The sequence below is a fragment of the Phocoena phocoena genome, chromosome 16, assembly GCF_963924675.1.
Source record: "Phocoena phocoena chromosome 16, mPhoPho1.1, whole genome shotgun sequence".
Taxonomy (NCBI): Eukaryota; Metazoa; Chordata; class Mammalia; order Artiodactyla; family Phocoenidae; genus Phocoena; species Phocoena phocoena.
In genome coordinates this window covers 53,666,876-53,736,633 of record NC_089234.1, presented here as the reverse complement: position 1 = coordinate 53,736,633, position 69,758 = coordinate 53,666,876, and the positions used below count along the sequence as shown (strand labels likewise).

Below are 69,758 nucleotides of genomic sequence, written 5' to 3'. Positions count from 1 at the left end.
GGGGAAGGTGCATTGTATGGAAAGTCAGGGCAGGTCTTGGTTTGATCTGCCTCCACCTGTTTCTTCACCTGTAAAATGGGGATGTGGACGCCCGTTTCCTGGATCACCACTGGACCGGGTCTTGTGGAGATGAAGTGTCTACACCTTACAGAGACCTGAAGGAATATCATCTGGCTCCTCCGGGGCCTGGGGCCAGGTTTATGCCCGTTTCTTCTGCTGCCATAGGTTTACCAGGACCTGTAGGAGAAGCAGGGATGCCTGGACCAGCTGGCCCAGTTGGGCCCAAAGGGGACAATGGCTTTGCTGGAGAACCCGGGCCAAAGGGAGACACTGGACCACCTGGTGAGCAGCTGGGCATGGAATGCAGATGTCTGCAGGTGGTGTGCTGTCGCTAGGACATGCCGGTGGGCATGCACAGATTCTACCCCAGGAAGGAGGCAGAAGGCTGTTTTCAAGGTGGCGCTGGGTTATTTCAGGGAAGACTGGAGCTGCTGTGGGGCAGCACCTCTAGGAGGATGCTGCCCCTCAGACTTCTATTACTGCCCTCATCTTTTATGCACTCCCACTTCCAAGGAGATTCAGTGTCACTAACTGGGCTGGTCCTTTTCCCCAGGGCCTCCAGGACCTCCAGGTAGCCCTGGTCCAGCTGGAAGAGACGGTCCCTCAGGGAGGCAGGGGAACATAGGACCTGCAGGTGCACCAGGCCCCAAAGGCGAGACTGGGCCCAGAGGTAGGTGGCTGGTATGTGACGGGTGTGGGAAGGAGGCGTGGCAGTCTGTGATGGGGCCTAAGGCATGCGCACAGCGCCTGGAAAAGCCCGGACCATCTGCAGCGGGTAGGCGTTGCCAGGGTCTCTCTCCGCAGATTCCCACACTGGCCGTATTTCCCCGATACCCTCCCCAGAGGAGGCCAGGCATTAAGGAGCACCATCTCCCAGTTCATTCTCTCACCTGGAGCTGTGGGTGAAAAGCTCCACTTCCGAGGCAATGATAAGTGCTGAGCGCACTCTCAGCCGTGTTCGTCCCAATTTGTTCCTTCCTCAGGAGGAGTGGGTGCCACAGGCATGCAGGGCTCCCCAGGGACAAGAGGCCCCGCAGGTCTTAAAGGAGAGAGAGGTGCCCCCGGTGAACGCGGAGCCCCTGGAAGTGCTGGGGCAGCAGGTGAGTGATGGAAGCTGGGCTGGGCTCCTGTTCCCCTGTGCCCACCATCACCACGCGCCAGGTCAGAGCTAGCACTCCAGGGCGACAGCCAGTGTTGGGCTCTGGGAACTGTCTGTCTCTAGGGAGAGGGTAGGGTGAGTAGCAGGGACCGTCTATGTACAGGGAAGGTTGGTTGTTGGGTGACAGGGACAGTCAGTACACAGAGAGGATGCAAGGCTGGGTTCAGGGCACAGAGGGACATATGTATATGGGGAGGGCGTATTGCTGGGCGATAAGATAGTCCATGTACTGGGGGAGGTGAAAATGCTAGAAAATGTGTTCAGAACTCACCTAACTCTTCTTCTCTGATCCCAGGGCCTTCTGGAGCCATGGGTCCACAGGGACCTCCAGGTGCCAGGGGCCCCCCAGGACTGAAGGGGGACAGAGGTGCTCCTGGAGACAGAGGAGCGAAGGGAGAGAGTGGACTCCAAGGTAAGGAAGATCTGGGGGCCCCACAAGGGCGCGGGTGGGGACGGAGGGTGGGAGGAGGCCCTCCCGGGCCCTCCTCTCAGGCGTCCCCCTTAGTTACAGGTGGGGGGCTGGAAGTCAAAGCGGACGCTGGTCTTGGCCTCTGTGACTCGCTGGAGGGCAACCTGGGCAGTTTTTCTATCTGATCTTTGGGACGAGCACACCTCCCTTCCCAATTCATCAGATAGCTTTGAACTTCAAATAACCCAGTGGATGGGAAGTACTTGAGCTACATGTATTCCTCTACTCCCACCCCCCAAAAGGAAGTGTTATCAGGTTCCTAGAATTTGGAATTACAGTGTCACCTGGTTCAGTGTCAGTGTGGTGCAGGGACCTGCTCAGGGAACAGTGTTCATAGCAGAAACATAGGAAATCCTGTGGGCAGCACAGGCCCACCTATGTCAGCAGATGTGGGCTTCCTAGGGCTCCGTCCCAGTTCTTTACCCCCACCCCCAATATGTGTCTGCAACTGGGTACCCTTCCCTTGAGGCCCGGGCTCTGAGCTGATCCCAGGCTGTGCTGGACCTTTCTTCACTCGACCTCTCTGCCCTGCAGACGTCACCGCTCTCCGGCAGCGGGTGGAGACCTTACAGGGACAGCTACAACGCCTCCAGAATGCTTTCTCTTGGTATAAGAAAGGTGAGTTCCTGGACCTGAACCTGAACCAGACACCAAGCGTGGGCCTCATACTAGGTCTGGGTCTTGGCCTGGAGTTGGCTGGGCTTGGGTCTAAAATTGAACTTGGCTGGGACCATGTTTAGGACCGGGCCTGGAACTGGGGCAGGGAGTGGGGCTAAGGATGGGCTGGGACACAGCAGTGCAGCCACGTACTCCAGGAGCTGCAAGTAGATGCAAGGGAAAAGGAGGAGAATGCAGTCCTTGTCGCCAATGCAGGAGACCTTCACCCCTGCCTACTCTGGGCATGTCCCTATGATAGACAAGGGGACACCCAACCCACGATGCATCTCTTCCCTCTGTGGAGCCAGGTATGCAAGTACCCAGAGACGCAGCCGCACAGCCCAGGCACCAGAGAATCCAGACATAGTCCTGTGAGCAGGGGCTGGGATGCTGCTCATGGGGTTCAAGTCTGGTGGGGCCCAACCTTGCTGTGTGGCCCCTGAGTATCTCACCCTAAAGATGCCCCTGGGTCTGGCAGGGGCAGGCTGCCTGCAGTCTCTGGCCAGTGCTGGACTCTCCCTGCAACTCCTTGGGTGTTTAAAGCAGAGATTCTTCCCTAAGCCTGGAATCCTAAGGAGGCAGAGGCCTCCTGGAGTGCGCACCTGAGTGCCCGGTGCCTTTGGGACTCTCTGCCTCAGTCCCCAACTGCCCCTCGCCCTTCTCTGCTTTCCCTGACATCAGCTCTGAGTCCACATCATTCATCAAACCTCATGATCCAAAAAAAGAAGAGTTTTCTGAAGGAGTAGAGCATAAAGGGGTGGGATATAGGATTGGTTCCCAAGGACTCAAGCCAACTAAGTACCTAAGTAGTAAGGATGAGAGTTTCCAGCGTCTGATGTTGTCCTCCCTCTACAAACATATTTGCATACCCGTCCACTTGCTCATAAGCACACTGATGTAAACAAAGGAGAACATGGGCATAGGCACCGGCCACATGTGTGGGTACTTAAACACCATCGCTCACTCCACACCATCTACATACATGTGCACACATGCACACGTATGCACACACAAATATGCACACCCATCCAGATGGACCTTAATTCCACCTGTGTACCTTCAGATGGATATATGGACATATTCACGCATGCACATGCATACCCACCCAGATGCATGGGACATAAACCCAATTATGGCACATGAACTTGCACTGACCTTGTCCAGGGCTGCTCTAGGTGCCATCCTGACCCCGTGGAGAATCTGGCCTCTGAGTCCTTGTTGAAACTACTCAGAGGAGAAGGGCAGTGGGTCAGGGTGTAGTCTGGGTTCCTACCCAGTCCAGTGAGCCCTCTTAGGAGCCCTGAAGATTTCCATGCATGAGCCTAGAAGTCAAAGGGATGGGGATAGGATGGAGTAATAAGAGATACTTAACATGTCACACAGGTGATGCTTTTATGTAGTGTACACCTACTTTAGAAATAAGGAATGGGAAACCCTGAAAAGGGAAGTGACTTTCCCTTGCCCACCTGGACCGTCATTGTCAGGTTGGGGCTGAACACGTGGCCTTCTGACTCCCAAACAGGGGTCTCTCCAGCGCCGATCCCACTCCTGCCCCCCATTCCCACACACACCTCTCAGAAGCCTTCATCCCCTGTCCAGCGGTGCAGGAAGGCTGACTGGCTGGGGCATCACCCATAAGCATATCAAGAGGCCAACACTGGGCTGCCCCCAGTGCAGAGATTAGCATGTCGCTGCTCTCAGATGCCTTACCCTCTCCTCTCCTTTCCCCTCACCCCTTCACACAGCACAGACCCCCTTCTGACAACCCCACATGCCCAGCCATCATGCAGGGGTGAGAGCGAGCCCCCTGCATGGTGTTTTCCACACTCTTAGGAACTGCCCTGGGCAGCACCGTGTCATTTCCCTGGTCAAAGTCATTCCAATCTACACAGTAATTGAAAAACCAGTTCTGGCATATGACATGGGGAGGAACAGAAAGTGCACGTCTAAGCTTTAGTGTCACATCCAACAAGGTTTGATCCTCACTCTACATTTGACAGCTGTGTGACTTTGGGCCTCTTACATAAGCTCCCCGAGTTCCAGGGTCCTCACCTGTAACTGGAGACCACAGCACCACTCACAGGGCGCATCGTGGAGCCAGGGCTGCTGTGGAACCAGTGCCTCGCTTTCATCCTATCTGGTGCCCTGGTACCCTGGATGGGAGGCTGGGGGGCTCTGGTTGGAGCACAAAGGTCCAGGTGCTGCCACACCCCAACCTGACTCTCCTCTTCCCCTAGTGGATCTCTTTCCCAGTGGCCGGGGTGTCGGGGAGAAGATCTTCAAGACGGGAGGTTTTGAAAAAACTTTTCAGGATGCACAGCAGGTATGCACACAGGCCGGGGGACAGATGGCCTCCCCACGCTCTGCAGCCGAAAACGAGGCCTTGAAACAGCTGATCACAGACCAGAACAAGTCTGCTTTCCTGAGCATGACCGACAACAAGAAGGAAGGCAGCTTCACCTACCCCACAGGGGAGCCCCTGGTGTATTCTAACTGGGCCCCCGGGGAACCCAACAACGACAGAGGCGAAGAGAACTGTGTGGAGATCTATCCCAATGGCGAGTGGAACGACAAGCCCTGCGGAGAAGGGTGCCTCGTGATCTGCGAGTTCTGAGCCCCCGGGGAGGGTGGGGCACTGCCCAGAGCTGTATGCTGCCAATGTCCCAATAAAAAGGTGACCCTCAGGCCTTCCCTGGTGGTGCAGTGGTTAAGAATCCGCCTGCCAGTGCAGGGGACACGGGTTCGAACCTTGGTCCGGGAAGATCCCATGTGCCGCGGAGCAACTAAGCCCGTGCGCCACAACTACTGAGCCTGCGCTCTAGTGCCCGCAAGCCACAACTACTGAGCCCACGTGCCACAACTACTGAAGCCCACACGCCTAGAGCCTGTGCTCCGCAACAAGAGAAGCCGCCGCAACGAGAAGCCCGTGCACCGCAACAAACACCCAACGCAGCCAAAAATAATAAATAAATAAATAAATAAATAAAATTTATAAAAAAGAAAAAGGTGACCCTCTGCCTGCCAGGGCTTCTCCACAGAGCCATGGGTGAGCCCAGCAGGCAGGGCTGCTATGGAACGCCTCCCTCAGAATAAAGTTTGAAACTGGCTTCACACCAGGAAGACCTATCAGAGGAAAAGGGGGCCAGCCTGCTTTCCCAGGGCAAGGGCTAAAATGAGATCTCCAAGACCTTCCTGTTGCAAAATCCAGCGTCTCCTCCTCTGCCCTCCACCTCCTCCAGCCATCGGCCGCATTTGACCCGGCTGATCACTGCCTCCTCCTTCCCTTTTCCTCTTCTGCTTGCAATTTTCTTATCCTTCTGGCTGCTCTGCATCAGTCTTATTCCTCCTCCTCTCCTGGACCGCTCCACAGAGGAGCTCGGGAGCCTCAGCTCCAGTTCCCCTCTCTCCTTATTCTCGCTCCAGGCTTGGGCTCATTCTCTCCCACGGCTTCAAATCCTTTCTATTGATACCTCCCCCATGTAGAGCCCTGTTCAAGACCTCCCCCCGAACCCCAGACTCCTCCAGCCAATGCAATCTGGAGCCCCGGGGCTGGGAGGTCTCAGTGTCTGCCTCTTGCTTCAAGCCCTGAGCCTAGGAAACTGCAGTTACAGAGGGGTGACCTGGCAGGGAGGCACCTTCCTCTCTGGCCAGATTGCGTGGCCTTACACCCAGTAGACTCCCCTCACCCTTGACCGCCCAGGATCTCTCTCTACCCACAACAGTGTGACTGTGGTTGGCTCAGGGGAGAACATACCATCTGCACAACCCTAATCCCTTCTGAAATGTCAGACACGGAGGGTGCCCAGCCGTGCTCAAATTCATCCCCAAACCTCTTCCTGTCTGGCAGTTCCGGGGATGTTCTCCACTCTGCCTCAGAGATAATCTACTCAAACCCTTCTCATTTCACAGACATGGAAACTAAGACACAGAGAGGGAGGGAACTTGCACAGGTAGTCCCGGTGCTACAGCTCATGAAAAAGGCCATCTGACCCCAGAGCTTATACTTCTGGCCTGTAAATTTTTAGGCCAAAGGCCTCTGTATATTTAGTTGATTTTATTGACACACTGCTGCAAAGGGAGATTTAAATGACGTCTGTGCTTAAGAAGTTGGAATGACGTCTGGATGAACCATAGGCTCATGGGAGGGGGCAACGAATACCCCTCCCCCAGACAGGAAACCTACCACTCTCTCCTTTGCTCCCAGGCACCAGGACTGCCCTCTCTGGCCCTTTCTGAATGGGACTCCCGAGCCCTACCCGTCTTCCCAACACTCTTGCAGCCACACTTCATACATGGGACAGCACATCTGAAAACAAAAGCCACACATCTCAACAGCATGCAACTCAGCCTCCCTGTTCATATCTTTCCCCTGTTACTTGAAAAAATCCCCAGTTCCTGGAAGCTTCTGAAACATAAATAGTTACACAATAATGAGCAAACAACTGTCCAGTACAAAGGCCTGGAGCTTAGAACAGACTGCTTTTATTGCAAATAAGAAAAACAACTGGATCTAGTTAAGCCAAAAAGAGGGTGTTTTTAAAGAACAGAGGATTCTGAATTGACTTACGAAGGACTGGGGGTGCACAGGCACCGCTGTGCCACCTCCCTGGCTTCTGCCTCTCTCTGCCCATCCTCACCTCTTTCCCTCCTTTACACACCAGCTTCCTCCGCGTCCAGGTCTCTCGTGTGTCCCAGAGATCAGAAACTCTTGCTTGATATCAATTCAAAACTATGTAGAAATGCATCTACTTGTCTCAGATGCCCACCTCTGATCCAATCAACTCACCCTGGGGGCTGGGGAGGAGCCACATCGTACAGTATGGCCACTGGGATCCTTGCCAGGTCATGGTGGTCTGGACAATGCTCTATGGGTGATCACTACTCATCCCAATATGTAAGCCAAGCCTATTTCTTGACAAGAGGGAAGGAAAGAGTGGCAGAACTATGTGACTCCATAGGAAGAAAAAAAAATCTCCTGTGTTGTTGAAGGCCGGGAACGCTGAGACCCCAAAGCCTAGGAGGAAGCTTCAGATCAACCTGGACCATGGGCCACGGGGGTCTGGTTTGCTTTCCAGCGCAGAGAATAAGTAAGGTGGGTCATTTGGGTTCTGCAGACACAGCCCGATTAAAGCAGAGGATCGAGGCAAGTATTTCAGAAAATGCAGGTCCGTACCCATTCTTGAGCACAGAGGTCTCTCCTACACCATCATTCATGGGCAAAGGTCAACATAGATCTTAAACAATGTCAGCCCCACCCCAACCATAGTAGCCGTGTCCCTAGTTTGGCAGCCTAGGTGCCAAATGAAGCCAGAGCTGTGTGAACCTTATTCTCAAGAGATGTTATGACACTCGCAATGCCAGGTGACATCATGGGAGCAAGCTGGGAGCCTGCCATACCTGGAGAGGGGACAACCACACGAGGAAGTCCCTGTTTTATAGTATATTCTCAAGTTGCGTCCTGGTTCTCAACCCTCCTGTCACCAGATCAGCCCACATCCCATACTGAGCAGCCTATGGGAAGCCCTCTGATGTTTACTTTTCTAGGATTCTATCTTTGTTCTGAATTCCACTGACATAAAACACGGGTATTGGGATTTCCCTGGTGGCGCAGTGGTTAAGAATCCACCTGACGATGCAGGGGACACGGGTTCAATCCCTGGTCCGGGAAGATCCCACGTGCTGTGGAACAACTGAGCCCGCGAGCCACAACTACTGAGCCCACGCACCGCAACTACAGAAGTCCAGATGCCTAGAGCCCGTGCTCCGCAACAAGAGAAGCCACCGCAATGAGAAGCCCACGCACCGCAACAAAGAGTAGCCCCCGCTCGCCGCAACTAGAGAAAGCCCCCGTGCAGCAGCGAAGACCCAACGCAGCCAAAAAATATATAAATTAATTAATTTTAAAAATACTTAACTTTAAAAAACAAACAAATCAATCAATCAATCACTGGCATTTGAGTTGCTTACATTCAGAGCATTCTCAATCACTATTACCTTCCAGATGTCCTTAATTCAAGTTTAATCGTGTACTGGATCTTTTTGGGTTACTTGTGTTTTATGTAGTAGAGCAAAGATACCAGGTACCTATCAGAAGAGATAAAATATTAATTTATATGCCAAAGACTTATCCAGGCACTGGATACACAGATGGAAACAGCTGGTCATGCCCTCACATATGCTACAGCCCTGCACTTCCTTAACATTAGAGATCAGCTGTAGAACTGTGCTTCAGCAACGGGCAGTGAGGGTGCTCAAGGGGTAGATTGGGAATGAGTGGATGGATTATAGAGCTTTTGAACCAGGAGAATAGAGGAGAGCCATCTTCTTGTGAAGGCACCAAGATACTCAGAGACCAAGACACTTCTTATTGTTCAATCTAATTGCCTGTGACTATTAGGCCTCTGTATAGCTAATAACTGGTACCTTTTGGTAGATTTTATTGTTTTTCACTGTTTCAATAAGAGAGGCCTTATGGAGGCAGGCGTTACCCTGTGACATGTATTCCTTCTAGATGGAAGCAGTTGAGGGCAAGTGCACATTTCTGAAATGCCCAATTTTCTGCTGCCCTGGTGAGCACAGAAGTGTTGGTGGTTATCGAGTTGGACGATCCAGGATTCTGGACACCTGAGCAAATGGATGGAAAACAACTGCCCTTGGGGATCACCCAGATCCACCTGGATTTTGACTGGGGTTTGGGGGTTGTTACTGCAGCATGTGTAGCCCATCCTTACTGGATACATTCTGAATACTCACATATTTGATCTCCATTTACTTAAGCAGTATAGTCTCTCTCAGACTGCCTGGCTGAAACAACTTGGAGCCACAGAAGGACTCAAGAGGGCCCTGCCTGAGCAAAATGGTACTTTTCCTATTTATTTAGTAGGAGACAGAATGAATCAAGTGAATAAGTAGAAGAGTTGAATGAATGAAATCCTTAATTCCTGCTTCTAAGTCTATTCGTAGGCCTGAAGAAAGTGACTTCAAGATGCCTCCAGGCTCGTTGATGTGAGGAGATAGCACCATGACCTCACTGCCTGACTTTCTGCACATTTATTAACCCCCTGAATACTTCATTCATTTCAGGGGTAAGTGGCTGGGGCCAGGCCAGGGCCAAAATGTCAGATGACAACTTCAGGCCAAGCAAACGCATCCTGTGACCAGAAAGATGGACCAGGGCAGGAAAGGGAAGAAAACCAGTGGTGGGTTTTGTGCAAGCCTGGGATGCCTGGTCCCCAGCTACAGAGAGCCTGAGAGGGATGTGAATTCTCCGAAGATTCAATCCCCCCCAAAAAGACTGATCGAGGCTGTGAGGACTTCATCAAATGATTCCAAAGCTCTGACGAAAGAATAAACATCCTAGAACCGTCATAAGCATTAATTTAAAAACATAAGGAGAATGGACGCGGTCATTTTATTTTAAAGGGTTTTAGAAAGCGAACATAGTTACAACAGTGTATTACTGACACAGGACTAGATAAAACAATGTAAAAAACCACAGACCCCAAAAATGGGTCCAAATATACATATATATACGTATATATCTTATATATGCCTGATAAAAATAGACATAGAATACCCAACTTGTAGGAGAATAATGAATTGTTCAATTAGTAATACTGAATTAAAAAGTTAAGCATTTGGAAGAAAAATGAAGTCAGATTCTTTTAGCTATATATAAAAATCAAAATCAGAAGAAAATGTAAGCAATGGTTTATGTAGTCTTAGAAGGGAAAAGAGCTATCTAAGACTATCAGAGAAGAAAATCCAAATAAAATCTTGATATATCTACACACAAAAATATATAAAACGTCTCTGCCAAAAACTAAAACACAACATAAAATCAGAAAAGTCTGATTTATTTGCAAAGTACATAACAGATAAATCAATAAGAAAATTAACATCTAAGTAGAAAAAATGGGATAAGTAAGAATGAGACGAGGGAATTCATAAAAGAAGAAGATGGCCAATAGTATGAAAAAATGCACAATCTTAGTAGTAATTAAATTAATTAAATTAAATTAAATTAATCAAGTTAATCAGTAATAAGTACCCAAAATCTATGAGCTATAGTTAAAGCTATAGTCAGAGGAAAATATACTTTACTTTTGTTATTAAAAATTAAAAAACCATTAAAAGGTGCACTGAAAATAATTGAATTGAGTGTTCAATTTTTAAACAAATTTTTTTGTTTTTTTAACAAATTTAAAATTTTAAAATGTTAAAATTTTTAAACAAATTTTAAAAACAACAAAAAATAAAGGCCAAAACAAATAAATATAAAAAGTGAAATTAATGAAATATTTAAAAAATAAAAGAAATGATCAATTAACCCAGAAACCAGACGTTTTAAAAGGCAAATTAGAAAAATATATCCTGATAAATCTATGTAAAAAAAACCCCAAAAGACAAAACACCAACAGGCAGAGTAGTAGAGATAAAACAGGTGCTATAACCACAAACATGAGAAAGATTAAAAGAACTTTAAAACAATATATTCATCTCCTTTCAGGCACTGGTCATAATTAAACAGGGCAAGGATGAAGGGAATTTGGCATCTCTCCTCAGCCCTCCCTTAACCTTTACTTTGTGGCCTGGGGTCAGATTTGACACCTGTTGCCCTGGAGGGCTCCAGGGGGTTTACAGCTCCCTGGTCAGGGAGGAGGAAAGTGGCACTGCTTTTTCTCTTATCTGGAATTTAGCCCATAGCCTCAGTGCATTGATCTAGAATGACCATGTAACTGTGAGCATGGTCTTAAGCTGTCTGGGCCCAGGGTGCCAGAGACGTGTGGTCACCCAGTGGGCGAGGACATCTGGCCCTGCAGGGTAGGGACTTTTAGGCAAAGGCATTCCAAGGGAGTGTAGCAACCAGGGGAAAGAGGGAGGGGAGGAAAACAGGATCATCTGAAGTCGAAGACAAGGGGCTCACGGGACCCCGCCTCCCACCTGGCTCGCCATATGATCTCTGAGTTTGCTGGCCCTGTCTTAGAGACACCAGCAGAGACACCAACAGGAGGCTGTAGCTGGCGGGGTACAAAGCCACTGAACCCAATAACCCGAGAACGGAGGCTGTGCCCACAGCCGTATTCCAAAATAAATCTGGCTGCTTCTCTCATTGATCCAGCTTAGAGCTGAGTCAAGCTCCAGAGAAGGGAGTTGGGTCACACTCATCTGGGGGGAGGACTTAGATTCAGTCATTCGTTTGTTCATTCTTTTCTTTATTCAACAGCTATTGACTGTGCGTGTGGCTCCCAGTCCTTTTCTAGGCCCTGGGACCGCAGAGGTGAGTGATCGAATTTCCTAATAATCACAAGAGCAGCAAGAATGAACGCCTGCATCGCAGTCACTGCAGGCCAGTGCTAACCTCAGTGCCTTATTTGTATGGTTCATTTATCCCTCATGAAAGCCCTGTGGGGTGAGCACTATTATTATTCCAATTTTACCAAGAAGGCAACTAAAGCACGGAGAGTGTATGTGACTTGCCCAGGGTCACACAGCTACAATGTGGTAGAGCCAGGAATCCCGGCAGTCTGGCTCTTCGTTGACTTTGCTACACTGACATAACTTAAACAAGTAAATGGTCAAGTTGATTTCAGGTGACTATAATTGCTAATAAGAAAATAAAATAGGGCATCATAATGGTGACTGGGGCTGGGTCAACCTTGATTCAGTGGTCAGATAAGGATTTTGGGGTCGGGGGTAGTGGTGACATACAATTCAAGACCTGGCAGGGGCGGAGGATCGTATTAGCACCCAGACGGTCTCTGTTGAGCCCTAGCGGGTCCCAGCACACAACTCACAGCCACTTGCGGACCCTTGAGTCCATAACGAAGCACCCACACACCTTACCCAGAGCCCCTGGGACCACTCAGAGCCAATGGTCCTCAGTGAAGGGTGTGCAGAGAGCAGCTTGGACACAGGCTGGGGGCAGGGCAGAGGCTGAGGCCCCTAACAACAGGATGCTGGGAACTTCAAGCTCTGGGTCTGTTGGTTTTCCTACAGACGCTCACACACGCTCAAAAATACACGCGAATACCCCCAAGTCCAGGTACACACAATTCCCCACCCAGAGTCTCACCTGCCCAGGGCCTCACCTTCTCTGACGCTCCCCAGGGCTGTTCCAGGCCCAGACCCACTCCCAGGGGTCACAAGAAGACCCTGGAAATGCATAGGGAAGGATTTCAGTCAGCAGCTGCTTTTACTAGTGACGTCGATCAGCTGACAGGAGATTATTTCAGGTCTGACAGTATAGAGTGAAGCACTATTTATATGTGATGATGGATGTTCCCTAGATTTGCTGTGATAATCATTTCATGATGTATGTAAGTCAAATCATCAGGCTGTACGCCTTAAACTTATACAGTGTATGTCAGTTATATCTCAACAAAAATGGAAGAAAAGGTGTACAGAGGGAAGCAGGACGCCCTTCACCTCAATGAAGGGTCTACAAGGAAAGGAGAAGCCTGGCTTCCTGGCTCTAGGTCCTCCTGCAAAAGTGAGGGGGAGGCAGAAAGCAGCTATGGTGACTATATTTCTTAGGGCAGTCGTTTCCCAAACTGACAAAAAAAACCCGGGTCACCTCGGGGCCTCGCGAACGTAACAGACTTCTGAGATTTTGATTCACTGGGTGCAGAGTGGAGCTGAGAGCCTATGACTTTGGCTAGCATTCCAGGCAGTTCTGCGGGTCGCTGCTCTGAGAGCTGCATGAGGTGGCATAAGCGCTGTGCTTGCCAGGACAGGGCAGGCTGGATTTGGGGTCGGTGGCGGCTGGCCCAGCCCAAAGCGTTTGTTAGGCTAATAAATGGTTACTTGCATTTCACTGCTTTTGAGCATGACACTTGTATTTGCTTGGACAAACCACAGGTCCATAGTTAGAGATACTGTTCTCCTCCCCGCACAGGTTGCCACCAGGGCTAAGAGCACCCAGTCCAGGTGGAACCCAGCCCTGAGATCCTCCTCGTTTCCCAGCACCCCACCAGCCACTTAGGGTTAGGAGGACAACATCAATTTTCAAAGTCTATTTCCCGGCATCTCCAGCCCACCCTCCATGATCATGTTCAATCCCTTCCTGGTTAATGAGAAAAGAAAAGAAAAAAAAAAAATCCCTGATTCCTGGCAGGTTCTAAAGCATAGTTCAGTTACACAATAATGAGCAAACAACCTTGACAGCAATGAGCAAACTGTGAACCCTGGTTCCCGCCCACCTCTGACAGCCAGAGAAGGGAGGCAGGCTGGTCCTGGGCAGGAAGGGGATTTGAGAAGTGTGAATGCTAGGCCTTCAGCTGGTACCCCAAGCCCCTGTCCTCTGGCTTGGGCATGGCTAAAAAGTGAGAACAGTAGAGCTGGAAGGCTCCAAAGAAAGACTGTCCTGTGGGAACAAGGCCTTGCCATACCAGGATCCAGAATCCAGGCCAGAGCCCGGGCCTTGTATGTTGCGAGTTTTGGTAGTTATTTTCATTCTAGTACAGGAAGCAAATTGCAATCACATTGGCTGTATCTATATACCTTCATGGGAGACTGTTGACTTATAATTTAAACTCAAAGTCCCCATCTCAAGAGCAGGGTGTGTTTGCCATTCTAACTCACTCAGACTGACTTTCTATGGAACTGAGAAATTGGTGATAAGTGTTCAGGGCACAATGAGTATGGAAAAAATTGGCAGGTAACAAAAACGGAAGACGGTTCTCGGATCCTGCAGCTTTGCCCCTGAAAGGGCCCTGCAGGTCTGCATCTGTGTGGGATCATTGATTCATCCAGCTTTAAAAGGGAGAAGCCATTACTGACCAATTTACAGATAGGGAAACTGAGGCCCAGGGAGCCAGCATGCCGTGGCGAAGACTCCTATCTCACGAGAACGAACAACAGGGCTCAAGAAGTTGCTCAGAGTCCTGAAGTCCCAAGGGGAATGTGCTGCCCGAGGCCCCTGAGGTCTGTCCTTGGAGCACCTGGCTTCATTAGGTCCCCTGTGCAAGAGATGTCAATCATCATATGTCCCTTAGTAAAGGAAAACAGCCTGCCCTCAGCCCTTGAGAGAGTGAACGAGATGGTCTGGACAGTATTCTTGAATCCATAATTTCCCTCTTGTTTTAGGTCTTGGGAAGCCTGGATGAACTGTAGTTTCTATCCTTGGACTCTCACGAGAATCCATTTTTAGGTTAACTCCACCTTCTCTTGAGCTGATTTGCCCACTGCTTGCTGATAAGAATTGGGAAGTAAATACAGGGAGGTTGTTGCCTCAATCCTAGACTGAGGGAAGAATGCCGGCCAGGGGATACATTTAGAGAGAGGAGATCTGAAAAGACGATCAGGTGCTAGTTCAGGGGAAGAACCAGCTCCACATGTCCAAGAGCCTGGGGAGAAAGCTTCATGTCCACTGGGGATGACTTAAGGGTAGGGGGGCAGGGTCAGGTCTTGGGTGGCATAGAAAGCTCTCAGAGTAGGAATGTGAGGCTCTAGTGATTGAGGGATGAAGGGGGAAGGGAGCACCACGGAAGGAACTAGAAGGAGAAGACTGAAAGGGAAATGGAAGAATTTGAGCTCATCCACAGATTTTTACTGCATTTCCCTGACTGAGGGGGCACTCATTACATGCTGGGAAACAATTCCCGTGAAGCACATGACTGCGTCTTGTACACTGACCTTTATACACAGTATAAACAAAGGAGACAATCATCTCAGGGTAGACATGGTCCCCGCCCCCCACTTACATAAAATAGAAAGAATTATATAATGGTTACCTGTCCATTTTCTCATTTTTGTCTTGGCAATGAGAAGATTCAGGTGCAACTTTCATGCTTGATTATGATAATTCTCTTGTTCTGGGTTGTATTACAGGCATCTTCTTTCCTTCTAAAAACTTTCTGGTCTTTCCTTTTTCTATTTGCCATAACCTACGTTACCTAGGTTTCATGTGTGCCTCTAAATTTTAGGCAGTTTCCCATTCCTTTGGCAAGCAGTCTGGATTTGGAGCGCAAACAGTGAATTGTTCTGCTGTACATTACGAAAGTACCCTTCTCACTGGCTCCAAGTGCGTGCCTGAAGAAGAGCTTCACGAGGTTGAAAATTCAGTGATGTGACAGTCTAAGTGGGCCAGAGGCTGAGGACACAGGTACTGTCTTCCTCCCCCTGCCAGCCCCAATGTCTTCAGCACACCCCACCCCTACCCCGACAGCCTCACAGAAGAAGCACACCTCAGAGAGAACTCTACCCTATAATATTCAACGTGCAGTATCCCACCCACGCGTCCATTTGGTAATTCTTTGGTGCGCCCGTGCAACAAACACTCATCAAACACTTACCAAGTGTGAGGCGCTCCCTCTGGTAGTTCGGATACAAAGAAAAATAAAATGGAAAACTAATTTAGCAAAGATATTTCATTAAGTTAAAGTGGCCCTTAGCCCATTCATGAAATATTTTCAATCTCATTTTGTGATTGGCATACAGCTGGAAGCGGAATTCACTCTCTTCCCCCGGTTTGCTGCCTGGGCTCCATAGAATCCCAGCTCCGTCCACCCTGAGATTTCTCAAGAACATGCACGGTCATGAGCTTGACTGTGGGCCAAGATGGTGTCAGAACTCTGCTCAGAGGGGGGATTTTATTTGCTGACTGGATGGTGCTGCATCGTTTGCCCCCCAGTGTGTGAAATGCACCTTTAGGGAGATCTTCCCTCTTGTCTCTACGAATAATGGACCCATTGACCTATAATGGGATGAGGATGTCACAGGAGAAAGGGGATGTTGAACACGGAGGCATTAAGACCAATGATGCCCTGTAAGGAAGGACCCAGCATGCCTGACCACTTGCCTCCTCCCGCGATACTGGCATAGGCCACAATATCAAAAGAGTCTCCTAAAAGCATGCGGGAAGGGAAGGGTGCCCTTTGTCCTCAAGATCACCCTAGTGACTATTGGGAGGCCACAGCCACTTGGGCAAGTGACGGGATTCCTAGGACTATTCGCTGTCACCCATGTAGGACACTGCCAAGTGTCACAGTTTCAGTGTATAGCTCATGAACAGCTAAAAAACAACACTCATGTTGTAGACAGGGCTGGGCTAGCCATGGGAAGGAGACTCTGGCACCAGGTAATGGCAACTTGGAAAAGTGGGAATTGGATCTCTTGGAAGCTGAGACACTGCCTGCTCGGACACAGATGTGGACCTCCATTGATCCATCTGCTGGGCTGCAGTGTCCTCACTAAAAAAGGAGAGGGTTTGAATGTGCTTTTTCTGAGATTGACTCTGACCCAATGCTGTGCTCTTTGGCAGGACAGAAGGTGTCCTTTGCCATGGACTGGACTGGACCAGAAACCCTCATGCCCCACTGTCAGTCTCTTTTCACTTCATCCCCCCACAGTCAAATATGTCCCCTTGCTTTTCTCCCATCCCCATGAAGGAATGAATCAACACTGGACATGGGGAAACTGGCACCGAATTCTCTTTCAGAGCAGCAGGGACCTCAGCAGGGAGCCAAGGAGGGGGCGGAGGAACCTGCCTCTTCAGGCTGGGAATTCACAGATGGCCAAGAAGGAGGAGGAGCAGGAGATGTCATTCCAGAGCCCATCTCTTAGGAGGAGGACACAGTCCTCCCCTGAGCCATGGTTGTTAGGCTCATTCTTCTTCCAGTTGCTGTAGCCCATCCTCCCTCCTGTCACATACATAAACTGGCCTTCGGTCACCTCATCTGTGATGCCCAGGAAAGCAATGTCAGGGGCCATGTCCTGGATGGCTTTGTTCTCCTCAGCATTCTTGGGGGTGGCCACGGTGGCCCCAAGCTCGGCACACAGAGCCTTCACTTTGGAAAAAGGCATCTTTTCACCATTGGTCACGTACAGCATCTTTCCAGACTTTTTACCCAAGGAGAAGCTTTGCACTGAAATCACAAAACGTAGGTGAGGTTGACTTGGCTTCAAGCCCAGCCTGGGACAGCAGATGAAAAAGCCCTTCTCTGGGAACTTGGGAGTCTGGGGTTGAGCCCCATTCTCTACCACCTCTGGTGAGATCCTATTAAGAAGGTGGAAGGCAAGTCCCTGGCAGCAAGCCGGGGCTCTCCTGGCATATCCCATCCTTAGGACAAACATCTGTTAAAAACTGTCCCAGTACAGGTGGACCTAGGGAAACATGCTTGAGCCCCACTGCCAGACATGGGCACCAGGATGAGAAAGAGGCATGGACCGCCGTCTGAGGCCTGTGGGTGCTAAGGAAGGAGCAAAGATTCCAGAGTCAGCAGACCTCCACGCCATCCTCCTTCCCGCTTCCTGACTGTATGCTGTTGAATGAATTATCTATACTTCCTGGACCTATTTTTTTCTCACCTGTACATAAAATGGGTATAATATCCACAAACAGGGATGGCAAGACGATTGAATGAAACCAAATTATGAGAAAATTCCAACCTAGTATATAGTAAGTTGTCATAAGTGTAAGTTCTTTTCCACCGTCCCCCCAGAACCTAGAGCACTCTGGAGAAAAAAGTTAGAGTCAAGAACACATTGGGGACAGAAAAAAAGCTTACGCTTTTTGATGTGATCCAGTTGTGATTTCAGGTTCCTTATCTGTCCCTCTAAGTCAGCCAGCTTAGCCTCGGCAACTATAAAGCAACAGGGAGAGGATATTTATTTAGAAGAAGACCCTCAATTGGAGAGCAGAGTATTTTGAAAAAAAAAAAATTAGCTTACTGAAAAGTATTCGTATTCCAGAAAAATAAGAAAACAAAAAGAAGCAAAAGGGAAAAAAACTGTATTCCTGCCTTCTCAGATACACTTAGTAACTATTGTAAACTATAACTCTGGAAATAATAATACCATAAACTATAGCTCTGGATCCTTTTCTTCATATACTGCTTAAATATTGCAATATTATAATTATTTATAAGAAAAGGCCCAGCTAATTTTTCTCCTTTTTGAAAATTTTTCTTAATCATATTTTCATTTCCTATTCTAGGCAAACTGTTTAATACGTTTATTATTCTGATAGGCCAGTGGACAAATCTAAGTAAGAGGTCATCCTTTTGGTTTTGTTGTTACTGAATTTATTTTACTCTGAACTAAGTTGCTGTGATGTCCCCTATGATCCAGGGGTCCTATGAGGCCAACCCTTTTCATGCCACTCTTGTGACAACAGACATAATCCAACAGCAGAGAGGACCAGTTTCCTCCCTTGCAGCCTGGAACCACATACTGGACTGCTGCAGCTGAAGAAGGGCCAGGGCACGTGTCCTACAGAGATGTGCTGAGGGTGAGGCAGGCAGGGTTCGGAAGTCTATACCCGGGCACCAGTGGGAATCCCCTTGGGCCCCAAGGAACTGAGAGGAATGAGGGCGCTGGGTCAGGAAGCAGAGCTGAGCATCTTCCAGTGGGGTAGCAGGAGACGGGGCACCTCCCACCTGGCCCTGGAGTTCCCAGGTCCTGGGTCCCCTCAGCCCACATCACTTGCTGGGGTGAGCTCCTTACCCGAACTGTCTCCACGATCTCCTTTGTGGCCCTTTTGTCCTGGAAGCCCAGGCTTCCCTATATTTCCTTGAGGCCCCATTTTCCCTGGAGGGCCCTGCAAGCCTCTGAGCCCTGGCCCTGTTGGAAGAGGAAGGAAATGTGACCCAGTGTCTGTCGCTCATTCTCTTTCTCCAAAAGCTCAATATTTGATTGACCCCAAGAAACCACCACTCAGCTAGTAGTGATCCAAAGAAAAAAGATCTTCCTGCGTCTCAGGGGATGGCCTGTCCTAAGGGCCAGCTCCCTGAGCAGAAAAGACACCCCTTCTCTAAGGACAACCACACATCAGCAATTCCTGGGTGGCAATGAGGGATCCTGGAGAGTCAGAGAAGCATCTTTATTTTGGAGAGAACGCCCTTTTATAGGAATTTTTCTGAGTGAATCGTCACCTACCATAATGAAAGGTGAGCCTCCTCACGTCTCTGTGCTAGATCCCTTATAGAGAACACTCTCCCGTTGGGGTAAAAGATTTAAGAAGTCAGAGCGGCCTGTCCTATACCTGGTTCTCCCTTTTCTCCCTTGGGTCCATCTCGCCCATCTCTGCCTGGGGTGCCGTTGGTGACCGGGATGCCACAGGTCACCACTGAACAGGTCTTCTGGGCATCCTCACAGGCTTTCGTTTCTGAGCAGGATGCTGTCACCACACACAGAAGGAGGACAGCAAGTGACAAAAACAGGAACATGGTCCTTACCTTAGAGCGGAGAAAGTCAAAGAAAATAATTCCATCTCATTTGATTTGCTGCCATCTCTGATGTGTTGGACTCTGTGCTCGGGGCAGCTGACGCAGAGGGGGATATCACAGCTCTTGGCCCTGAGTTACTCCCAGGCTACTAGGAAAACTACTACTAGCACAAGCAAAATGTGTTAGAGTTAGACCAGTGCTGAAACAAATATAGATGCACGAGTAATATCACAGGGGCCCACTTTCCCTGGGGCTCTCATGCCCTGTGGGCCCAAGGCTTAGTTGGTCAGGCAGCCCTAAGCACGAAAGCCCACAGGGTCTACAAATGACACACAAGCCCTGTTCCCGACGGCCCGGCAGAGAGAGCTCATTTCTTGCATGACCTTTGGCCACTCTCTTCTCAACTCCCTTTCTTGAGGGCCTAAGTAGCCTAAATTTCCCTCTTTTTCTCCTTCCTATGGACGCTAAAGGTAGACTCAAACTATAGCATGTTCACCTGGGCCCAGCAGGGTCAGCTCATACTCCTCCTGGCAGGATCCTCTGCATGCTTCTGAGACGCTTCTCCGGCTCTGTGCCCCCATCCAGCCGTCAGATTCCCATCCAGCCTTTGCTTGAGCTGGTCCCCTTCCAGGAAGCCTCACAGCCCAGCCCCCATGGGCCTATCCCCCTGCTCCTCTCTGACCTCTAATTCCAACGTCCCTGCCTTCGCTGCATATCTACTGCATCTGTCCTTGGTCACCCTGGCCTGTCAGCTCCCTTAACCCTTCCTTCCCTCCAGGACTCAGTGAGAAGTAGGAAGTTGGGATGGAATTTTCTTTCTTTCCTTCTTTCTTTTTTTTTTTTTTTAGGATTTTTAATTTTTAAATTTATTTATGTTCTCTCTCTTTTTTGTTGTTTTTTGTTTGTTTGTTGTTTTGTTTTGGCTGCACTGTGTGGCATGTGGGATCCCAGTTCTCTGACCAGGGATGGAACCCGTGCCCTCTGCCGTGGAAGCACGGATTCTTAACCACTGGACTGCCAGGGAAGTCCCGGAAGGGAATTTTCTTGATCAAATCTTCTCCACCTTCCCTCTCTCTTAAGCTCCCCTGATTATGTGAGAGGCCAAAGCCAGAGCTAAACATGTTGCTGGCATACACACCCCACTTCCATTCTTCTGTTTGGCTGAAAAGACCACCTTGAGTTTGCAGATGGTAACCTGGATCCAGGAAGGGCACAAGGCCCCAGGTCAGAGAGACAGAGGCCCTCAGGGGGCCTGACAACCCCACCACAGCCCCTGCCTGGAACTCACCAGGATCAAGCCAAGTGGCCAGACTCTGGGCCGAGGCCTCCTCTTCTGTCCTCAGAAGTGACTTTCTAGGGGCCTCCTCAGAGCACAGAGGCTATGGCAGGGAAGCTGGTCCTCCTGCCTAGGCCTCTGGTAGATGCCTCAGCAATGTCAGCCCCAATTAGTCTGGTGACCAGGGACAGTGCTGGACTGGCCTTCAACCCCAGATTAATGAACAACCATCCTTAGAACCGCTGTATCCTGGGCAGTTCTCCAGGGCTGCTGGTGGGGTCTCCAGCTTAGCACTGGGCAGCTCTCTACTGCAACACCCCAGACTCCTCCCACTGCTCCCTCCCATGCACCTGTCTCTATAGCTCTGCTATCTGATCCTCTAGAATCACAGATTCTCAGATCATAGATCAGAATCCCAGAGGACAGTTCTTTCCAAATATTTGTCTCTGGAAGGGACGTCCTACCAAACACGTGCTCATGCAGACACACGTGTACAGGCGTACACCTGTGTACCAGTTGTTCTGCCTAGTTCCCCCTTCCATTCATATTTAATTTACTAGGAGCAGGAGCGAAGGGGTTAAACACCTACAACACTGAGTCACCTCATTCCTCCCCTGTCACTCAGAACATTCGTCAGCTGCCCTGTCTGGGCGCGTTGCAGCGCTAGGCACAAGGAAAGGAAGTGTTTGTAGACAACTCAAATTCAAGGCTGAACATGGGCATTTGCACTAGCTCTTCCAGCCTAGGACACTTCTCTCCATCTTTGCATAATTGCTTGTTGTCGTTCAGATTTCATCTTAAATATTATTGCTGGAGAAAGGGCTTTCCCTAACCATCCTATCACAAAATTATAATTCTCTGTTTTAGTTATCTGCTTATAATTCTTCTCTATGTAAAATTGTCTTATTTCTTTGGTTGCATATTTATTGACCATCCCACTCCTTTAGAACAGGAACTTCATGAAAACAGGCATCTTGCTTCCCCACCTCTAAGAGGGCCTGGAAACGGAATCAACGCTCAAACATTTGTGGAACAAAGGAATCCTCCGGCATCGTGTCCTCAAAGTGGCCCTCTTGACTTGCCTCCAGCTAGAGCTAACATCTGTGCCCACTCTCCCAGTGCTTTTAATATTTTTCTAGGGCAGGAGTTGCATTTGATTCCTCTCCTTGTCTCCAGGGTGTAACTCAGGGCTGGGCACGTGGGGAGGATCCACTGAGAGAGTAAGAAGGGAAGCAGAGACCCTGAGCAGGGCAGGCACCAGATCAGTCTGCGGCTCCTCCACGCCTGGGTTTCCAGGAGTGTCTGGTTCTCATCTCCAGAGCCTGATCAGGTGGCCTTTTTCAAGTCACTGATATAACTTTTGATTCCTGCCTTCCCCCAAACTTACACCCACTCTTTGAAACACTTAGTCTCACCAAACAACTCTAGAGGTTTGCTTTTTCCCTGTGGTGGAGCAGGGGTAGACTCTGCCTTTCCCTGTGGTAGAGCAGGGGTAGACTCTGCCTTGTGATTGGTGCTTTGGTCCCTCAAGAGTCATCGGCCCTTGTGTACTCAAGTCACTGTGCCCTGTTCAGCAAGCCTCCCAGGTTCCTGTTACCAAGGAGGCTGCCAGGCACTGAGAGGGGCCCATTGTAAAGAAGACCCCCCTCAGGGGCTGTGTTTCCTGATGCCATTGACACAACTCCGAAGGGCACATAGGCTCAGAGGACAAAGAACTCTCAAACCCTACAGAAAATGAGCAGACCTCCCAGAAAGGTGGAAATCTGAAGCTGAGAGATTTACATACAACCAGGACCCTATACGTCCTACAGACTTAGAGGAAAGATGGCTTTAGAAGGAGGGAAGAGGATAGAACGGGAGGAGGGAGGGATATGCGCAGCGAGCAAAGGGACAATAAGAAATACTTGACCCTGGTGGGAAAAAGACCCCCCTCGAGGATGCATATCCATTGAGTCTGTCCTGTCATAGATCTGGGGTTTGAATTTATGCTTAGTAGTATGATTTTGCTATTATTATTATTATTAAAGTTTTCCCTTCATGCCAAGATGAAAAATTGTTTTTCAAGTGTCCCAGCTCATCACAATCTAGTGTAGCATGGGGACGTAAAAGCAATGGAGGACCTTACCCTTAACCCAGGCACCTCAGGATTTTCTCAGATGGAGATCAGGTAAATTTGAATTCACCTTATAAAAACGACTGAACACAGTAAAAAATAAGTAGAGTGAAATCTGACTGACACAAGACTCAAAACTAGGCCTCGGAATGCTGTCAACTCTAGACAACAGATAAACTGATAGTTTTAAAAAGACAGTATAGGGCTTCCCTGGTGGCGCAGTGGTTAAGAATCTGCCTGCCAATGCAGGGGACGGGGGTTCGATCCCTGGCCCGGGAAGATCCCACATGCAGCAGAACAACTAAGCCCGTGCACCACAACTACCTGCGCTGTAGAGCCCATGAGCCACAAGTACAGAAGCCCGCGCACCACAGCTACTGAATCCCGCGTGCCTAGAGCCTGTGCTCCGCAACAAGAGAAGCCACGACAATGAGAAACCTGCGCACCACAAGGAAGAGTAGCCCCCACTCGCCGCAACTAGAGAAAGCCCACTCAAAGCAACGAAGACCAAGCACAGCCAAAAATAAATAAATAAATTTAATTTTAAAAAAGACAGTATAAATAAGGAATAAAGAAGGAATAATAAATAAATAAGGAATAAATAAAAATTAAACAGTGAAACTCAAACTAGAATAAGGAAATAACTATAGAGCTATTAATAAAATTTCAGAAACGCTCGTTCTTTGCAAAAATAAACAAATTTGGCAAACATAACCCTGGTGGTTTGAATTACTCTCCTGATTTCCACATTTTCTTTTCGTAGAAATATATATCCATGCCCTTTGCCGTGGTACTTTGCAATGCCTCCCACTGGAGTATGTGGAGTAAACACCCCAACCCCTTTGATATTTGGCTTGGCCATGTGACCGTGAGCGGACACTAAGGGAGCAGCAGCTTTAAATGTGGGAAGAATATGTCCCCAGTAGCCACTAATATCAGAATAATGAAATGATGTGGAGCGAACAGGAACTCCCCTGAAAGCTTGAAGTAAAAAAAGAGCTATTAAAGTCCAGCCATGCATCCATGGTTAATAGCACAGTCCCTGGAATCTGACTTCCTGTATTCATAGCCCACTTCTGCCATGAACTGGCTGCATGATCTTTGGAAAATCACTTTAATCGCTACGTGCCTCAATATTCTCATCTGTAAATTGGGCGTAATAATAACGTCTACATAATAGGGTTAATGAGGATTATATGAGTTAACGGAAGTATAATACCTGGCACGTGGTAAGTGTGATGAGAGTATCAGCCATTAGACCAAGTAGGGTATCCCAGGAATGCAAAGATGGTTCAACATCAAAACATAGTCCAGTTAACTCACTAATTTAATATATAACAAGTTTAAGAATCTTAATGCAGATATGTACAATCTTGAGGCTTGAAGCTCACCCTTTTCTCGAAACTAATACATGCTCTCAAAATTCTTCATACCTATTCTTCCCTTGGCATACAAACTTTCTAGGGTTGAGTGAAAATATAGTCCAAATGATTACTGTCCCTTAGTTTTGTCACTAAAATCTGTTTTATCTCTGATTCATCACCACCCTGGCCATAGAGTGGTGGCTTCTTGAAGTGAAGGGTGGACAGTGCCTCCTCTCTTATTTTTTTTTTTGCACGTGTGGTTGGTAGAGAGAGTGATGGTGCCCAGGGTGGCAATACCTGCTCACAGGAGGCACCATATATCAGTGGGAACACTGCTGCTTCTCAGCCCATCCTAACTGGTTGTTGGGTCCCTCTGTATGACTGATTGTAAATGACAGCTCCTCCCAGGAGCTGGTCCTTCAGATAAGGGGCTCTGTAAAAGCCTCCAGCTGCCTGCTCCCTACCCTCAACATGACATCAGTGAACATTTCACTTCATAGTCTCTTGCTCTTCAAGTCCCTGTGTTCCAAGAAGCAATCTGCTCATGAGTAGGGCTTAAACTCTGGCTAGCTTCCATGACATCAACATTGGCAGCCCCTGGGAAATTCCATCCAAGTGGTGGAAATCCACATTGCCCCAGAACACACCTGCTAACAGTTCTATTCTCCCCCTTCTTCATCTCCCCATGCCTCAGCAAGATCAGGCCCTCTGCTGGTTCAGCTCTTCAGCAATTTTAGAACAGGAGATTCCTGCCTTAGGTGACTTAATGAGGGAAGGAAGGCAAAGTAATTCGGGCATCCCTATTTGCAAAGATTAGGAGGAGGATAGGACGGTCCCCTCCCCCATGCCACAGGGAGAGGAGAGGAAGGGATAAATTCCATTGTGAGAGTACAGATGTCACCCATGGAAGGTCAGCTTGCTTTCGCCTCCTTAGTCTTCCTTATACTGACCAACAGAATGCAAATTACTAAGCCACTCACGTTGAATGGCCCTCACCTTGCAGGTTCCATGGTGGGGTCCCTGGAACCCCCTGGACTCATTAAAAGATGACCCTTTTACTCTCACCTGTGGGCTCTAGATGCCAGTACCCAGGAACAAGAAATGACTCAACTCACACTTGACACCCTTTTGATGTTAACAGCTTAAAGGAAACGCCAAAGAAATCATCCGATAAAGCTCAGTACATATTCATGATGAAAATGAATCTCAGCAAACTATGAAAAAGAGGGAACTTTGCCTTGATAAAAGGCATCAGAAACCTAAAACAAGCAACTCCATGCTGAAACACTGGAAATGTTCTCATTATACATTCAATGCGCCCCTAAAGATAACATTTATCACTGAGTGTCTTCAACAATATAGAGGGTCTCCTGGTCCCTATAAAAAGGTAAGAATGATATATAAGAAATATAAATATCATGAGGAACAGGCAAAATTTCTGTCATTTGTAAATATAAGCATATATTTATAAAATGTGAGAATCAATTATTAGAAATATTAGGGGGAAAGTGAGAATCCAAAATGGTTGGATATACAATCAACCAAAAAAAAATCAGTAGTTTTCTTATAAACCAGCAATAATTAATTTAAAATGTGATAAAAATAATATAATAACAATTGCAAATAACACCATGAAGGGAGTAAAAATAAACCTAACAAGAAATGAGAAGACAACGATTTTCAGAGACTTAGACTGTTCCTCTGTAAAATACGGGAAATATGTTTCTCCGTACTTTTTTGAATTTGGGGGAAGGCTCAATAATTTGTGTGCTGGGCCCTAAGCTCATGTGGTAGGGTGACCAGATTAAAAATTGACATTCATGAAAGAATGAGAAATATTTCTGCTCATTCCCATCTGGTTTTGTGGATTGTGAACCAGAACTTCCTCTTGTCCCGAAAAAGAAGCATATGCAGTGAGGGAGGGCATTATGTGAAGGTGGGAGAAGTGGGGACCTTTCTGGAGATGGGACATATATATGGTCACCTCCTCAAGCAAGTAGAGACATGATCCAGTTCCCACACAGCCTTGGGACATGGGGGCCATGGTCCCTTTCCATGCAGTCCTGAGACTGAGGTGGCTCACAGAGCCCTGAATGCCACCACTGTTGGGCTATGGCAAACATCCAGGGGGCCGAGTGGGGAACGGAAGGCATGATATCACCACCCTCAAATGGAACATGTAGACTTAGATCAGGAGCTATCTTGATGCCAGCCATCAACACTAACGCTCACCTTTTCCTCCAGACGTTTCTGTAACTCCCCATCTGCCCATACAGCCTGAGGATGGGAGCAGGTTGCCCCTTCCACCCAACAAAGAAAGCTTAACCTGAGACTGAACTTTCCACTTTTCAGATAAGTGGGGCCCCAGAGCCAGAGTTAACTTGATTTCTAAAATCACAGAAATATTTCTTGAAACCAAAGCAATGGAAACTCATGTTAACATATTCATGATTTATTACACTTGAATCATCTCTGTTCAGTGAGAGGATGGGGTGGTGATGAGCATAAGCTTCAGGTTCAGGTAGATGGGTTTGAAAACAGCCTCTGTCACTTGCTCCGTGTAACAAAACTCAAAACATTTAACTTCTTTAAGTTTCAGTGTTCTTGTACAAAAAATGGGGAAAATAATGCTCATTCCATGGCACTGTGTGAAGATTAAATCATAGTTTATAAGATGTCTTAGAAGTGCTTGTCAAGGTGCTTGGTATATAGTATATGCTCAATAAACACCTCACTGAGGTCTGAAGTGGTGGGGATGTGTTCCTCAGCAGGAAGTTACTTGGGTAATGTCTGAGGTGGGGGTGAGATCTTCCCTAGAGGCATAGGCTGGCTGCTTTTAGGTCAGGGAGTTGAGTTGGTACCCCAAGAGTCAAGGGAGTGGATAATACATGCCAATCACTAGGGGTGGGTTGGCCTCCACCATGCTGGGGCACCACCCGGCCCTCTGACCTCATGGAGAGCCTGAGCAGATATGCCCCACAGACCTCAGGCTGCCAGATAATCCCGAATGTATCCTTAGCTCCACACATTTGGAATTTCCCAGAAGTCCACCCATCTATCATTATGCTTGCGCAGCACTGCTAAATCTTGATAAGGCTGGGCAGGCAGTGGGCTGCAAAGAAAGAGTAGAGGGGCCAGGAAGCAGGCACCCTGTGTGTGCTTTTGGAGGGAACCTCCATCCCAGGACTTCACTGTTGCCATCTATAAATGAAGGAGTTGGACAAGAAGAGGAAGAAAGAAGCCTCCCTCTCTTGCCAAAGGGCAAAGTTAGAGTGGCTGTCTAGAGTGCAAAGCTGAGAAGGGGCTCGGGGTGGGGGGAGTCAGACTGATTAGTAATCAAGGGGGAGGAGTCAGGGCCCACCGGGGAGTGCCGTGGCTAAGATACCTCCAACTCTTATAGCTACAAAGGTGTTACAGCACCTCATAGACCAGGTGGATTCCCCAGGACGTGGGCTGAAAGGCAAGGCAGGACCCTCTCCATCCTGTGGCCTTGGTGCCTGCTCAAAACTCACAGATGGCCAGTCGGGACTGCAGGCAGTTCCTGTCATTCCACCGGCCATCTGTGTACATCTCCACACACTTCTCTTTGCCCCGCCCCCCGGGCTCCCCTGGGTACCAGTTGGTGTAATTCACAGGGCTTCCATCCAGGTAGTGGAAGTCTCCAGCAGTGGGACCCTCAGCCAGGCCCAGGTAAGCATAAGTATTGTGCTTCTTCACGATGCTTGCAATGGCCTCATTCTCCTCTAGACTCCTCGGGGCAGCAATGCGTCCACCTACTCTGGCACACAACTCTCTAATGGCATCAAAATTGACCGACCGCCCATTGGTGGAGAAGACCTTCTCTCCCACTGCCAGCATGGACCCCTGCAGACTGAGGACTGACAGCAGAGGAATCCGGGTCAGGCCACAGGCCTCTTTGTTTCCAAGTCCTTTTCCTTCCCTTTATGCTCTCTGCCTTTATGCGCTTTGCAATCTCTTCACCTCTTCCTCTCTCTCCTTCTTCCCTCCCTCTTCCAATCCTAGTCTTTCTGGATTCCCCTCCATGCTCCCATCATTTAATTATCCATTCACCCATTTAACAATTACTTATTGACCGTCTATTATGTGCCTGAAACTGTGCAAATTCCTGGGATTCAATAGAAAGCAGTAGAGCCAGGAACATTGCTTCCCCAGGACATAGGGAGATAATCCATATCTACCTCGGTCTCCTCTGAGCCGTTCAAGGACATCTGAACAAGGACCTCCACGTCCACACTTGTTGGTCAAGTCTCTAGATTCTGGAGTCTGATGCTGAGGACGAGGAGAACTTATGGGAACCCCCTACCCTCTAAGGCCCCAAGGGATCCCCTTACCGCGCATCATCTTCAGGATTTGATGGCTGATCTCAAGGAGTGTGCTCTGGAGCTCCTCGTCTAGATGAGCTGGAAGCCCTGTAGAGAGATCCCCAACAAGAAGAGGGGCAGGCCAACAAAAACCCTCACTTGTGCCAAGCAGGTGCGAGCCCAGCTGCAAGCCTGCCATTCTGCCCTTCACTTGTCTAGAGCCGCTGCCCAGGCCCCAGGTCATAAGGGTCCCTGAGGTTGGAGTGTGTTTCCTACTCCCTACACACTTGTCCTTTAATGCAGCCTCGCACTTGCTCAGCCCCCTCTCTACTCTTCTTTCCTGCCACATCCTTTCATGGCTCTGTCTGTCCACTTCTGTAGGGTTTTCTAGTTTCTGGGCAGAGCTCCCTTCCCCACCTTCCAACCACGAGAGCAAATGTGGTTCTCTCTGACTCTCCTGATGGACCTTGATTACTGCTCAGAGCTCCAGAGTTGCCCTGGACATGCGGGGTTCCCAGTGATATCATCTGTCTGGTCCTTGGTCCACATAACCCCCTGCGCCCTCAGAATTCCCCTATGCCTCAGCACTAGGAAGTGCCTCCCCTCCTCGCAGTGCTGTCCCATTTCCCACACCTGACGCCCTATGTCTCCCCATCAGCTGTTGTGATGCGTGGAACACTTCCAATACCCACCAGTCCCTGCGCTGTGGCCCACGACCCAGACCCCTCTGATTTCTCAACCTCATATTCTCTTATCTAGGTTGAAACATATACCCTTTGGGGACTTCCGTGGTTTTGTCTGCTCCCCTTCATCCCTCAAGTAACTGACCACATGGGCACGGTGTCCAGTTGCTTCTGTCCACTGGCCACATCCTGCTCACCTGGAGGACCCCTCTCACCAGGCTCTCCCTTTTCTCCACGCTCTCCAGTGAGGCCAGGGGCTCCAGTCAGCCCATCACGCCCAGGGAAGCCTGGCATTCCTCCAGGGAGGCCCATGGGGCCTGCAGAGAGAGGGGGACAAGGATGTATGCTATCTATCATCCACAGTGGGTTGGGGCTGATGGGACTGGACCTCCATTATCAGCCAGGCTGACTCACCTGTCACTCCACGGGCACCTTGAGTGTAGACCCTCCAGGGCTGCTCCAGTCTAAGGGTCCCCGGAAACTCCCACCATCCAGCTGACCCTTGAACCCAGCCCAGAACCCTGGACAGCAAGTCCCCCTGAAAACAGGTCACTGTCCCTCAGCTCCCACTCAGTACCTGGAGGTCCAGGGTCTCCTTTGATGCCATCTCTCCCATCTCTTCCTGGCAGGCCATGGGATCCAGGAGTACCAGGGACGCCAGGGCTTCCAAGACAAACTTCCTTCATGTCGCGCTCAAGGCCAGAAGCCACCATCCAGATGAGGGTGAGGGTCAAAGAGCACAGCAGCATGGTGCCTGCTCCAGCGGCTCCTTCTGTAGGAGGGAAAGGCTGTGGCCCACCCGAAGCATTTGCCAAGGTCTCCCCTTGCTGTGCTTTGTCAAGATTCAGGCACATGATGGAGCCTGAGGGCCAGGGCAGGTACAGACAGGAGCTCTGGAAAGACCCATACTATCCTTGGAAACTCCCAGCATCATCTGATACCTAACATGGTCTCATGCCCCATCCCTCTGGCTGGAGGTGGAGTGGTACCTGGGCGGGTGAGGAGTTGTAAAGAGCTCTGGAGAGTCAGAGGACCTGGGTTCTAATGGAGTCTCTGTTCCTCGCTGTGTGACCCTGGGGAACTCACTTCACCTCTCTTGGCTTCAGCTGAAGCTTCTGTCCTGGAGGCCATCCTGGCCTGTCCCTCCCAGGCTGTTGGGAGGAAGGATGTGGTCAACATCCACTAGCTCCCTCTGTCCCTCATGCTCTCAGCTACCCTCCTTTTGAGTTCTAAGGGATCGTGATCCTGAGGATGAGGAGAGATGACCAGGGCCCAGGTCTTGGCCACCCCACGGTGCTCAGTGATAGGGAGTCCCCTCCTCCCTGCTTTCTCGGGATGCTTTCTCTTTGGCAGGCTGTTTCTCCCCCTGCCTCCACCCTGCAGGCCCTGCTGCATCCCTGGGGCCAACGGGCCCGGCCCAGGCGCACGGTGAAGTATGAGGATATTCGCAAGCCCATCTTCCTGTACGCGTAGTTAGGGTTCTGTGGAACAAGTCCCAGTGGTACCCAGCGAGGGCCCCTCCTTCCCTGCCTGACCCATAGTGAAGCCTGTGGCTGCTGGGCTGCTTCATGCTGCTGCAACCCTGGGAAAGACCCAGGGGATGGGGCTAAACTCACCCACACGAACAGAGCCTATGTGGCTCTCTGCCTCCAGATCTGCCTCCAGGTGGCGAGGTGGACGGCAACATTTATACTGATGTAGGCTACCGGGCTTCCTCTCCACCCCAGAGAGGGGCCTGCCACAAGGGCCTCTACTCCAGGACAGCCAGGCAGGAAGCTGCCATCTTGTTTACCCAGTACATTTCCCCACAGGGCACTCAAGCTGGAGGGCCACTTGGGAAACCCACTAAAGAGAAACTCCAGATCGGTAAGAAGGGAAAATTCCCATGGACCGGAGGCCACCCACTCTCCCTCCACCCAGTTTCCCCAAAGCAGTGAAGAATGAGAGCACTTATACGGGAACCGATGGAGGCACGTGGCAAAGGGAGCCCTCTCCCTCCTGGGCCTTGGCCTCCCGGTCCTGGCTAGTGACACGTTCGCAGCCCCAGAATCACGATCCCCCAAAAGCCCACCAGCTGGAGAGAACATACCAGGGCTGGACTCTTTTCCCAGGGGAGCAAAGAGGCAGGTCAGTGACATACAGGGCTTCCTCCTGGGGCCATTCCAGCTCCAGAGCCTCTTTGGCTCTTGGAAGTGTCCATAGGGCTCCAGAGTGTGCAGAGGTCACGTCTGAAGCCAAAGGGTGGTCAGGGTGAGCTGGAACAAGCTGTCTGTCATGGGGCGTGGCTCCCCACTGAGCCCCCAGCTCTTGCTTCTGGGGCCTGCAGCTGAGTTGATGGAGCATGGTTCACAGGTACAGGTGAACCTTTGGCGGGTTCCCCATCCCTCCGCCCCGGCAGGCTCAGAGGTGGGGAAGCAGGGCGGGGGCTGGAAGGTCACAGGGGGACAGCAGTTTCTGTCTCGGCCTTGGTGATGTCTGATGACCTGCAGTGGTGATTTCTTTAAGTAGTGGAATGACACGTGAAGCCTTAATTGATAAGATTCCCTCTTCAAGCCACTTGATGAGGAGGGAATCTCTAACGTAGGGATGGTAACGATGGGGAACGGAGACAGGAAGAAGTCGCCACGCTTACCTGTGAGTGGTCTGAAAAATCTTGGGATCCTCAGGGAGAGTGGGAGATATTATTTTTATTTAAAAACATGAAAGAGTATCACGGGGTATTTTATTTAATCTTTTAAGTCACCCGTTTAACTTAAGTCACTCACGTGGATTAATGCCAATATATTAAAGTATGTCATAGAAATTCTAATAAAATGACTACTTATTTATTTACCTGGCCGTACCTCCTTCTTCATCCTGTGTTCCACCACTCTCCTTCTCCAGCTTCTAAGAGGATGCTCCAAGTTCGCGGAACTGAGCGGTGCTTTCCACGTCGCTCTTCCTCTGAGCACGATTCTTCTCTTGTCTGGAGTGTTCTGACCGCCTTTTCTGCCACACACAGAAAAGGGTGGATGTCATACAATATTTGCCTTTCTCTGTCTGACTTATCTCACTTAGCATAATGTCCTCAAGGACTATCCACGTTGCTGCAAATGACAGGATTTCCTTTTTTCATGGGTGAATACTATTCCGCTGTATGTATATACCACTATGTATACACCACATCTTCTTTATCCATTCATGTATCGATGGACACTTAGGTTGTTTCCATCCTTGTGAATAATGCTGCAATAAACATGGGAGTGAAGATATCTCCTTGAAAACCTGTTTTCATTTCCTTTGGATATATACCCAAAACTGGGACGGCTGGATCATACAGTAGTTCTGTTTTTAAATTTTTGAGGGACCTCCATACTGTTACCCATAGTGGCTAGACCCATTTACCAGTTTATAATCCCACCAACAGTGCACAAGGGAACAGATAATTTTTTACTGTAAGTATGCAACATTTGGGACGTACTTATACTAAAAAATTATTCATTGTTTATCTGAAGTTCAGGTGTCGTTGGGCATCTTATATTTTATCTGGCAAACCTACCTGCAGGTACCATCAAGCAGAGGCTCTGGGTGAGGCAGGAGAGACCTCCTTTGGCTTGCTGTCATCTTATGGGTTTAGTCTGGGCCCACATTGTCAAAGTTGCTGATTTTTGGCTCAGATACAGATGAAAAGTCTTCCTGACCTCTGTGTGGCTATTGAGCAGGGGCTGAAGTGTGGAGTGTATGGGTTACAAATGGGGCTGGTATTTAAAACAAACCCCAGCTCTCCTGAAGCAGCAGGGAACATCCAGGAGCCGGGGGCGGGGTGGGGGGGGGCGGTGAGAAAGCCCAGGATTTGCTTTATCCCTGCCTCCACCCCGACTAGAATGACTCTCCCCAGGAGTTTCCATGGCTACATTGGGAGGGAGGACAGCAAGGTAAGACACAGTAGGACACAGCAAAGGAAGGGACCAAGTGTGGCTGCAGCTCCCAACCAGCCTTCCTGGGGATGAGTGTCCATCAAAGCAGGGATGTTGACCAAGTGCACAGGCTTCTCACAGAGTCTAAGTGTCCCTTTCCCTGGGGCAGTGGGCCCCAGATGCCTTGCAAACCACATGTGCAAAGCCCAGAGAGGAGACACCAGCCAGGGCTCAGGCCCTGGTGGTTGTTTACATGAGGCTGCCTGGTGGAGACAAAGCTGAGAGCAGCCGGTGGGACGGGACAGGACAGGCAGACTGCAGGGGCAGGGAGGGGTTAGCAGCAAGCAGGCTGGGGTTCTCCCCAGGAAAGATGCAGGGTGGGCTGCACCTGGATCCCAGCCTGAGGGAGCTAGAGAAACCGTCTGCCACCTACACTGTGACAGGAGAGAACTTTCAATGGCCTGCAAGCTTCTTCATGGACAACACTTTAACTCCAGTGCACCACAGGATCAAGGAGGCTCTGGTCTTCAGAATCAAACAGGTACATTAGCATGTGCTCTACGCAGTCACAGCTGTTCCCCTGGGAGGAATTCCAGGCTTAGGACAACATGGGATTCTTTTCGCCCTGCTTCACGGAACAACAAGCTTCTGGTCTGATCCCAGCCTCGTGTTTTCGCTGGAACTGAAGGGACTTTTCCCATCATGGATCTCCCCATTCCTCCCCCACATTCACTACGTTCATCCGGGGCCTCCACTGTCCTCAGAGGACACCTGAGCCCACATCCTGACACCCACGTGACCCCCCCCGTGACAGCCTTGGCCCCCTCCTGGCTCACCCAGGAGCCAGGCCCCGGAACACCGTGGCGTCCGCTGTGGGAGTGTCCACAGAGCTCTCTAAAGAGGCTCCTTCTTCCTGGTCCTACAGCCTGGATGTGTTCTACTCTCTCGTGTGCAGTGCCCTTCTGTGAGTCCTCCTATATTTAATTAACCTCAGATTACAGCAACAATACCTCAATACATTCATTCTAGACTTTTGAAAACATTTCAGAAGGGACCAAAGCCTCTCGGCATTTAGGCCTGCAACGCTTGTCCCAGTGATCTGGGATGTCGGAGCGATGTCCCCTCAGGCCAAGTTGTGGGCCTAAGACTGGCTATGGTCTGGGTTTCATTTTCTAAAAGACCTGAATGTTCAAGAAGAGAGGGCATTCTCCGGAGCTTTCAGCTTAAAAGTGGCTCAAGAATGGGGCCGAGAAGGAGGTCTCAGCACCGCCCACCCTGCTCCCTCGGGGCATCCTGAAGGGCAGCCAGACCACAGGCTGCTCCACCTCATTGGGCTGAAGAGATGATAAAAGACGACAGCTCAGGTAGAGCTCCTGGCAGGGTGACTGGTGTGGGGAAAATCTGATCCTTGCTGGAGTGTCCCACATCTGTAGAGGTGAAGGGACCAGCTCCTCAGGCACCCGTCCAATGCCCGCCCTCTGCGGGGGCAGGCAGGGCTTCCCTGGCATCTGCATCACTCCTAACTCTAGGGTCTTCTTCCGAAACTACCCCCTGGTGTGTGGTTGCTGCTTTCCAGGCCCCTTGTAGCAGAGGATCTGTTGGGTGGGTGCTGGAGTTGTTACTCACTGACCCAGGAGAAACTGACTCCAGCTTCCAGTCAACATGTATTTAAAACAGCTTCAACCAAACACATCTTGGTTTACTGGGAGATGGTGTTAATATAAAAATTATGACTGTGAGTATAAATATAAAAAACTGAATTTGTGCTTCATATATGACCCGAGCCAGAGGAACTCAGCCCTCTGCAAAGCGAGCACAGCCCCACCATGTGCCAGAGCTGGGACTCTCCTAAGCTACACGGCTGTGCCCCAACTCAAGACCAGAGGGCACATGCTGGGCCATGGACCCCACACTGCCCCAGGTCAGGAGCCAGGCCTGCAGGGACATTCAGAGAGGCAGGGCCTTCAGGAGTGCAACTATGGCAGGTGACCACTGCAGGGCCACTGGCCACCAGCCACATCTGCTTCCACCACAAAGCCTTGTCCCGGCAACCCAGCGGTACTGTCCTGGGGCTGTGCCCACTGCCATGGCTTGTCTGTACACAGCCCTGCAGACATCCGTAGGACAAACACGGAATCTGCATGAGATCCTGACCCAGCATCCAGCCTGGTCCGAGGAGCAACAGGGATACTGAAGCTGGAGGAGAAAGAGCCTCTGCCTGTGAAGTGCGGAAGGGTAACCTGAGGATGAGTGTCTCGGATAAACATGAACCAGGGAAGGGAGCAGGTGACTAATCACAGAGACCCACAGGACGCAAGCACACCCTGCGAATGCAGAGGGAACCGAGAGACCAGCAGAGAGCCATTGCACACAGCTTGAGGTCCACCCCAGAGAACCAAGGAGAGTTAGCCAGATTGGGAGAGACACATGAGAGGAATAGAGGGGCCCACGGCGGGAAGGAGACCCAGGCTGGTACATGTCACAAAAGGCCAGGGAGTGGTAGGACACAGTGCCACAAATGCTGCTGCCTGTGCCTCACACTCTTATGACCCTGGGGAGAATCCTCACTCAGGAAGCCCGCGGTTCCCAGCTGTGCCCCTGAGGCCTGGCTCGCTGCAGGGTGGGGGATGGCGCCTGGGCCCGGGGCTTCAGTGTCCTTGATCGGGAATTCCCATTCCCTTCTAAGTTCCACTTGAGAGCAGACACAAATGTTGGATGGCATCTGTGTCCCCCCTGGTTTCCTGAAGAACCTGAGGGTCAATCTCTCATGTGCATAATCCTTCCCCACCCCAAGAACAGTACACCCCTAACAAAGGAGAAAGAAGGGGGTACTCTCTGGGATGAGAGGGGGCACAGGCACACCAAAGCCCTGAGAAATCTGATCAGACTGACACAGGAACATTTGCCTCAACTGGACTTTTTTGTTCCAGAGAGATGGAATGTTGAGGAAAGGGTTCTGACCTCTCAGGGGCTGTGAATGGCTTCCGTACCTACAGAGAGGAATGGTGGTCCCTGAGTTCTGAGGCTTATCATCCCCAATAGAACTCAAAAGAGGGAGGCTGGCCTCGATCCCACGAGGAATGTATGGGTCAGCTCTGCCCTCCGGTGGCTGTATGAAAAACTTCAGTCAAAGGAGAGGATGTGCAGACAAACATCACACATCACCCTCCATGTTCATTGATTCCACCTTCACGGGGGGCTACTTTGTATCAGGTGCTGTGATAGGCCCTGACTTTAATCCTCTGACTCCCCTGACTCCCCTGGTTGTATCCATGAGGATTATTCCCTGCTTCCTCCTGACCTAGTCTGATACAGAGTCTTCACCCTTGTGGGCCTCCCTTTGTCAGGGCTCTTCTTGCTAATCATCCCATCCCTGCTTGTCCACAGAGGCTGACTCAGTGCTGTGCCCCAGAGAAGGCTGATATAAACCAGTGTCCATTCCTGAGCACCTGCTAGGTACATTTACATCTACCATATCCCTCCCAGGCTCACTAGAAGACAGGGCCCATCTTTACCCCCTTATAGCAGAGAAGGAAACTGAGTCTCAGTGAGGTTCCCATAACTTACTAGAAGTGCACAGCCTGCAGGTTCTAGAGCCTGGTTTAAACGTCTTTCCATCTGATCCCACAGCATCTTAGGCATGGCTTCCCTGAAGATCCAGTGCATTCTTGGCCCACAGCCATGGCTCAGGCCCTGGATGGGCTCCTCCTGGACTGTCACTCTGGCAAGGTGGACCTCATCCAAGCCTCAGGTGCCTGGACGGCTTACTGTATCCCCCAGAAGCTCGAGCCTTGCTCTTTGCCTAGAATCCACATCCATCCCTGGACATGCTTGATCCTGGCTCAGCTAGACTGAGCTCAGCAACTTATACCCCAGCCTTCAGCCCCAAGGCTGCTGGCCCAGAGCTTGGTACAGGCTGCCCCCAAGGCCCTCAGCAGGTGCACTGCACAGCCAGTGGTGCCACTGGAGCAGGCTCTTTGCTCTAGCTGAAAAGACCCAGATGCCCTGGAGAGGTGGAACAGAGCTGAGAATCCCAGCCTGTACCCACCTTCCGCAGCCCTGAGTAACTGAGTTCAGTCCAGCCCTGGCCAGGGACCCTGACAACCAGAGGGCAGCAGCTCTACTGGGCCCAGAACACCAGGAGCCCCCTGGGCCCCTCATTCCACACACCTGCTCCCCACACAATCAGCACAGCCCAGCCATTCTTTAATCAACTACAGAGACCATGACATCATCCCCACTGTTCTCTTATTACCCAGCAACACAGAAGCATCGGCAGAGAGAAGGTGTTCTGATATTTCCAATGTCTCTGGTGGTTGAACTCCTCCCAGAGAATAGTTGTTTAAGAAATAGTGAATTGTGTCATCAACTTAAATTTAACCCGTTATATTTTCTAGAAATTAAAATATGAAGAGAATCATTTAAAAACCCACTACTGGGCTTCCCTGGTGGCACAGTGGTTGAGAGTCCGCCTGCCGATGCAGGGGACGCAGGTTCGTGCCCCGGTCCGGGAAGATCCCACATGCCGCGGAGCGGCTGGGCCCGTGAGCCACGGCCGCTGAGCCTGTGCGTCCGGAGCCTGTGCTCCGCGACAGGAGAGGCCGCAACAGTGAGAGGCCCGCGTATCGCAAAAAAAAAAAAAAAAAAAAAAAAAAAAAAAAAAAAAAACCCACTACTTACTAAATACTATCCAGAAGTTTGTTTATAATACTATTGAGATACAATCTGAGAAAAAGTAAAAAACTTATGTAAAAAGAGTTCTTTAAACTAAAAACAAATATAGATAATTCAAAATTACATTTGGACAAAGGTGAGCTATTATAGTGGGCCTTGGGGTGATTTGGGATTTGGTCATGAAGCTAGGAGGTAACTCATTTGCACGTTCTGGATGAGCGTGTTCAGGGAAGACCCAGCCCCCGAGGGAGGACGACGGGGAGGACAAAGACCCCTTGGTGAGAAGCCAGCTCAGGGCCCCGCCTGGGCTTCCTGGAGGAAGGGGTGGAAGAGAACATCCTCCCACCATCAACTCCACATGTGGATTCACTTGACAGCGTGGAGGAAGAGGAGGGGCAGGGAACGCCTGGCAGCCACGGAGGGAAAAAGTGGGGGGAGAAAAACAAGGGCCCAGGGCTCGGGTAGCATGTGCTCCCTGAGAAGTGCTCCATCTGGATCATCAGATGTGTGACCCAAGTCTAGAAGCTCTGTTTGTTTGTTTTTTAAATTAAACTATAGTTGATCTGTAACATTATATTATCTTCAGGTATACAACAGTGATTCAATATTTTTATAGACTATACTCCATTTAAAGTTATTATAAAATATTGGCTGTATTCCCTGTGCTGTACAATATTCCCTTGTCACCAATTTATATTAAAGATAGTGCTTTACCTCTTAATCCTGCCCCTATCTTGCCACTCCCCGCTTCTCTCCCTATTATGGTAACCGCTAGTTTATTCTCTGTATCTGTAAGTCTGTTTCCTTTTTGTTATATTCATTCGTTTTGCTTTTTAGATTTCAAATATCAGTGACAACATACAGTATTTGTCTTTCTCTGTTTGATTTATTTCACTAAGCATAATACTCTCCAGGTCCATTCATGTTGTTGCAAATGGCAAAACTCCATTCTTTTTTACGGCTGAATAATATTCCATCGTCAATACGTACCACATCTTCTTTTCCATTCCTCTGTTGATGGACACTTAGTTTGCCCCTTATCTTAGCTGCTGTAAATAATGCAGTTATGAATATTAGGATGCATATATCTTTTTGAATTCGTGTTTTTGTTTTCTTCAAATAAGTACCCAGGAGTGGAATTGCTGAATCATATGGTAGTTCTATTTTTAATTTTTTGAGGAACCTCCATACTGTTTTCCATATACCATTCCCACAAATGGTATATGTACTAGGGTTCCCTTTTCTCCACATCTTCACCAACATTTATTATTTATTCTCTCTCTCTGTGGATTTTTTTTTTTTCAGTCATGCCACGCAGCTTGTGAGATCTTAGTTCCCGGACCAGGGGTTGAACCCGGGCCATGGCAGTGAAAGCACCGAGTCCTAACCACTGGACTACCAAGGAACTCCTTATTTATTCTCTTTTTGATCATAGCCATTATGACAGGTTCAAGGTGATACCTCATTGTGGTTGTGATTTTCATCTCCTGATGCTTAGTGATGTTGAGCATCTTTTCATGTGAATGTTGGCCACCTGTATGTGTTCTTTGGGAAAATGTCTGCTCAGGTCTTGTCCATTTTTTTTATTGGGTTGTTTGGGTTTTTTTTACATTGAGTTGTAAGAGCTCCCTTCTGGCCTGTGAAGTTTCTGCAGAAAAATTGGCTGATGAGGGTTCCCTTGTATGTGAATCTTTTTTTTTTTTTCTCTTGCTGCCCTTAAAATTCTCTTTAACTTTCGCCATTTTAATTATCTTGATATACCTTGGTGTGGGTCTGTTTGGGTCCATCTTGTTTGAGACCCTCTGTGCTATCTGTACCTGGAAATCTGTTTCCTTCTTCAGCTTTGGGAAATTTTCAGCCATAATTTCATCAAATACATTTTCTACCCCTTTCACTCTCTTCTCCTTCTGGGACTCCCATACTGTGAACGTTAGTATACTGGATGTTGTCCCCAAGGGGCTGCCCCTCCTGCTGGAGAACATGCACAGCTCCGAGTGTCCTCACACCCCGCCAGAGCAGCAGGACGAGGCCCAGTGCTGGGTGAGGACACGATCCAGCCACTTCTCCCAACGAAGGGAAGGGGAATCGTGCCGCCACACCGTGGTTCCCATCCTGCCCGGGGACGGGGTCTGCCCTTTACTGAGTGGGGATCCTCAGAAGTGGCCTCACCCGCCTGAGCCTCAGTTTCCTCCTCTGTAACCTGGGGATCTGAATGGTCCTCTTAGGCTGCCATGATCGCCTCAGCAGCTGCAGCCTTGGCTTGTGCAGGACGGGGGCTCCTCCCAGCCCCCGTGTCCCAGGGCCATCTTTTGGGGGCTCCACAAAACCCCCTAGAGGTAGCCCCCTCAGCCTTGGCAGCAAGGGAGGGAGTCCTGCTCTTAGGAGGCCAAGAACAGACGTGGGCTTCCTGAGAGTCCCCCCTCCCCCCGACCACCCTGATCCGGTCAGCCCACACGGACCTTGCCCTCCTGCTGTCCTCAGGACAGGGTGTGGCCACCTGACCCATAGGTCTGGGAGCAAAGCACTCCCTCCCTATCTTGATGGCACCTCTGACCCAAGGGTCAAACCTGACACACATGGCATTTAAATTTCAAGAAAAAAGAAAGAAGTACCCTCCAGAAAGTTTGTAACAAGTCACACCTACCGCATTTGGAAATGCACATTTCCTTACGTCTTTGCCAGCCCTGGATTTTAAGAACATTTCCCCCCAGCCATTTGTTCGCCAAAATACAATATTGCATTTTTAAAAAGTTATTCCTTGAAATGTGCGCCTTCGAGCAACTTTCATTTCTTGTGGTTTCTTCCATTTCTTTAATTACATGTTTATTCCTGTCCTTATACTTTGTCCATTTACTTCTGGGGTTTTGGCTGCTTTCTTATTGATCTGTGGTTCATTAAATTTGACATCATAAATATTTTCCATTTGTCAGTTATGTTTTATCTTTGTGGGTTTTTTCACCTAATGCACAAGAATTTCTTTTATGACATCAGATTTAGCGAATTATTTCCCTTATGCCTTTTGAGTCTCACACTGTCCTGTGACAGTCACATCAAATGGGTCTGCTGTAACCTCCCATATTGTAAGGGGACGTCCAATGCCACCTTTGACGCGGATTTTGGGGGCTGTAAACTCCCCTGTTCCCCCTGGTTGGTTTCCTCTTCCAATGAATTATTTTCCTCCCCACATTTTTTTGCATCTAGGGCTGATACGAACTGAACTCAGAATACAGCCCCTCTTCCTATTTCTCCAAAACCTCTTTCATGAAGATGCCAAGGCAGTAGACCTCAGAGCCCAGGAACCAGGTGTCTGTCTCAGTTTTTTTTCCCCACAGACTAATTGAGATATAATTGACATATAACATTGTATAAGTTTAAGGTGTGCAAAGTGCTGATTTAACACACTGCACAATGATTACCACCAGCGCATTAGCTCACACCTCCATCATGTCATGTAGTTACCGTTTCTTTTTTGTGGTGGGAACGTTTAAGATCTGCTCTCTTAGCAATTTTTAAGTATATAATACACTGCTATTAGCTATAATCACCATGCTATACATTAGATCCCCAGAACTTACCTTTTAACTGGAAGTGTGTACCCTTTAACCAACATCTCCCCACTCCCCCATCCACTCACCCTCCCACCCCCTCGAGCCCCTGGTAACCACCATCCTACTCTTTTCTGTGAGTTTGGCTTTTGTAGATCCCACACGTAAGTGACGTCATACAGTGTGTGTCTTTCCCCGACTTACCTCACTCAGCACAACGCCCTCCAGGTTCATCCACGTTGTTGCAAACGGCAGGATTTCCTCCTTGCTCATGAGTGATGTTCCACTGTACATATACGACACATCTTCTTTATTTATCCTTCCATTGGTGGACACTTAGGTTGTTTCCACATCTTGGCTATGGTGTCACTGCTTCTTACACTGTGCCTGGGTCACATCTGCTCTGGGGAATTTGTCCCAGGCCAAAATTTCTCCTGAAGTTTCAATTTCCAAGCCTTTCACCCCAGCCACCCACGGCTGTTTCTCCCATTCGCCTTTCATTCCCCCACCCCTCCATCCACCACCACCTCTCAGACCAAACTCCCAACTCCCCTTCCTCGATACCCGCCTCCGAGTGCCTCCCCATCTGACGTCACCTTCCTCTGGACCCTCTGTGGGAAATGGGCTTTGTCATATCGTGCCGTTCATTCCCTGTTCACTTCCAGTGTTGAAACATTAAACTGCCAAGTGATTGCTGTGTAACTACTCACGGTTACAGTGCTCCTTCCTAACAAGTGCTAAAACACACACACACACACCAAACAACAAACCTCCACACAACTCTGATGAAGGATAGTAACCTACATCTACATCTCTGGGCACCTGAGCCTGGCACAGAACCCACCGGAGGGCAAGCAGGATTCGCAGCGCCTGCAGAACCTCTTTGATAAGGGGAGCTCAGGGAGCAGGAGAGATGGGCACACCTAGGATTCATTCTGATATGACTACATCGAGCACCTTCTCTGTGCCAGGCCCTGCACTGGAGCCAGGTATGAAATGGCAAACAAAGCAGCCAAGGCAAGACCTCAAGAATTCTGAGTCTGGGGCTTCCCTGGTGGTGCAGTGGCTAAGAATCCTCCTGCCAATGCAGGGGACACGGGTTTAAGTCCTGGTCCGGGAAGATCCCACATGCTGCGGAGCAACTAAACCTGTGCGCCACAACTACTGAGCCTGCGCTCCAGAGCCTGCGAGCCACAACTCCTGAAGCTCATGTGCCTAGAGCCCATGCTCTGCAACAAGCCACCGCCGCGCACCGCAACGAATAGCCCCTGCTCACCGGAACTAGAGAAAGCCCGCACACAGCAACAAAGACCCAATGCAGCCATAAATGAATGAATGAATGAATGAATGAATGAATAAATAAAAGAATTCTGAGTCCTATGGATGCGACAGGCGTGAACAAGCAAGCACTGCCACCCACAAGGAATTACAGCTTTTGATGGCTCAGGACGAGAGTAAGATGGCCATCATTTACGGAGGATGTTTGGGAGAGTCTTTCTGGAGGGTGATTAGTAAACGGAGACTGGAAGGGTTCGGAGGAAACACCTGTGAAGAGACGAGAGGGTGGGTGGGTATAGGAGGAGACACGAGGGGTTTGGGCCCCAAGGTTAAACGAGGAAATCACATATTTACACATTATACACACTGAACAAGAAAGAAAACATGGGAGTAGAAAGGGGAGGTTACCAAGGAAGGGGTTTTTCAGAAACACAGAAATTTCGTCTGAAACCTACAGGATGAGACAGAGCATCCATCCAAAGGCAGAAGAAGTGTATCACAGAAAGAATGGCACTTGCAAAGGTCCTGGGGCAGGAGTGAGTGGGGCCTGTTTGGTGAAGCCAGGGAGTCTGGAGTGGGGTGGGTGGGAGAGCCCAGAACGAGGGCAGACAGATGGGTAGTGGGCAGGCACATGGGACACTGAGAGCTAATACCTGGTGTATTAGAGGTACTCAAGGATTACAACTGGGGTGCGAAACACGGCCACATTATTTTAAGGAGTCTCCTTTCCCCAGGTCACCGACAACCTCCACGTGGCTGAAGTCCCTGGGCACTCGGAGGCCTCATGTCACGTAAGCCGCTGGTGTCATTCCACGTGGGCGACCCGCACTCATCTTCACTTAGCTCCGAAGGACGCTCCCCACCCCCACAACTCTCCTGGCTTCCCCCTCCCCCATACCCACCCCCGCTCCCCCCACCCCCCACCCCCATGGCTCCCTTCCCGTCTCCTTTGCTATTTCATTTCCCTGACACTTGACACTTGGGAACTTCACGGCCCAGAAAGGGCTTCCCCTCCATGCTTTCACTAATTATTCGGCCTTTGCTGCCTCCAGAGCCATTGTTCTACCACCTTCCCTCCCGGGCACATATCCTAACACGGCTCTCGTGCATCTTTTATGTGTTCTCATGTGTGTTATTTTCTAGGAAAGGTAGTCATTGCACAGCCCAGGCAATAGCCGCTAGAGCACAGGTCTCCTCTCTCTGCCACACTCCCAGGTCTGTCCTTCCTGGCGCCCTGGTCAGCCTGTCTTCCGCCGGGGTGTCACCAGAACCCTCTTTCCGCAGTCTCTCCGTCCTCCGGACGTTTCCCCAGAGCTGACCCCCTCCCCACCGCCTGCTCTGACCACGCCCCAGGACGACCTCTCCGGGGGCTCCTGCGGGGACAATCTCTCATCCAAACGATGGTCTGTTAACTCTCCTCACGAGACGTGTGAAGGGAAACGTGCACCCGCCGAAGGCCTGGCTCGTCTCTCTGCCAACCAAGCCCCTTCACTCACTCACCTCACTTCAGTCCACCGAACCGGCTGACCAATACGGCACGAGCGCCCGCCTCGTGCCAGGCTTACTGCATACAACACGCAGGGAGGGGCAGCAGAAGGAACCGGGCGAGGACAAGGGGCACAAATGCCTGACGATGGAGGGGGCACACTCTGAAGCCACCTGCCAGCCAGGTGCCCTCGGCCACACTGCCATCCCACTTCGGGCCTCAGGGTCTCCACGTGTGACACGGGTTTGCTAGGAACGCCTGCCTCCGGGCGGCGTGCTGCAGAATGAGTGATGCCGCAGGAGGTGGCACGAGACGCCGTAACCTGTGCTGGCTGGACCCCGCACACACGGGATCGGAGGGACCCTGGCTGGCAAACCCTGAGGGCCGGACACCTGCTTCGCTGCGGGACCGGGATCAGGTAATGTTACTTGGAGGGGAGGTTTCTAGGGGGTTGTAGACAAAAACTAAGCATAGAGTAGTTGCTCCTTGTGTTTTTATTCACCGGTTTAGCAGGAACTATTAACAAATGGACTCTAGTTTCATATAAACAGTGTTGACCCAAAAAAACCTTGTTTCTCCAGCGGGTGGGGAAAGTATAAAATTCTGAATTTTCACTTCGAATATGGCCCAGGTTAGAGGAACTCAGCCACCTGCAAGGCTGAGCCTCCCTCTCCCGAAAGGAACTCAAGACTTCCTGGGTGACCTGGAGCCCTGAGAGAGACCTGAGCTTCCGTATCACACACACCAGCTCTAGGCTTTTATGGAGATCTGGGCTCCTTTCTCTGCCCTGAACAAGCTGCCTTTTCCCTGAGGGGAAGAGAAAGCCAAGGGTCTTCGTGCTTCAGGCCTAGAGCCCAGCTGCTGGCCGTCTGCCACCCAGATGAGGCTTCCTGGGCTGTGTCTCCCAGCCAGATCCAGCACTGTGTGCCCCAGAAAGCAGGCCAGTCCGCAGTGTTCTCCAGAAGCCGGAGGCCCCTACCTGAGCCTGTGGTCTGGGGAGCTGGGGAGAACGTAGAGGTGCAGCTGGCAGAGGCCCAGGCTGAGGAAGGGGGATGGGGGGAGTGGGTGCCAGCCACAGATGGAAAGGCTGGGGAATGTGCAGCTTCCAAGACCCCGGTGCACAAAGGAGCACCCAGGACCTCAGGGGTAGAGCTGCCCCCAGAGGCTGCCTGGTAAAGGCAGAAATCACCTCTTAACATCCTGACTTATCTCCCATTAGGAGTCAAGCCCTGCCACTTTGAGTCACCATTTAACATCTGATATTCAGGCCTTAGGGCTGTCCTCTCTGGAAGTGGGGTCTGAGGGGCTCACCCACTGATTCTAACAGCAGTCAGACTGCAGGGGTTACAGAAGGGCCAGAGAGAGAGCGAGCCGTGGAGGACACAGGGTTCCATCCCCTGTTTAAGGGCCAAGCAGGAGGAACACGGCTCCTGCTCTAGGAAGCCCAATGGGACAGGACTGGCCTTGGACCCTTTCCCCAGGGGTCCACAGGCCCAGCCCTGCATGTCCCTGAGTGGTCAGGGGCTGGGATTATACCGCTGCCTCTTAATTCCCAACTCCAGCCCAGCCCCGTGGGCCAGGATAGCCAGCTCACCCCGAACTGTCTTCTGAAATGAAAGAGGCAAAGGAAACACCCCTCTGGGTCTGTCCTGACTCTGCAGATCATGGCCCAGGGCTCACCAAGGGCTTAATCCCCTAATTCCCAGAGACCTCAAGTCTTCAGGACAGAGGTCACAGCCTCATCTCAATGCACCTGGTCATCGCTCAGACCTGTCTCTGGCATGAGATGGGGGCGCTGGCGGGGGGAGACACGGTGTATGGGCTCCCGCTCTCACATCTAGGCCCTGACCCATGCAGCTGTGGAGCCTTGTGAAAGCTACTTCGGCTTCCCCATCTATACATGCAGGTAACACAGGGGGTCACCTCACTGTGTTGCAGTGAAGAAGAAATGAGATCAGTGAGTAGCTCAGTCCCTTACACACTAGACGCTCTCACCCCTGCCACAAGCCCAGCCTGGGAGGGCCTCTGGAAGGCCTGGGCTCAGGACGCTGACCGCACGGCCGCAGACGTGAGGGGCAGCCCCGGCACACCCAGGCCCACACGGAGCCCTGAGATCTGCGCCGTGTGCTGCCCTCGGCACACGCCAGGGAGGCAGGGGCTGGTCAGCGTCCAGGCCGTGGTAGAAGGTGAGCGAGGGGATTTACTGCCGACACGAGTGGGATTTCCACTAAATTCGCATCGCCTTGGCCTGAGGGAGAGGCAGGGGAACCTTGTGACTGTCCTCACGAGGAGATCTGAGCCCGGCACCAGGAGGCCCACCTCCTCCTGCTAAATCAGAGGGGCCTGGCTTTGCCAGGGAGGCGGCAGTGGGTGGGCAAGGCCCAGCCCGGGGTCTGGGAGATCTGAGAGTTGGGGTCCTAGAAAAGAGGAACACGCCTCTGTTCCACCCAGATGCCTCCACGGTGTGGCCAGGCCTGGTCCCACCAGCACTAAAACACAAGCTTTTTCGGAACTTCCCAGGGGAACTCGCTTCTTCCGAAATGGCCGTAGCATGCCGTCTTCTGGTAGATGGGCTTCTTCAAATCCAAGTCCCTGCGTGTTCAGCAGAAAACAAGGTCATTTCTAATGGAAAAAGAGCAGAGTTCCTTCCTCCGAATTTGGGTACAGGAGCAATTAAGAGACTACGACAATCTGTGTGGGTGGTGTTACCCACCCGAGAACAACTAACTCCCCGTAAGTGTTCTGTCTCCGCCGTGCCACGTCTTATGAGGTGACTGCCACTGGTGCTTAGGAAACAGGCTCAGAGTTCAGGGACAGCCCGACTGATCACACAAATGCAGCAGGAACCAGGGATTTGAACTCTGGCCTACTCTCCACTCCACTCACTTGCCCAGACCGACATCAACACCGCCAAGCTCCACGCAGCAGGGGTGGCATCAGAAACGAGAGCAGGTGGGGCTGGACTTGCCGACTAAATTCCCAGCCAACGGGCCCCGTGATTATTTTCCTAAGATCCCCCACCTGCTCAAAGATGGCCCCCCTGGGGTCAGGGTCTGCTGGGCCAGCAGGGACCCGACCCAGCCGCCTTCAACCTGAAAACCAGACATCCTGCATTTGGGGTTTGCACTGTGCTGGACCAAGAGCCTGAAGCCCCTCCTGCTTCTGGGAGGCCGAACAGCCTTCCTTCTGCTTCCCCTTCCAGTGAGCTGAGCGCCGGGTGAGGGAGAGGGTCCTGCCCAACAGAGGGGGCGGTCCTTTTACCTAACGATGACGCCGGGCCGAAGGTCGAAGTTCTTGTTGACCACATCCAGCAGCTCTCTCTCTGTCTTCTGGGACGTTCCGTAGGTGAAGATGGAAATGGACAGTGGCTCGGCCACACCAATGGCATAGGACACCTTCCAGAAGAGTCCAGGGTCAAGGACGGGCCCCTTGCAGAGACCCTGACATCCTCAGGGAGGGGATGCTGAAACCACACACGCCCTGCCCAACACGTTCTCCCAGCCCCCCATCTGCCTAGAAATCCCTGCCATCTTCACGGTGGGCAGTTTCTGTACGTGCCCCACTGCCTGAAGACTTGTTTTCCCGCTCCCAGGTTTGCAGGGCACCGGCCACAGAGCCCAACACGACACACACAGAGTCACATCCTCCGGCAAAGTGTGGGCCTTCCCCTAGGCCAGGGTGCCCTTACTCAGGGTAGACCTGGGGGTCCGACCCACCTGTACAAGCACTCTCCGGCAGAGCCCCGCCTTCACCAGGGACTTGGCCACCCAGCGGGCAGCGTACGCGGCCGAGCGGTCCACCTTGGTGTAGTCCTTCCCGGAGAAGGCGCCCCCGCCGTGCGCCCCCCAGCCGCCATAGGTGTCCACAATGATCTTACGGCCAGTGACGCCTGCGTCCCCCTGCGGAGGGACAGGAAGACACAGAGGGAGGATGTGGGAGGAGGGGGCGGCCAAAGCACTGCAGTGGCCGCTGGACCACAACTTGGAGGTGGTCCCCGAAGCTTCCGGGGGCACACGTTCCAAAGACCCCTTGGCTGGGAGTCAGCCAGAAACCCTGGGCTCTAATCCCAGTTCAATCACTGACTAGTCACAGAAGTCAGGTCACCTGTCAGAGCCTCGTCAGAAAGGGCAAAAGGTGGGCCAGCTGGGGTCACAGCCCGCTCGTAAAGCCTTTGTTTGTAGGAGTCAATCATAACGGAGAAATCCAAGTGCAGGAGGAAACCGCGCTGTGACAAATACACCCCGGGCTGTGCCCCAGCTGGTGCCACCCGGCAAACGTTAAGTTGCCCATTTCCTCAGGTGTCTGCTCTGTGCATCTCTGTCAACAAAGACGTTTGGGGGCGGGGGTGGGGGGCGGATCTCTATGTTTCTCTGTTGAATGATGTGGGGGAAGTCTGCATTCTACACCATCCCCCCCTACCCCGCTTAGAGAGCCACAGTTCACAGCAGCATGCCGAGGCCCTGAGAAGTCCTGCAGGAAAACAGTGAGCTGTGCCTTCCTTTCACCCTGGGTTTCTGCGCTACTTTGGCTATAGCACCCAACCTAGGGACTCCGCTTTGCGGCAACACGTCCACAGGGAGGTGCCCCGGCAGTGGTCAGCAGCCTCTCGGAGGGTCTAGGGCACTCTCCGACTGCTCACGCCAGCTGCACAGGAGAAAGGGGCACCCCCACGTCCCCATCTAAAACACAGCCCCACCTTGGTGCCCACAAGAGCTGCAGGTCACGTGTGGCCAAGACCCAGGAAGCGCCACCTGGGCAAGCTCAGCGCCCATGATGGTGAGTTAGCCCCGGGCAGGGTCAGGCGGCAGCTGGACACGTGTGAGACGTCTCGAGCGGGAGGGCCAGGCAGCGCTGAGGGGGAGCCTCCTGGGGACACGTCCCCGTTCCTCCTGTACTCAAGGGCGCACAGCAGGCCTCACAGAACAAGCTGACTTCACATCTCGTCCAGGGCCAGACCTACCTGGCCGAGCCACACAAAGCCACCACCCTCCTGCGGCCTTTGCACTCAGGGAGGTAAGCAAAGGCAGGGCCTCGTGCAGAGCCGAGGACGCACCTGGGGGCCTCCAATGACAAACCGCCCGCTGGGCTGCAGGTGGTAGATGGTGTCCTTGTCCAGGTACTGGGCCGGCACCACGGCCCCGATCACCTGCTCCTTCAGCGCCCTGCGCATGTCCTCCAGCGTCATGTCTTCGTCATGCTGCACGGAGATGACGACGGTGTGGATGCGCACGGGGATGACGGCGCCGCTCTCCTGCGTGTACTGCACTGTCACCTGGCGGGGGGCAGGGAGGGAGGAAACGTCGTGAGGCCCTGCCCTGAGCTCAGGACACACTGCTGCCAGGCGCAGGTGCCCAGGAGCCAGAGGGAGCCCCTGTCCTCAAAGGGCCTTCAGGCAAGTTCATCTGACGCATTCTTCAACTGGATAACTGCCTGGTGCTGTGAGATGACTGGGCACGAGGCACAAGCTATTCCCACCTGGGACCACAATCAATGCCACTTGGAGACTCGGGTGTCACAGAGTTTCCGCTCTGTGACCCGCTAGACTCCACTCCTCCTACCTCAGAGGGCTCTGGGTGCCAGCAAATGTCCCTCTGCCAAAGCCCTGTCTTGACCCTCCGTGGCCCAGGACCAAGACACCCCGGCTCCCACCAGGGAACACAGGAGGCCACAGGCCACACGCCCACTGCCCCGGCTCCCTCGGTGGAGGAGCTCTGGAAGCATATGGGGCCAGAGGCCTTGCCTGCTGGAGGGACAGGGTGACAGGGACTCAAGCCAGGAGGACTGAAGTGGAGGGAGCAGCAAGCTCTGGGTCACCAGCCTCTGTGTGTCTGCACAAAAGCAGAGCGCGTGGAGGGAAGGATCCTGCCTGCAGCTCCCGCGCAGGGCAGGCCACAGGGACAGAGCGGGGGTTCACTCCCTCCAGCGTGGGTCAGTTCTGCGCCCACTCTATGTATTATCGATGAATATTTAAACCATCCCAGCAAGATCGGCATTACTGTCTCCACTTTACAAATGAGGAAGACCAGGCTCTGAGAAGTCAAACAACTTCCCTGAAGTCACACGCCAGTCAGTGAAAAGCCCAGGGGCCAACAGTGCTCTGCCTGCCCCCAACGCTGTGTCCCGCCCAGAGCAGCACGGAGAAAATGCCTCTGCACTCTGTCCTCTACCGACGCGTCAGGAGGGCGCGAGAGCCCGACATCACAGCCTGAGCTGTCCCGCGACGAAGGACAGCAGCCTGGGCACCCTGGGCTTACAGAGCGAGAGGGAAAGGGATGGTGAGGATGGCAGATGAGGCTGGGAAAAGAAAAGAGAAGCCAGCAAAACACACTCAGCCAGACCGAGTGTGTACTGTACGCGACAAGCCATGCCAAAAGTCGTGAGAAGCTGTTACCAGCCCCACTTTAAAGACAAGAAAGCTGAGGTTCCAGAACATAAACGCTCTAGAGCTCAAGATCGCACAGCCAGCAGAGGTGGGCTGTGACCTTGCGCTGTGCGGCCTGGTGCCTGCAGCTCTGCCCAGCACAAGGTCGTCACCCAAGACCCTCAAGGCTGGAGCCACAGGCCCCGTCACTACCCGAGGCAGCATGGACCCACAAGGGCAGTGCCCAGAGGGGCTGTGCGCCTGCAGGAGTGCAGCTACGCTGCGTGGTCTGGCAGGGACACTGGCCGGCAGGCACATGACTGCTCCCCACCCCAAGGGCCTTGACAGGACCACAGGGCAGCAAACAGCGGCCCCTGGGGCTATGCCTGAGGCGAGGTCCCGGCCTGCCCAAAGGCCCCTCAGATATCCATCAAACACGGGACGTGTATCAAACGCTACTCTATGTCCTGCCTGGTCCAAAGAGCCAAAGGGTGGGATCCAGCAGAAGGAAGGGAAAGAGCCCTGACCCCACGATGCCAGATCCTGGTGAGACGGGCAGACGCACACCGCCCGTGCTCCGAGACCAGCCCTTAACGCTGGGCCGCGTGCACACAGGGCCCTGTGAGAGGGAGCTGGAGTTGGGGCCTTGGCGGGCAGCTCTGGGACCCGACCTGCGGCACCTGGCCTCAGGAGAAGGCTCCTATCCTGCACAGCTGCTGAGGCCCATCTCCACTGCTACCGACTCCCCTGCCCTGCCACAGACCCCAAGCAGAGCTGTGGCAGAGCAAAGGGCCCCAAGCGTCGCTCTTATCTCGTCACGTCAGCAAGATGTGGGGAAAAGTACACCGTGGAAAACACAACTCTGGCCAGGTACAAAAATAGCCATCCGTGCTGCCACTCAGTTCTCAGTATCAGCAGCAAGAATTTGCTCAGGTGGAAAGGTTCCTCCTGTTCACAGTCGACACTCTGGGTAGATGATGAAAATCCTTTACCAGTAAGGTATAGAGGAGAAGGCCCGGACATTGTTCCTGGCAGGGTGCCCGTCCCAGTGCAGCGGCCGCGTGGAGGCCGGCCGAGGGCCTCAGGGAGAGGCTCCGTCAGCAGACCCCCGCACCCTCTCTGATGCCCGCTGGCTCAGGGCCTGCCTCTGGCAGGGGAGTGAGGCCGACTTTGGTATCCGAAGTAGCATTTGTAAGAGAATTCAGTGTCTCCTTGCGGGAAGGGAAAGCCTGGAAGAGCCCATCCTCCCCTCCCTCCCTCACTGCCTTCTGAACTCAGAAACGTTCTATTACTAAGCAAATACAGGAGGCCTTTCCTATCTCAGCGGGTCCAGTAGGTGGACCCTCCAGTCCTTACCCTCAGGCGGGGAGAAGGAAACCCAAGTCACCCCACTTACTTCCTCCCATCCCTGTTCTAGGATTTCCTTTTCTGTGAATCTCCCACCTGCTTCCCACCACAGCACAGCTCTGGCACAGGACGGGGAGGGCTCTCTTCTTTTGGCACCATCACAATCTACATGTTTTCGCTCTCCTGCCCACAACCGCAAAGAACACCTGAGGGATGCTCGTGATCCCCCTTCTCACCTCGGGGGTCACGTGGATAACACCAGAAGTCCCAAGGGTGGGCTTCTTTTAGGCCACAGAGGTACTCCCTTGCCCCAGGTACAGCCAATATGCAACTTCTGCCTTGTGTGGCCTTACACTTGGGGTGAGAAGGATGCACCTCTGTGAAGCTGGAGGAACGGGACAGAGTCGCGCGCACCGCGCTGAGCTATAAAACCACGTGAGCCAAATTCCAAGTGCGGGGCCAAGAGGAGGTCCCATCTGAGGGCGGCCAGAGAAGACCATGAGGAGGTGGGAACCACGCTGGCCACTGACGGACAGGTGGGGGCCAGAGAAAGCTTCCAAGGAAGGCGAAGTGTGGGAGCGCAGGTGCAAAGCACCGAGAAAAAAGGGGAGCGTGAGTGAAAGGATATGGTTTAAGCAAAGACTGGGGGTGGGGACAGAAGAAGGTAAAGCTGGAAGACCATACAAGGCGTTAAATACCAGAATAACGAGTAGGAAGGAAGCAGAAAGTTGTAGACAATTCTGAGCAGATACAAGGAAATTAAAAGTGAAGCCCAAAGGGAATTAACTGAAGTTTCCAGGCAGGGAGAACCTTTGGGAGGACACAGCACTGTTCCTGGGCCTGGCCTGGGAAATGGGGCCGGAGCGGAAGGGATGCACTAGAGGGAAAACGGGAGCCCAGGTAGAGTGGAGACAGACAGGGCCGGGAAAAGGTGGGCTCCATCACACTCCTTCAGCTGAGGAGAGCTCCCGGGGCCCGGGTGTTTGCTGGGTGAGTGAGAAATGGGGCTGGTGATTCAGTTAGACCTGCAGGTGGAAGATCTGGAAGCGGAGCGTGCAGAGGTGAAAGCTGGATTCACAAGCGTGGGCAGGAGGAAAGAGCGTGGAAGAGGAAGTGCCAAGACCCCGCTGGAGTGTGGAAGAGGAGCTGGGGAAGGAAGCCTTGAGGAAAGGGGCCATCAGGGCCGTCAGGATGCAGGGAGAGGAGGCGGACAGGAGGCCTCTGCGTGTATCACCACCGGCCTTCAAATAGTACAGACTTCGGTGTGGATTTCTTCACTGCAGGGAGCACAGGGGTCAGGGCGGCTTTGCCACAGAGAGTGAGAATCGGCAAAGCCTTCTTATGAGAAACGAAGCGAAAGGGCCACAGCGAGCTGCAGACAGTACTCGTTCACGGTGTGTTCAAGGTTTGCTCAAGACGCGGAGACCTGATAGGCAGCGACCGAAAGTCTGAAACCTGTTGCAGAGGAGGTTTGTGGCAGGAATTGGGGAATCATATTACTAGAGTCAACTTATGCTAAGAAAGCCCCCCCACTAAAAACCTAGAACTGCTCTTTTCATTTTTCTGTGTCTTCTGAAATTTTTCATAAAAAAGTGTTGGGGGCAGGGGAGCAAAGATCTGGAGCTGAAGATTTTTGAAACAAATAGATCTTTTCAGAATCAACAATTCTTTGAATGCCCAGACGGAACATTTGGATCTAACAACGATCAGAATCAAGAGGAAGGGGGGTGGTGTCTGAGGCACGCGTCTGGAGCCCCACAGGGCGGAGGGCAGGGGCTCACCTGCGTCTTGGAGTCAGGCCGCAGCCAGGGGAGCTGCCCCGAGCGCCGCAGTTCCGCCATGCGGGCGTTGAGTCTGTGCGCCAGGATGATGGTGAGGGGCATGCACTCCTCCGTCTCGTCTGTGGCGTAGCCGAACATCAGGCCCTGCAGCAGACACCTGCTTCAGACCACAGGCAACAACCCTCCTCAAATCTAAAGCCCCACTGGCCCTCCATCCTCGCGGGTATGTAACTTTTGCACTGGGCACTTGTGGGGGGAAGACGTGGTCCCCGAACTCAACACTCTAGAAGGGGAGACAAGCCCACACCGGGTGTCCCCAACCCTCCCTGCCCTCAAGTCGCTACCCTAAAGAAGGGGTGACTCACCCCAGGCATGGGGACGGGGGTCTACCCCATAGTGCATTCAGTCCACGACGCATGAACTTCCCCGGCTAGCCCCTCACACAGAGCACACTGCACTACCGTCCTGACGCAGGGCCAACGCTCAGCGTTTAGTGACCTGGTCTCCGGCACCGACATCCTCTTCGTTTCTGTCCAGATGGACACACTGGGCAATATCTGGGGACTGCTGCTCCAAAGCCACCAGCACGTTGCAGGTCTTGAAGTCAAAGCCTAGGCACAAGGAGAGCAGGCCTGAGCAGAGGGAGGCTGGAGCCCCTGGGGGACTGCTCGGCACACGACAGGGCACTTAGCGGCGTGGGTGGTCTCTCCACCATCCGTCTGGGCCCAGAGCTGAGGCCCAGGACGGGGAACATCAGTATCCTTCCCATCCTATCACGTGCAACTCTTCAGTCAAAAACACTCTTCCACAGAGTGTTAAATTACACCTCGATTATAAATATATATCCTGCACAGAGCGGCAGTACGAAGGCCAGGTAACAGCTACAGCTGCCCTGGCTGAAGGGCAGGTGCGTGACTCACGGCCCTGCCCCCTCTGCCCCTCCCAGAGGCACCTCCCAGGACCCGGTGGAAAATCACTGCACTGAATGAGCATCAAGGGCCCTTTCAACACTGCCGTTCAGAAGCCCAGGCACACGCCAAAGCCAAGCATCAAATATACTGAACAATACGGTGCATGTGAACCGTCCAGAGACGCTCCCAGAGCCAGAGTCCCCTGAGCCCGAGACGTGCCCGCGGCCCCTTCAGGCCGTCCCCAAAGCTCAGGCACAGAGGTGGAGGCCAGCCCCCCGCAGGTGGGGACAGCGGGCTGGGGCCTGGGACATGGAGTCTTGGGTAGCAGCAGCCCAGGCCAAGGAGCCCTGAGAGGGAGCCGCCGGGCAGACAGCATAATCTCCCCGACACTGGTCCTCACTGGGCTCAGCTACAGGACGGACACAAATGAGGAGCTAAAACGCACAGAGGCCGCACCACAGGGACACGTATCAGTGACGAGATGACTGTCACCCTCTTTCCAGTCTGTCCTCCTACCCCTGTGGCCAGAATGGGCTTATTAAAACAAACAAAACCGGGGCTTCCCTGGTGGCGCAGTGGTTGAGAGTCCACCTGCCGATGCTGGGGACACGGGTTCTTGCCCCGGTCTGGGAAGATCCCACATGCCACGGAGAGGCTGGGCCCATGAGCCATGGCTGCTGAGCCTGTGCATCCGGAGCCTGTGCTCCGCAACAGGAGAGGCCACAACAGTGAGAGGCCCGCGTACTGCAAAAAAAAAAAACAAAACCACAGAAAAGCCTAGGTTCGATCTATCGTTTATGCTCATGCTTCAAGTGGGGACCTGCCGCCAAAGGAAGTAAACCGGAAACCGCTCAGCTCCAGCCAGGCCTTCCCGGCTGAGAGCGCTCAGCCAACGGGAACTCAGGCTTAGCCTTAAACACGACCTCCTTTGCCACCTCCACTAGGGCTCTCTGCCTAGAATGCTCCTCCTCTGCCTCCCATCCCCCTCCACAAGTCCATCTAGCTCTCTGAAAACGTCCTTGGACGGTCTCCGCCGCAGCTCTTCACCGCACACTGCCTCCGACTGGCCGCCGGGCACCCTGTACTGTATCACTAATGCCAGGCAGTGCCCCCACTCAGGAGTCCTCTGCAGCCCCTGTTCGCAGTGCCGGTTCCTGAATGCACAAGCCAAGGAACAACCTTTAGGGAACAATCTTTAGCTGCCAAGGACTCACCTCCTCACTCCGGGTCTAAATAATAAATCTTCTTAGCGCTGAAAATTAAAGGCTCCAAGTGACTCAGGAGAACAGAGTTCAGGGGACTAAGGGGAGAGGAGGAGGGCTTGGAAGGGGCAGGGGGAGCCACTAGCCTAGGGCCTTGTGGCTGCAGGCCAGCCCGCAGCCTGCTGGCCGCTTGGTGCAGGCGCACTGACAGGCACAGGTGGGCGCGCTCCCACTCCTCCCTTTCCGGGGGACGTAGTACCTCCGGGAAACGTTCCTGCTGCCTAACGCAGAGCAAGGTTCGCTCTCGAACAAGGTCTAGGTGTACATAAGCAAGTCGGCTCTTCCTGGCAGAACAGGGCGAAGGCTCTGCGTGGTGACGTGTCAGGAGGCTGCTGCTCCGGGACGACGCGTCTCCTCCGCGGACACCCCGCACGCTGGCTGGGAGAACCGACCTGTACTCACTGGTTTCCTCCCAGCGATTCTTGATATACCCCCAAAACGTTCGTGTGCTCGAGCGAGTCCTTTGGGCGAGCCAGAAGGTGGCTGCACCGAGCTTCTGTGTGTCCGCGCCCTCACGCAGAGAGAGCCTCTCTCACTTATGGAGACGCGTGCACGTCACCCCAGCCTGCCCTGACCCACAAAGATGCCACACGTCAGCCCAAACAACCCATAAGTACAACGTAGTATACACTGGCCCTAGCATCTGGCCCTCGCACCTTGTCCTTTCACGCCCTCCAGGCTGGGCCCCTTCCCAGCCTGCCCGTCCCAGGTGTGGGAGTCTGCTTCAGGGCCCTCAGTTCTCTCCAGCTCTCACTCCCACCCCATCACAGAGCTCTTCCTCAGCTCCCGCCAGGGCCTGGGCCCCTTCGCTGGGTTGTAGGCTCCCACACTGCCTGGCACTGGAGCTGCCCTGGGCCAGCCTGTCTCCTCTGCCTGCTTTCGGCACCCGTTCTGCACTGAGTCCCCTTCTCCTTTGTCTATGTGGGGAAGCGGCATAACTTAGTAGAAAGTGCAGGAGTCCCAACCAGGGTGGGGGGGGGCGGCCACTTACTGACCGTGTCACCTTACACAAGTTACCGACATATGGAAGCTTCAACTTCCTCATCTGCGTAAGGAGCAGAGCAGAGTTCCTCGAACAGTTAGGTAGGAAGATGCACACAGAGACCAGCCCCAGAGCCCGGCAGAGAACACGTCCCCAACAGAGGGCAGCTCCTTGTACTGGGAGCTTCCTCTTCTTCCAAGATGGCAGGACCATGAACAAGACCAGAGTCAGCCATGGCTGGACGGGGGCTGATCCGCCTAGGCTGCCACCCTGCTGTACCAGAGGCTGTGAGCCCTGGACCCTGGCAGGCGGGCCTAGGAGCGTTCTTCCCCTGGGAGGCATCTGCTCTTCCAGGAGACGGAGAGCCTCAGGTGGGACTCAGCCCCGGGGCCCTGGCCTCACCCTTGGCCGAGTCGTCGTAGCCGATGTGCTTGATGGTGTCCCGCACCACCCGCTGGTAGTCCACCATGGCCATGGAGGTGATCTCCCCACACAGCAGCACCATGCCCGTCTTACACACCGTCTCTGAAGGGAAGGAGACATGTTAGTGGCCACGTGCTGGCGAAGGGGGCTCCACACCTGGACCTCTCACAGTGCTGAGACAGAGACACGCAAGGAGCCGCACGAGGAATGGACTCCAGAAGGAACAGTCATGATGCTAATAAGGGGAGCAAATCCCGGCACGAGTGCCGACCATCTTCACAGGCCACCCGGAGAACTGCTGCTCGGAAAGAACGGGTCACACCTGACTTTTCACACCTCGCACTTACTACTGCATACTTGCCTGACCCTGAACTACTTATTCAGCCTCAGCTGTTGGGTGAAGATAATCATAAGACCGCTTTGTGGATTAGAATGAGACACCAGCTGTATGCGGTCATAAAGAATGCAGAATGCAGCCAACATACGTGAGGCCTCTCCTGCCCCCTTATTGCTAAAACTCCACTGTGGGCTTTAGGCACGGGGTCCTGAGCAGAGAATCAAGGCAGGTTATTTGTAAAGATGTCAGGGTCAAGTCCACCCTCAGAGGGGCACGGGTCCCTACAGTGCTCACTCTGGGGGCTAGGGTGGCCCTGGAGAGGGAAGGGTGGGTCTGTACAGCAAAAAGGACAGGGTGCTGACCATGAGGAGAGCGGGGCTCTGATCTCCATGCCGGGACCCCTACCCCGTGACCTTGGCCAAGGGCCTGATGAAGCTGCACCCAAGATCTCCTCAGTAAAGTGAGGGGGCTAGACCTATCACCCCTGGAGCCCTCCAGGCTCTGAAGTCCCCGGCTTTCTGCTGTGCTGAAGGCAAAGCTTTCAAGCTCAGCCCACTCAGGTCTCCAGCAGGAGGGATTAGGCGTTTCTTACCGCAGGCCACCTTGGCATTGGGGTCCTGCTTGAGATGCGCATCCAGCACTGCATCGCTGATCTGGTCACAGATCTTATCTGGACAAGAACGAACATGTGTAAGAATCACAGGAATATTAAGCCTAGCAAACTGAAATGTTAAAATAATTAGGTATTTCGTCAGTTTACATATCGAATCTACCTAAGAGGACACTTTTTAAATACGAGAAATTATAAATTTTTTGGAATTTTAATTTCTTCCCACTTCTGCCTTAATATTGGATGATGTATACTATATAAAGTCATAAAATTCCCTAAAAAAGGAAATATATTCCAAAACCAGTTACAAGAGCCTAAAGCAATTCACACACACACACACACACACACACACACACACACTCTTCTAACTAAAAAGTATCTCATTCCTCAGCATATTCCCTTTAATTCTAACATCTAGAAAAGTCCTAGAAACAGAAGTTAAAACACTAACTGATGACATCAGTAAGATTAGGTGCCAAGAGGCGGACTAGGATGGGACAGACACATGGTACCGCTGGGCCCCGCAAGACGCAGTGCGCTGTGTAGAAAATACCACGCCCAGTTCTGGGACTACACCTGTAAGAATCGCGTAAGAGAACCTCTGCACATTACTGCCACTGCTGTTTTGCAGAATACTTCCACAAGCAGCTCTCAGATCCTTCCCGCCGTCACTCAGCCTCCTGAAAGCCGGATATCCTAACAGCTGGGTTTGACCTCCTCAATCAAGGTGGGACTGACAAAGAGTCCAACATGAACTGGCATTTCATCTTATTCTACGATTTGCCTTAAAGACTCCCCATGGCCTAGGGCTTCCCTGGTGGCGCAGTGGTTAAGAATCCGCCTGCCAGCGCAGGGGACACAGGTTCGAGCCCTGGCCCGGGAAGATCCCACATGCCGCGGAGCAAGTAAGCCCATGCGTCACAACTACTGAACCTGCGCTCTAGAGCCCGCGAGCCACAACTACTGAAGACCACGTGCCTAGAGCCCGTGCTCTGCAACAAGAGAAGCCACAACAATGAGAAGCCCGCGCAACGCAACGAAGAGTAGCCCCCGCTCGCCGCAACTAGAGAAGGCCTGCACGTAGCAACAAACACCCAACGCAGCCAAAAATAAAAACAAGTAAATCAATAAATTTTTAAAAAAAGACTCCCCATGGTCGAGTATGTAGACACTGTGGAAAAATCCACTCTTGCTTTGGCGTCATGTTCACAAATTCAGGAAAAAAAGTGACATCTATTTACACATATTACATCTCATTTAGTGTTCAAAAATACCCATAGAGTCTGCTCTTAGTAAATTAATAAGTTTTTTTCCAGCTTTATTTGGGTATAATTGGTATATAAAAATCTGCATATAATTAATGTATGTAATTTGGTAAGTTTGGTCATATGTACATACGTGTATTACCATCACCACCATCAAGGTTTAATAAACATCCATCACCTCCAAAATCTCGTGTCCCTCCTGTCGTTTTTTAAGTTTTTACATTAAGGATGCAGGTCCAGAATCAAGCATTTCTGCTTTTGAAAGTGCCTATTAAGTTCTGTAGTTAAAATGTTAGTTAACCTGAAGGTGAATTCTCTAATCTTTCCTTCAGAAACTGCTACTAAACATATATTTGAGTTTTTCTATCTTCCTGCAGATCCTGGTCATAAATCTAGGTTTGCCTGAGTCCAAGCCTCTGCAACCCCCTACCAATCATGGCCTCCTGCTCCCAAAGATCCACTTTAGACCCAGCCATCAGGCCTCCTAGGAGCCACTCACACAACACCCATGGATGACTCTGCTCGTTTAGACGACACAGGTCACATGTTTCCAATGCACACAGGGAAATAGGATAAGGGATATTTATTAGGGATAAAGCTGGAGTTGAGCAAGGGTATTAAGACAGCTTCACAGACTAAGATAATGCCTTAGGAGGTCCTTTCTGAACTGTTTCTTGAGGCTTTCGAAATTTCTATCAATATCACTTAGTAGTCTTAAGACAGCCAATGTTGGTTTTCATGGAAGTTGAAAAAGAAGCATTAATTTTATCTTTGTGATGGAGAGGAGTTCAGCACTGGAATGACAAGCAGAAAGACACCAAGGAAACTGTCTTAACATGAATGGCTAATTTATAGTGGCAAGCGCAAGGAGAATCAGGCAAATTGAAGGGCTGCCATTAAGTAGACAGAACAGCCAACTGATTGGCTGGAATTTTCATTCTCTGTCCATTGAGCACATTGTTGTGTGTACAATGGGACCACTGGCCACTGCGTGACAAAGCACCCACTTCCTCCGCATGGAGCGAATCCTATCTATGGCCATCTCCTAACCTGTATATGGCTTTCACACGTCATGGAGCTGTCCAGAATATGTCAGACATAGCAATGGATCTGAGATTATGAGTACGGTAAACCTAGAAACTTCATAAAGTCGTGCAGAATTAAAGATGCTATTTACGTTGAATCGAGCTAAGTCACATACAAAACTCAGTTTAAGCCAAGATTTCTCAATGGCAATACTGACCTTTGGGGCTGGAAAATTTCTTCTTTGTGGGGGATGGTCTTGTGCATTCAGGGTGTTTAGAAGCACACCTGGCCTCTCTCCACTAAATGCCAGTCTCACCCCACGCCCACCCCGCCCCCCGACAGCTGTGACAGCCAAAATGTTCCAGACACCACAAAATGCCCTTGCGGGAAAAGGGCACACCCTCCCCAGCTGAGAACCAGCGGCTGAAGCATATGGAAGGAGCAGTGCGCTGAAGTATCTAAAGCTGGGCTACGAGGTATGAAAGCTAAAGCTCTTTGAGAAAGAACAAGGATGAGGAAGATGAAAAAAAGTCAGACTTGGTGATGATTAGTGACCAAGAACTTCAAATACTCTAGCGAATTTTGAAGAGGTGCTTAAATACATAAATCAGTGTGTCTGGCCCCCAAGGTTCTCCTAGACCAGTGGTTCTGAAAGTGTGGCTCCCTCATCAGCAACATCATCATCGCCTGGGAACTTCTTAAGAATGCAAATTCTTGAGCCTCACCCAAGATCTACTAAATCCGAAACTCTGGGGGTGGAGCCCAGCACGTTGTGTTCTAACAAGCCCGTGGGGTGACGCTGATGCGCCCTGAAGCCTGGGAACCACTGTCCCAGAAAGTTGAGGCTCCCACTGTGGTCTTCACGGAAGCCTCTCTCGTTTCCCCACATCACAGTCCTCCTACCTTTCAGAGACCCAATAAAATGCTGGAGTTTTCTTCCAGAGATCCGTCTCAGCCCCTGTTGAGGACGCACTGCCGTTCATTTCTCAACTGCGCATGCTTTACATGCAAAACTTAGTGACCCGTGGTCTTGCTTGCGGGAACATTCTCTGTTGACTTAAGCTGCTCATTGATAATAAAGCTTTACTCAAAAAAAAAAAATCTCTATATATAGAGTTAATACCTGATGATACATTTTACACGTATGTTTATCCAACCAACCGTGTGTCCTCTGTCGCAGTCCCACTGTGAGGAGATGCTGGTGGTGGGCTGCGGCACAGATCCTCGGCTTCCTTAACTTACAATCTATTATTTGCATAACAAGTGACTGTTTTACAAGACTGCAAATTAACAGAATAAAAAAATACTGCATATTGTTCTTGCCAAGACCCCTTACAGTTACTGACACACACCGTTTTCCAGGCCTTCAGTAACAGCGACCCCCACCCCCGGTACAGGTCACCATCCAACCAGGACCACCTACTTACCCGGGTGCCCCTCTCCTACAGATTCCGAGGTGAACATGAAGGCCCCTTCCTCACTTAGAGAATGGTCACACAAGCCATCCACCGGTCCATTCATCTCTTCACACTGTCCACTCGGCTTCTTCAAGGTAACAATTTTAATGCTGGGACTTGGCCTGAGGGTTCTGTTTGTTTCCTTCTTTAAACCCAACAGGCTCGTCTCCGCAGAGCCACAGGGCTCACTTCTGCCTAAGTGCCTGCAAGCGCACGTGAGGGTAAAGGTGCGGAGGGATGAGAAGGGAGGGACTGGAGAAGGATGTGTCACTCCCTCCAACTGGCCAGAGCTTGCTCCTGAGTGACTCCTATATATGGAAAAGTGAAAGTGCCTGAATAATCATGTGAGAAAATTGGAGGAGTCCACTTCCGGGGTGTGTGTGTGTGTGTGTGTGTGTGTGTGTGTGTGTGTCTTCTCACCTTGAGGAATTTCAGCCCTTAGCTCTCATCTCCCAAGCCCTAAGCCTGTGGCCAATGTATGGCAAAGAAGGTTGTACAGATTCTGCATAACTGAAGCTCCTCTGGGACTCTGCTTTAGCTCTGCAGCTCATCTCCTCAGTGCACCAAGGTTAACATCCCACGTTGGAGGCGGGGGTCTGTGGTTACTCAGGGATACAAATAAATAGGAAGCAAAAAAACTCCTGCCCAGAGATATGGTTTAGGCTGAGATTACAGCACAGGACGCCTTTGCTCTTGGGTGCCCTGCCTCCTCGCCCACACCTTGTCTGAATTGGGCTCTTCCCCTTCTTCTACCTTCTCAGAGCAAGAATATGCACCTATATTCTGAGTCAGCTTGGATGTTACACAACAGATTCATTTAGAGGAAAAGCTTTCGAGCCCACATTTTTCTGCTAATAGAAATCACAGAAACTGTCAACTTCTCTAAGACGCTGGCAATCACATTAACAAGCAAGATGTTAGAAAAGTATCCGCACGGGCTACAGAGAACAATGATTTCTGGAAAAGGATTCCTGAGAGGCAGATTCATTATGGGGAAATCATCAGAGTCCAGTTTCCCAAAGCTTCTTATGATAAATTGGTCCTATACACGTGAGAAACATCCTGCTCACGTGACTCCTGCATTATTTTTGCTTTGACCAAGAAAAGAAGTGGACGGGATTATATCCTGAACCAATTCCTACACTAAAGGACAGCGTCTTTCACTTCACTCCCTCCCACTCTCAGATCTAGCTGCATCCTCAGGCCCAAGGAACAATAGGGAATTGAGATCACGGAGAGTGAGAATGGGTGGAGAAACTGGTTCCCACTAGAATGCAATACAAAGTAATCAACCAAAACCTTGTGCATCAAGCACCGGACTGTGGGAAGCAAAAGGGAGGACACAATTGCCCCAACGAACAGTTCTGGCAACCAAATCCCCTCTGTACCTATGAGCATTTAAAATTTTTTTTTTTCCAAATCTTGAGTTTTCCAACTGGTCAACAGTGGCAGTACTATCCCTCCAGGGAATTAAAACCATTATTAAAGCGATGTCTTCTGGGATAAAGTAAGAGATTTTACATATACACATTTAATCAGAGGCATTTTACAAAGAGGGAGCTAGAATGCTCAGTCACAAGACTGCAGAAGGTCCAAAGAGGAAGAGGCCACTGGGAAGGGACGGAAAATGAGGAATCAAACAGGGACTTTAGACAACATAGCCTTGTCCCTGTCAACACACAGGAATCCTGCTGTTTGCACTTAAAATATTTCAACATCACTGTCCTTTTGTAAATTTCTTCTGGGTACACTGGTTTCAAACCTGGAGGCAATGTGAGCTAATGTTTAATGTGAACTGTAGACCTAGGTTACCGTAGCATTTACAACGACAGCCATTAGGTTCTAAATGTGCTTTAAGAGCAAGATGAAGTTTCAAGTACTCATGCAGGTTCCTAGAGCTTGCAAGAAGCCAGAAAACAAAGCAGCCTAATGGGGCGGGGGTGGGGGAGTGGGTGGGATGGAGGGGACAATGTCGGGTCCGGAGAAGCGGCACTTTCAGAAACGTATGCAGGAGGCTTCTGCAGCCTGGACATAAATGCAGAGTGAGGGAAGGATCTGGAAGGCACCTAGTTGAGTATCCATCTTATATGAGTCTCATATGACATCCCTACTAACTACTAGGCCACCGTACCCTCTTTCAGTAGATAAATGTTAACAAGAAGTGCACAAAACACGGTGGCTGGGAGTGCAGGCTTCAGGGCTGGAGTCCTGTTTTGCCTCTAACCCACTATGCACCCTGGGGTAGGCTTCCTACACTCTCTAGGCTGCTGTTTCCTCATCTTTAAAGCAGGTTAAATAATTACCTACCTCAGAGCATTGCTGTCCGAACTACAAGAGATCACATGGGTATGCTGAGTATTGAGCATAGTGCTAGCACACACTAAGGGTTTAATAAAATATTACCTAAGCACCTTCTATGTACATATACATGATTTTCTTCTGAAAAAAAAATAGCTCACCAGATACATGTTATTTGCATCTTGCTTTTCACAATATACTACGGTCCTCTTTTTACATCTCAACATATAGGCAGACCTCATTTTTAGCACTTGACTAGTATCCCACAATGAGGATATACCGTAAATTATTTAACCACTCATTCCCCAATGGCTGGATATTTTCAACTTCTAATTATTTAGTGTTACCATAATGCTGCAGAGTAGATACTAATCACTGGCATCCTTTTGTAAAAAGACAAAATGCAAGGGCCTGGCAATGCTGAACTAGACCAAAGATTTCCCTTTTGTAATAAATTTTACCCAGTTAGAGAAAAGAAACAGCACTTCAACAATGAGTTAAAACAGCAGCATCAATCTGCCCCCTTCAGATATAATTGGCAGACCTTGGCAATGACATAATTACTTAGAGAGCTGAACCTACAAGAACTACATAGTCCTAATCTGCTATCATAAACTCAAATTAAAGCCTCCCTTACGCAAAGACTGTCCTGTTCTCCCTTACGCATGAATTGTCCTAATGTCCCCTGACCCAGCCCCACTGATTACCTAAGTCCAATACGTGTCAAAGGCCCAGAGTTGATCTCACTTCCATGTAGCAACCTTCAACTCTAAACCTCTGCTAACTAATCTCTGAAGAAACCTGCCTTTGAAAATATCACTTTCAGTTAGATTTACCCCTGAGGAATCTCTAAATGTAAAATACCAAGTGGAAAACCATGTTTCCGATGAACAGTATATGTAAGCCACACTGACCAGTTTCAGGAATAAGCTTAAGGGCACCTTATCCCACAATACACCATGAGGCAGCAGAACTAGTGGAAAGCAGCTGGCCAATGGTGCCCTTTGCCTGCCCCTGCACTGCCATGTATGATGGCTATGCCATAGGCAGAAGAAAGGTCAGTTTGATGACCTAAAACTCTGATGCAGAAGTGGAGTGTGCATCCACCTCTTAAATGCTGTTTAAGTGCAAACATTTCTAAACTTTGGTGAGAAACTCCCCTAACTTAAATGGCATAATAACCACGTGGAATATTTGCTTCTTTTGCCCTCATTAAACACAAACTTTTCTCACATATGTCATCCTGGAACACAAATAACTTATTCATGAAAAAAGGTAAAACTGACTCAACACCACTTATTGAAGAGGCTGTCTTTTCCACATTGTGTATTTTTGCCTCCTCTGTCATAGATTAATTGACCATATGTGTGTGGGTTTATTTCTGAGCTCTCTATTCTGTTCCACTGATCTATGTGTCTATTTTTGTGCCATAACCATACTGTTTTGATTACTATAGATTTGTAGTATAGTCTGAAGTCAGGGAGCATGACACCTCTAGTTTTGTTCTTTTTTCTCAAGATTGCCTTTGTTATTTGGGGTCTTTTGTGGTTCCATACAAATTTTAGGATTATTTGTTCTAGTTGTGTGAAAAACATCATAGGTATTTTGATAGGGATTGCATAACACAGCTACATGTAAAAGAATGAAATCAGAACATTTTCTCACATCATATACAAAAATAAACGCAAAATTAACTAAAGACCTAAACGTAAGACTGAAAACCATAAAAATCCTAGAAGAAAACATAGGCAGTACCCTCTCTGATGTAAGTCTTAACAATATATTTTTGGGTCTGTCTCCTCAGGCAAGGGAAGCAAAAGCAAAAATAAACAAATGGAACCTAATTAAGTTCAAAAGTTTTTGCACATCAAAGGAAGCCATCAACAAAACGAAAGGACAAGCTACTGAATGGGAGAAGATATTTGCAAATGATATGCTTGATAAGGGGTTAATATCCAAAATATATAAAGAGCTCTTATAACTCAATATCCAAAAAACAAACAACCTGATTTTAAAATGGGCAGAAGACCTGAATAGACATTTTTCCAAAGAAGACATACAGATGTCCAACAGGCACTTGAAAAGATGATTAACATTTCTGATTATTAGAAAAGTGCAAATCAAAACTACAATGAGGTACCACCTCACACCAGTCAGAAAGGTCATCGTTAAAAAGTCTACAAATAAGAAATGCTGGAGAGGGTGTGGAGAAAAGGGAGCCCTCCTACACTGTTGGTGGGAATGTAAATTGGTACAGCCACTAGGGAAAACAGTATGGAGGTTCCTCAAAAAAAAGAAAGAAAGGAAGAAAAAAAGAAAGAAAACAGAGCTACCATATGATCCAGCAATTCTACTCCTGGGTATATATCCAAAGAAAACAAAAACACTAATGCAAAAAGATATATGCACCTTAATGTTTATAGCAGCATTATTTACAATAGCCAAGATGTGGAAGCAACCTATGTGTCCATCAACAGATGAACAGAAAAGATGTGGGGACTTCCCTGGTGGCGCAGTGGTTAAGAATCTGCCTGCCAATGCAGGGGACACAGGTTCGAGTGCTGGTCTAGGAAGATCCCGGAGCAACTAAGGCCGTGCGCTACAACTACTGAGCCTGTGCTCTAGAGCCCACAAGCCACAACTGTTGAGCCCACGAGCCACAACTACTGAAGCCCACATGCCTAGAGCCTGTGCTCAACAAGAGAAGCCACCACAAGGAGAAGCCTGCACGCCGCAATGAAGAGTAGCCCCCGATCTCCACAACTAGAGAAAGCCTGCGTGCAGCAACAAAGACCCAAAGCAGCCATAAATAAATAAATGAATTAATTTAAAAAAAGAAAAAAAGATGTGGGGTGTGTGTGTGTATATATACTATACACACATACACATGCACAATGGAATATTATTCAGCCATAAAGAAGAATGAAACTGCCACTTTCAACAACATGGATGGATCTGGAGGGTATTATGCTTAGTGAAGTAAGTCACACAGAGAAAGACAAATACTGTATGTTTTCACATATATGTGTAATCTAAAACATAAAACAAATGAATATAACAAAACAGAAACAGACTCATAGATACAGAGAACAAACAAGTCACTACCAGTGGGGAGAAGTGGGGAGGGACAAGATAGAAGAAGGAGATTAAGAGGTACAAACTACTAGGTATAAAATAAATAAGATACAAGGATGTAATGTATAACACAGGGGATATAGCCAATATTTTATAGTAATTTTTTTTTTTTTTTTTTGTGGTATGCGGGCCTCTCACTGTTGTGGCCTCTCCCGTTGCGGAGCACAGGCTCCGGAAGCGCAGGCTCATCAGCCATGGTTCACGGGCCCAACCGCTCCGCGGCATGTGGGATCTTCCTGGATCGGGGCACGAACCCGCGTCCCCTGCATCGGCAGGCGGACTCCCAACCACTGCGCCACCAGGGAAGCCCTATAGTAATTTTAAATGGAGCATAATCTATAAAAATATTGAATCACTATGTTGTACAGCTAAAACTAATAAAATTGTAAATAAGCTATACTTCAATTAAAAAAAAACTGACTCAGACTGTACATTTAAAAAGTTTTAGGTAATTTCAGCATTATGTGAGCTTCATCCAATAAAAAGTCCAAATAAGCACCCCATATATAACAGCTGTTCTGAAAAGGAAGAAAGAAATGTGGAAAGACTTCGTGGAATAAGCAGAACCTGAGCTAGACCCCAAAAGAATTACAGGATTTTAAAAGGCAGCAGAGAGAAAGGGAGGCTCTGGGGGGGCAGGTGGGGAGACTTCACAGCCAAGAAGCCACAGCATTAATTAGAGTTTGTACACTGCTCTGACTCCAACTGAGGGGTGGGGATAACTGGGCAGGGAGGTAGAGGGATGGGAAGCCAGGGAGGTCAGGAGCTGGGATTCAGAGCAGTAAGTAGTCCTGCAGAGAGGCAAGAAAATGGGAGGTTCCATCTGACAGGAAAAGGCAGCTTCCCAGATGGCATTTGCAGAAGGCATTTCAAGGCAAAGGTGTTGGCCACAGCAGACTGAGGCAAAGGGTGACACTTGGGACAAGCAAGAATAGACCAAAAGCCTGGAAAGGAAGAGGCTGGGGAAAGAGATATATGGGGAATAAGAGATTTTTAAAGCTACCACGTACACCAGGGAATCAAGAAGGCCAAGAACATGACCAGAGCCAGACAGATCCTCAGAACAGGCCTGAGAAGACCCTAAGTTCTCACCTGTGGCTGAACTTCAGGGTCCCAAAAACAGGAAGTCAAGGGTAAGGCAGAGTTGTAGATGGCCTAGCTAAGCACTGAAGAATTCCCTAACATGGAGGCACTCTGCAAAGACTGGGAGAGTATTTTCTTCTTTTCTAGGATCCAGGTATATAAGGAAACTTTGTCAAAACACTAGCTAACCACTAAGCTAATGGAACACAGACTTCATTGGCCACACACAACAAAAGAATATAAAATAGTTCAGAAAAGTATTAAACAACAGTGACCCACAACAAATGGCAACAGCACATGCCAGGGAGAAGAGAATCTTATTCCAGAGTTGCCGTATTATAAGATTCAAAATGTCCATTTTTCAACAAAAAATTACCAGGCATGCAAAGAAACAAAAAAGTACAGCCCATATGCAAGGAGGAAAAAAAAAAGAAACTAATAGAAACTGTCCCTGAGGAAGCCCATGCATTGCACTTACTAGACAAAGATTTAAAATCAACTGTCATATATTCTCAAAGGTATAAAGGAACCACAGACAAAAAAATTAAAGGAAGCCAGCATGGTGTCTCACCAAACAGAATATCAATAAAGTGATAAAAATGATAAAAATGAACCAACTAGGAATTTTGAAGCTGAAAAGTATAATAATAGAAATCAAGAATTCATTAAAGGGGTTCAACAGCAGATTCAGGCAGACAAAAGAGTCAGTGAATATGAAGATAGGCCAACTGAGATTGTTCAGTTAGAGAAGCAGAAATAGGAAAGAATAAAGAAAAATGAACAGAGTCAGAGAAGCACGTAGGATACCGTCAAGTTTAACAACATGTGTATATGGGAATCTCACAGGGATAGGAAAGAGAGAAAGGGGCAGAAAGAATACTTGAAGAAACACTGCTTAAAAACTTCCCAAATTTGGTGAAAGACACAAATTTACAGATTCAAGATTCTCAACAAAATCTAAGCAGGATAAAATCAAAGAGATCCACACTGACACACATTATAGTCAAACTTCTGAAGGACAGACAGAGAGATTCTTGAAAGCAGCAAGAGAGGCATCCCATGACATACAAGGAATCTTCTATAGTATTTTTTTTTTTTTACAGTATGCGGGCCTCTCACTGTTGTGGCCTCTCCCATTGCGGAGCACAGGCTCCAGATGCGCAGGCTCAGCGGCCATGGCTCACGGGCCCAGCCGCTCCACGGCATGTGGGATCTTCCCGGACCAGGGCACGAACCCGTGTCCCCTGCATCGGCAGGCGGACTCTCAACCACTGCACCACCAGGGAAGCCCCTCTTCTGTAGTATTAACAGACAATTTCTCTTCACAAAC

General features: G+C 50.4%; 4 protein-coding genes across 5 annotated transcripts in view; 1 reads left to right on the top strand and 3 right to left on the bottom strand.

Annotated features, from left to right (window-relative positions):
• Positions 1-4,959, top strand: part of SFTPD (surfactant protein D) — a 10,427-nt gene extending 5,468 nt beyond the window's left edge. Inside the window, exons 2-7 of the mRNA XM_065894268.1 lie at positions 226-342; positions 614-730; positions 1,044-1,160; positions 1,515-1,631; positions 2,223-2,306; positions 4,583-4,959. Of these exons, the coding sequence (XP_065750340.1) occupies positions 226-342; positions 614-730; positions 1,044-1,160; positions 1,515-1,631; positions 2,223-2,306; positions 4,583-4,959 (929 nt within the window). The remainder of the gene's footprint in view (positions 1-225; positions 343-613; positions 731-1,043; positions 1,161-1,514; positions 1,632-2,222; positions 2,307-4,582) is intronic.
• An 11,796-nt stretch (positions 4,960-16,755) lies between these two features.
• LOC136136130 (mannose-binding protein A-like) lies at positions 16,756-20,946 on the bottom strand. The gene is made up of 5 exons (XM_065894091.1): positions 20,802-20,946; positions 19,330-19,522; positions 18,792-18,908; positions 17,855-17,929; positions 16,756-17,212 (listed from the first exon to the last, which is right to left on the bottom strand). Exons 2-5 carry the CDS (start codon positions 19,511-19,513, stop codon positions 16,839-16,841), a joined length of 750 nt encoding a protein of 249 aa, XP_065750163.1. The 5' UTR covers positions 19,514-19,522; positions 20,802-20,946; the 3' UTR covers positions 16,756-16,838.
• A 6,821-nt stretch (positions 20,947-27,767) lies between these two features.
• On the bottom strand, positions 27,768-30,035 carry LOC136136182 (pulmonary surfactant-associated protein A). Of its 2 annotated transcripts, none has more exons than XM_065894188.1 (4): positions 29,849-30,035; positions 29,469-29,588; positions 28,619-28,696; positions 27,768-28,144 (listed from the first exon to the last, which is right to left on the bottom strand). In XM_065894188.1, the coding sequence occupies exons 1-4, from the start codon at positions 30,018-30,020 to the stop codon at positions 27,768-27,770; spliced, it is 747 nt and encodes a 248-aa protein (XP_065750260.1). In that variant the 5' UTR covers positions 30,021-30,035. The 2 variants fall into 2 exon arrangements, with proteins under 2 accessions (XP_065750260.1, XP_065750259.1); XM_065894187.1 differs by having other exon boundaries at positions 29,469-29,528; positions 29,936-30,020.
• A 16,604-nt stretch (positions 30,036-46,639) lies between these two features.
• On the bottom strand, positions 46,640-61,976 carry MAT1A (methionine adenosyltransferase 1A). The gene is made up of 9 exons (XM_065894306.1): positions 61,883-61,976; positions 58,147-58,224; positions 57,197-57,319; positions 54,138-54,250; positions 53,640-53,783; positions 49,204-49,422; positions 47,867-48,049; positions 47,412-47,545; positions 46,640-46,742 (listed from the first exon to the last, which is right to left on the bottom strand). Exons 1-9 carry the CDS (start codon positions 61,974-61,976, stop codon positions 46,640-46,642), a joined length of 1,191 nt encoding a protein of 396 aa, XP_065750378.1.
• Positions 61,977-69,758: the final 7,782 nt, after the last annotated feature.

Excerpts from the sequence above, each read along its gene's own strand:
- LOC136136130 (XM_065894091.1), bottom strand. The coding sequence starts at position 19,513 with ATGTTCCTGTTTTTGTCACTTGCTGTCCTCCTTCTGTGTGTGGTGACA. Across the intron at positions 18,909-19,329 it reads GGGAGAAAAGGGAGAACCAG|GGCCAGGGCTCAGAGGCTTG; the intron begins GTATAGGACAGG and ends CTCTTCCAACAG. Across the intron at positions 17,930-18,791 it reads AGATCGTGGAGACAGTTCGG|TTGCCGAGGCTAAGCTGGCT; the intron begins GTAAGGAGCTCA and ends GTTGCTTTATAG.
- LOC136136182 (XM_065894188.1), bottom strand. The coding sequence starts at position 30,020 with ATGCTGCTGTGCTCTTTGACCCTCACCCTCATCTGGATGGTGGCTTCT. Across the intron at positions 28,697-29,468 it reads TGGTGAGAGGGGTCCTCCAG|GGCTTCCAGCTCATCTAGAC; the intron begins GTGAGCAGGATG and ends ATCTCTCTACAG. Across the intron at positions 28,145-28,618 it reads AATCCTGAAGATGATGCGCG|TCCTCAGTCTGCAGGGGTCC; the intron begins GTAAGGGGATCC and ends CTCTGCTGTCAG.
- MAT1A (XM_065894306.1), bottom strand. The coding sequence starts at position 61,976 with ATGAATGGACCGGTGGATGGCTTGTGTGACCATTCTCTAAGTGAGGAA. Across the intron at positions 54,251-57,196 it reads CTACGACGACTCGGCCAAGG|GCTTTGACTTCAAGACCTGC; the intron begins GTGAGGCCAGGG and ends CCTTGTGCCTAG. Across the intron at positions 47,546-47,866 it reads GCCGGAGAGTGCTTGTACAG|GTGTCCTATGCCATTGGTGT; the intron begins GTGGGTCGGACC and ends CTCTTCTGGAAG.